The 72,089-nt window shown below is 43.1% G+C and overlaps 2 protein-coding genes and 2 pseudogenes across 2 annotated transcripts; all 4 read left to right on the top strand.

Annotated features, from left to right (window-relative positions):
- Positions 1 to 987: 987 nt before the first annotated feature.
- Positions 988 to 4,157, top strand: LOC101708429 (protein Red-like; annotated as a pseudogene).
- Positions 4,158 to 25,670: 21,513 nt separating this feature from the next.
- Positions 25,671 to 49,035, top strand: Atp6ap2 (ATPase H+ transporting accessory protein 2). The gene is made up of 9 exons (XM_004850019.3): positions 25,671 to 25,868; positions 31,274 to 31,404; positions 33,075 to 33,206; positions 38,545 to 38,640; positions 38,800 to 38,937; positions 40,310 to 40,363; positions 41,444 to 41,593; positions 43,604 to 43,723; positions 47,978 to 49,035. Exons 1-9 carry the CDS (start codon positions 25,706 to 25,708, stop codon positions 48,167 to 48,169), a joined length of 1,176 nt encoding a protein of 391 aa, XP_004850076.1. The 5' UTR covers positions 25,671 to 25,705; the 3' UTR covers positions 48,170 to 49,035.
- Positions 49,036 to 58,598: 9,563 nt separating this feature from the next.
- On the top strand, positions 58,599 to 68,763 carry LOC101708085 (group XIIA secretory phospholipase A2 pseudogene; annotated as a pseudogene).
- Positions 68,764 to 71,141: 2,378 nt separating this feature from the next.
- On the top strand, positions 71,142 to 71,791 carry Mpc1l (mitochondrial pyruvate carrier 1 like). The gene has a single exon (XM_004850018.3). It carries the CDS (start codon positions 71,242 to 71,244, stop codon positions 71,650 to 71,652), a length of 411 nt encoding a protein of 136 aa, XP_004850075.1. The 5' UTR covers positions 71,142 to 71,241; the 3' UTR covers positions 71,653 to 71,791.
- Positions 71,792 to 72,089: the final 298 nt, after the last annotated feature.

The following is a 72,089-nucleotide window of genomic DNA, read 5'->3' as shown; positions in this document are numbered from 1 at the left end:
GTAATTGTGTTGTATACCTACAATGTACCAATAAAAGAATTTAATACAAAAAAAAAGAAAAGAAAAGGTCCAAGGGTTTGGGGATGGTGGAAGGGAAAGGGGAAAGGGAAGAAGGGAAAGAAAAAAATTATGAGAAAAAAAAATGGACTCAAACTCTGTGTAGATAGGGAAGGGTGGAGGGGGTGAAGGGTGCACAGGTAATGGGAGAAAAAATAAAAACTAAGATGCATCATGTTCTGGTACAAACACCCAATGATAAATGTAAATGTATTTTATACCTAAAATGTACCAATAAATATATATATTTTTTAAAAATTAAAAAAAATAAAATAAAAATGCTCTTGTTTCCGCTGCCTGCCTCACAAGCGCAAGGTCCCGAGTTTGATCCCTGGTACCAAAAAAAAAACCTATTATAAAAATGTTCTTCAACTGAAAGACTCCAGTATTAAAATGGCATTTTATATACTACTTACCTAGTGACATAAGTATCTGGCTTTCCAAAATAAATGACAGATATACTACAAAATCTGACCCAGTTCTTATGAAGACAGACTGTAAAGCACTATAATTAAAGTAAAAATCCACATCAAAATCTCCATTGTCTCAGAAGATTGGATTTAAACTAGGATAATAGTACTTCCAGCCTTTGTCATTAATATATGCTTTTTGCTTCTTGGCACAAGTCACTGGTTTGCTTTTGAGTTGGAGGGGTAGAAGGTGAGTACAATGCAGTTAAGACAGGAAATTTTCCCCCAAACAGGCCGTGCACACATGACATTTTTCCCCACTGCACTTGATGCTCTGAATTATTAATTTGGATGCTAAATATATAGTTCAGTGTGTGAGGTTATATATAACTCCATATACTGCTAATCTGAGTTTTGTACCTTCTTAGGTTTGAAAATTAACTTGTGAAAACAGGATTTCTTCTGTATTTGCTCAGGAAACCATACCTGTAACAAGGATGGTGAATCATTTTAAACTGACATGAAGGGGTAAGCTGGGATAGAATCCCAAAGAGGAATTGCGACAATAGCACCATCTACCATTACCTCTTGGGACTTTCACTCCCACATTCAATCTTCCAGAAAATCCTGCCCAGAAGTATTGGGAAAGACTTGGGCTTTGACATCCACCAGATCTGGGTTCAAATCTAGATTCTGCCCAAATCTAGGATATGAAGCTATTTTGCAATTATTAAAAAGATATGTGCAGACATTTTGTGAAATGGTACTGCAGCACTGCATGTAAAGGCAAAATATTGGAAGCATTTTAAATGTCTGTTGAAACAGGTTTGGAAAAACAAATTATAAAGCATTCATAATGTTGTGAACTGATTTAGCCAATTTGATCAGGCTCACACGAGGCTCCCTTGTAACCACCAGCAGCCCCAGGTAGGTGGGGCCTACTTATTCCTTACTTTACTTCCGGGTTATAATGAAAGCAGGTCTCAGGCCCAAATCAGCCACAGATGTATTAGCAAGCAGGTGCACAACATGTGTATAATCTCCTCAGTGGCTTCAGGGGAATTCCAGCTCCCAATCCTTGCATGCAAGGAGTATTTGAGGCAAAGGCTACAGGGTTCTGGAAGCAGGATTCTGTTAGCCTTGTAGGCAGCATCAGGGAACCAGAATATCCAAATTCACGGGTGGGCAAAGGACCCATCAGAGACTTAGCCTTAGGTGCCACTGAGCACAGGCCACATTCCTGTCTAGATTCCAACCACCCCATTTGTGCAAGAGTGAGGAATCCTAAAATGAAGTTTATCCAATCCATATACTTTGAATAGTGCTCGGTTCAACAATAAGAGCTCCCCCCCGCATTGCTGGAGCTCAAACCCAGTGCCTCTCTGCCCCCCCAGTAAAAGCCTTTTTCTAATAGCCATCATTCAGATTAACTTGTATATTAATTGTGCCTTTTAGCAAAACATCTCTTGTGAATGGGACATAAAAGTAATGTAGATGAAATACTTGGCGGGTGACTTTTTTCATTCATTTTTGCGGTACTGGGAATTGAACCTGGGGAAAACTGAGTTACATTCCAGTTCTTTTACAGGGTCTTGTAAGTTCCCCAATAGGCTGGCTTCGAACTCACTATCCTCTGGCCTCAGCCTCCTGGGTAGTTAGGATTACAGATATGTACTGCTAGACCCGGCTGGAAGGTCACTTCTCTGATAAAAACTAGCTGACAATTCCTGGAGTGTAATTTCCTGCAAAGGGCAGCTAACTGCCCTCAGAGGGTAGCTTAGACCAAATAACACACATATTTATAACACATTGTCTGGCTGGGGATTTAGCTCAGTAGTTCCGCCGCCTGCCTCGTAAGTGCAAGGTCCTGAGTTCAATCCCCAGTACCAAAAAAAAAAAAGTCTATAACACATTGTCTTCATTTAGAGTAAATTATCCTTCTTCCAATTTCTCTGAGTGCAGGTTAGGACAAGCAGGAGAGGGCAGACCTAGAACGGCTCGGAACCCAGAGCACTGTGGGTTATTTTCGAGGTGCATTGTGGGAAATATTTTGCGGCTGCCATGCTGTTAGCTACTCTGTTATCCGTTGGCTTTGAATGACCCCGACACAATGTCGAAGCAAGAAGTAAGCTGTTTTCCAGGCCTTTTGCCCCGAGTGGTCACTATGCGTATGAGTCTCACTCCCTCCACCAAAGTTTACCAAGGAAGAGTTCTGAAAATTTCTCACTACGCCAAGGGCTGCACCTAGCTCTGCACCCCCCTACACCCGAGTTCTCTCACCACGGGATGACAGGCGAGTTTAAAGAGGATGGAGAGCCAGTTATACAGAGGAGGAAAAAGAAAATTTACCTTGCCAACCTACACCAACAAGAAATTAGGAGCAAGAGAGAAGCAGCAGAGACCTCGTGGTACCTAGACCAAGCCAAGGAATGCAGAGATGGTGTGAACCAAGGATATAAAGAAACGGAGCTGATCAGCACCGTGACAAACTACAAGGCTGTGGGCCCCAATGAGGAGGCCGACTCATCCACAGAAAAGAGAAAGCAGTTGATCTGGCAGTCCCAATTCTTGGGTGGTGACATAGAACACACCCATTTGGTGAAAGGCTTGGATTTTTCTCTGCTTGAAAAAGTCCATGCTGAGATTGCTAGCAGAGAGAGAGAGAGAGAAAGAGAAACTGATGAAAAAGGCACAGAAGGAAATCAAGGATAAGGATCCTGAATATAAAATCGAATTTAAAACACATCTGGGCCACAGTATTTACCAACCCCTTTTTAAGAACAAAGTGTGTAAGCAGAATGAGCTGTTTTTGCAGGGCCGCATGGCTTATGTGTTCAACCTGAAGCATGATGCTAACTCGGATATCCCTATCACTCTTATCCGAGGCAAGCACAGTTGCTCCACTGTGAAAGTCCAGACCATGCTCACAATAAAAGACACTGTCATCAGCAAGCTCATCCAGGTCTTCTCAGATAGGAGGCAGCAAACCCATGGGAAGAAACCCAAGAAGGATAAAAGGAAGCTGGGAGAGAAGAAACCTCCAGAAGTTGGCATGAGCATTTTTAAAGACACTGGGGATTCCATACCCCACATGACCAAGATGCCTCCAAACAAGGAGGTGGAGAAATACGAGGAACCGGAGCATGGTAGGAAGAGAGACAGACACCAGACCCGACAGTGGGTGCGAGATCAGGACCACAAGAGAGGGGAGAAAAAGAAGAAGCACAGTGACTTTGCTAAGCCAAAAATGGATGATGAGCCCATGGACAAAGGATCTGGATCTACCAAGGGGTTCATCAGGTCCATCAGTGAAAAGTTTGCTCTGTCTCTGGGCTGGGAGGACACCGAATTGCTAAAGAAGCCAGAAGTCAAAAAGCAGCTGGGAGATTTCTTCAACACGTCCAATAGTTATGCAGAGTGCTACCCAGCCACGATGGGGGACACAGCTGTGGATATAACAAGGAGGTGGAGTACAACAAGAGCCTCCTAAGTCACTGGGATTTTGATATCCAGGAAGAATACAGCGAGCACATGAATAACAAGAAAGTTTCATCCAAAGCTGCATCCCAGGGTGAGATCAAGATGCCTGAAGGGCAGAAAACCAAGGCAGAGTTTCATAGCCAATGGAAGAAGAAAAGTGTGATCCTTGAAAAGACAATGAAAGCTGAATTCAAAAGATCAAAATTCTAGTATCCAGTTTCAACTGGAGAATCTCCACAAAGATGTGTTCTTGAGTGCTTGCTTTCTGCAGTTCCCAGAAAGGTTACAAGCTATTTTCTTATGAATATATATAAAATTTTATTTTATAATCATTTGGTCCCATTAAAATTAGTTAACCCAGGGCCGGGGATGTAGCTCAGTGGCCCCACACCTGCCTGGCAAGTGCAAGGTCCTGAGTTCAATTCCTGGTACCAGAAAAAAAAAATTAGTTAACCTGAAAATAATAAGTAAATTATATACATCATAATCCAGGCAATGGAATACTACATACCCATCAAAAAGGAATAAGATACACCTCTACTTCCTGCCATGGTAAGATAGCTAACATAATTTAAAGTAAAATAAGCAGAAATATGTAACTTGTTTAAGTTTATTAAAATTGTATGATTGACAGGCATGAAAGAAAGTATAGACAGATACAAAACTTATTACCTTGAGATTATAATTAGAGGGAAGAGATGGGACCACTTTTTCTTTCTGCATTTCTGTATTTTGAAATTTTTTATAAGTATGCACTACTTGGTAACATGAATTTTAAAAATTAACACTTTTAGCCAGGCGTGGTGCACACTGGTAATCCCAGCACTCTGGGAGGCTGAGGCAGAAGGATCACAAGTCCAAACCTAGCCTGGGTAACTTAGTGACTTAGCAAGACCTTGTCTCAAAGAATAAAAAGAGCTAGAGATGTAACTCATTCCAAGGCCCTGAGTTCAATCCCCAGTACCACAAAAAAATTAATTAATCAACACTCTTACGGATGGGGGTGTAGCTCAGTAGTATAGCACTTGCCTAGCACATGTGCAGTCCTGGGTTCAATCCCTGGCACCAAACAAAAGAATTAAATGATGGATTGGAATGTGTTGAAACTTTTACAAGTGTATTGTTGGGTAAAATAGTATTATATTAAATATTATTAACTAGCTATGACAACCATTATCTCTATGTAAAAACCTGTAGCAGATCATACTTTCGAGAAACAACCGTGCTGCCATAGAGCTCAAGCTACAGGGTCTCCTTACAATAGGGCTTGGACAGGCCTCCACTGATGGGTGGGGCTTTATGTTCCCTCCTGCTAGGGTCTGAATGTTTCTTCCCAAACTCGTGTGGAAATGTAATTGCTACTGTATCACTGTTAAGAGGTGAGCCCTTTACGAGGTGATTAGGTCAGGAGGACTCTGCACTCATGACGTTTAAGGCTGTTATTGAGGGAGCAGATCTGTTATCATTGCAAGAGTGGTTCCTGGTAAAGGGTTACATTTGGTCTGATTTCTCGGTCGCATGTATATGCCTGCTTGCCCCTCTGTCGTGTTGTGACAGCATGAAGGCCCTTGCCAATCGCTGGCACCATGCTCTTGGTCTTCCCAAGTTCCACAACTATAAGAAGTAAATTGGTTGCCTTTATAATTTACCCAGTCTGTTGTGTTGAGTTAGAGCGGCAAAGAGTGAAGTAAGACACCTCCCCCTTGAACTTGGGCAGCCCCTTCTCTCTACCTCAACCAGTAGAATGCACAGAAGAGGCAATGTCTAGTGACTCGGAAAGCTAGATCAGTCCTTTCCTCTGGCTTCCTCTCCCCTTGGGACACACGCTCAAACCTTTAGAATCCTGAGCTGCCAGGTGCACCGTCTGGTTACCTGGAAGTCACTACGCTGGGATGTCCCCATGGAGAGACCATGTACAAACAGGCAGAGGGAGAGATGCCTGCCAGGCCCCAACTAGCCCGGCCCCCAGCCACAGGGGTCTTCCTGGCCCAGGCAGGCATGAGAGTGAAGAAGCCTTCCAGATAAAGCTACCTCCAGCCTCCATCTCACTTCAGCAGCGTGACAGACCTCAGCCAAGCCATACCCAGATTCCTGACCCACAGAAGCCCTGAGAGGTAATGAGCAATTGGAGTTGGGGCTGGGGTTGTGGCTCAGCAGTACAGCACCTGCTTAGCACGCACAGTTCCCTGGGCTCAATCTTGAGAACAGCAACAGCAAAAGATTATTGCTTCTTGAAGTCACTAGTGTGGGGTGATTCATCGAGCACAGATAACTAACACACTCCCTTTTAAGATAACCCGCTGCTTCTTTAGCCAGGGAAGGAGGAAGTCCTAGGCATCTGCTGACCACACACGTACCCTCCCACCCAACTTCCAGCCCCCAGGGCCATGGAAGCTGCCCAGCTGTGGCAGGGCTGCACTGTCTTCCAGAAATTTGGGATGTGAACACTGATGCCGAATCTCCTTGCTTGGAGCACTGGATTCTTCTTTTTTTTTTTTTTTCCAAGATTGGAGATTGAACCCAGGTCTTCACAATTAAGCTACATCCCCAGCCCCCCTTCATTGTCTTTTACTTTGAGACAAGGCCTTGCTAAGTCCCTAAGTTTTCCAGGCTGGGGTTGAACTTGTGATATTTCTGCCTCAGCCTCCCAGAGTGCTAGGATTGTAGGCCTATACCACCAGGCCCAGCTGGGCACTGTATTCTTAAACTTCATTTTCCACCCTGTGACCCACCTGGCAGGGGAGGACAAAAGTGCAAACCCAATGCCCAGAAAAAGCCAAGAAAGAGAGGCCCCGTTGCCTTAGAATAGGATGACTTTCCTATTTTCCTGTTTTGTTCTTTTTTTTGGTTTTTTTTTTTTTTGGTACCAGAGATTGAACTCGAGACCTTGTACTTGCAAGGCAGGCGGCAGAACTACTGAGCTAAATCCCTGGCCCTTCCTGTTTTGTTCTTAATGTACTTCTTCCTCCTTGGTTCTTCCTTGAGATGCCCTGATAATGATGACGATGATAACAATAGTCATCATTGTAGCTAAGGATGACCAGGTACACATAGCCAAGGACTGTTTAAGTGCTCTACCATGTCACCTTGTTCCATCCTCACACCCTGTCAGCCCCATCTTAAAGATGAGGAAGTTGAGGCAGAGGAGCGCAGGTCCCAAGAAGTGCGTGGGACAGCACAGAGGAGTGGAGCTGCAATGGTGCCAATGCACCACCCCCCCACGCCTCTGCCCACTGGGCCAAGCCAGCACTTGGATCCACACCACAGAGGGGCAGTGGGTCAGAAAAGACATTGATCTGAGCTCCAGAAGACAGAACAGAAGTGAACAAGAGAAAGAGGACCTCTCTGAAGCTCCTAGATGAAAACTGAAGCCCACTGAAAAAATGAAGAAAACCTGTGCAATAAAAGCACACCAGACCACCATAGTTGGTAAGTTGGAGGAACACCACCTCCCCTCGGAACCTGGACTATCTTCAGGGGAAGGGCAGCTGGAACCTGCAGTAGAACCTAGTAGAGCCTTGCAGAGTTCAACCCAGCAGGAGGTCAGAGATCTCAGCTTGGGTCTTGCAGGCAGAAATCAGCCTGAACCTCGGGATAGCTGCTGGCTTGCTGAGACTCATTGACTTAGATCTGCACACTCCTGCCCACACTGTCTATAGTGACAGCAGAGACATACCCCGAAGGAGGCTCTTTATTTTTATTTTTTATCTATGAAGTAATTTTTTTCTCTTATTATTAATATTTTTTTCTAATTTTTATCTATTCTTTTCTCTTTTCAAATTTTTCCCTTATTTTCTCTTCTTTCTATTTTTCTTTTCTTTCTCTTGCTCTCTTGCTCTCTCTCTTCCACCTTGTTCATTTCTCTCCCTTTTTATTCCTGTTCCTGTCCTAATTCACATTTTTTTTCTTACTTTTTCTTTTCTTTTTACTTCCCTCAATTGTCATTAGTTTTAAAGGAAAGTAAATAGTTTCTAGCCTCCCTATTGCTGTTAGGTTGTTCTGGTTTTGTGTGTGTTCTTTCATTCTGGCTTCTCCTCTTCTCTTCAACAGCTTCCTAGAGTTTGTGTGATCTTCCTCTGCCCTCCAGCCTCACTTCTAACCTTTCCCTATCATACCTATCTATCCCTCCCTCCTCCACTCCTTCTAAGTCCCCATCCTGAAGGGTAAATTTGGTATATTAAAGAGTTTATTCACTATAGACATATTTTGGGCTGGTCCTCGATTTTGATTTAACGTGTTTAAAAGTAATAGATTAATAACAACCAGAAATTGTCATTTTCTAAACTGTGCTTGATGCTATTGTTGTTGCTGATTGTATCACTTGGGCTAAGGTGTTGTGATTGATTGAATCAGTTGTCCTTCCTGGTATACTGAAAACATGATGGCCTAAGAGTCATTAGAGACTCAAAACCTAAAGGCCAGATATATCTGGAAGACACTTCTGAGAAACAATCATTCCATAAAGATTCTAAATACAAGCAACAAAGATACTTACAGTAAGCAATATTGAAGTATCACCCCAGGAATTGAACCAAAAATAGTAACAACAACAAAAATGAGAATGAGAAGACACCTAAGCAAGACACAAAATTAGGTTACCAGCTCACCAAAGGCAAATTCTGGGGGGAATGAGGTGGAAAAGTCTGTTAATCAGTCACCTGGACACCCTACACTGATGGCACAGGAAGTAACAAAACAGATAAATGAAGCTCTAGAAAAATTCAAAACAGAAATAATTTCCCAGATAATGACAGAGATGGTGAGCAGAATGAAAGACATGATTAGAGACTCTAGAACAAAAACAGATAAAAAAAAAATAGATGAGCTCAGAAACATGCTGGAAGCCATAAATGCCCAGCATAGGAAAGAAATGGAAACCATGAACGCCCAACATAGGAAAGAAATGGAATCCATGAAACAGATTCAAACAGATATCCAGGAGATTAAAAACTCTATTGAAAGCATTCACAGCAGAATGAGCAAATGTGAAGACAGAATATCAGATATAGAAGATAGGATTGCAGTCAGTGACCATGAAAAGAGAGATCTCTTAAAAATAGTAAGGGACCATGAGAAATCGATACAGCAGGTCCTAGATGATGCAAAAAAGAATAATATAAGACTGATAGAAATCCATGAAAATCAGGAGAAAGTACAAATAACATAAAAAAAATTGTTCACAGAATTAATGACAGAAAATGTCCCAAACAGAGTGAAAGAATTTGACATAAAGATGAGTGAGGCATATAGGACTCCAACTAGCCATGATCAAAAACAATCTACACCTAGACATGTAATAATCAAGATCTCTGGAACCCAACAGAAGAACAAAATACTACAAGCATTTAGAGAAAAAAAAAATCACATACAAAGGGAAGCCTATCAGAATTACAGCAGACTTTTCAACACAAACCCTCAAGTCCAGGAGAGCCTGGAGTGAGGTATTTCAAGCCCTAAAAGAACACAACCTCCAACCTAGACTGATGTATCCTGCAAAATTATCTTTCAAAATTGATGGGGAAATAAGATACTTCCACGACAAAGGACACCTGAGAATTGTCATGAATACCAAGCCAGCACTCCAAACAATTCTAAAAAAATCCTGAAAAAACTCCATAAGGCCCAACAGAGCAAATCCACCAGCCAAGGCAAGAAATTAAAGGGAGATGGGGGGGGAATAAAAAATAAAAGAGCCAACAACAGGAAAATAACATGACAATGATAAGCCAGTACATATCAGTTATAACCATCAATGTTAATGGCCTCAACTCACCAATCAAAAGAAATAGACTGACAGAATGGATTAAGAAGCAAAATCCAACAATATACTGTATACAAGAAACACACCTAACTCAAAAAGAAATTCATAGACTGAAAGTAAAAGGATAGAAAACAGTTCTCCATGCAACAGGAGCCCAGAAAAAAGTAGGGGTAGCTATCTTATTTGCAGACAAAATAGATTTCAAACCAAAATTAATTAAGAGAGACAAAGAAGGCCATCACATCCTTATAAAGGGAACAATCCAAGAGAAAGAAATGACAATCATAAATATATATGCACCAAATACCAATGCCCCCAACTATACAAAACAAATATTAATGGACATGAAAAACAAAATAAGCACTAATACATTTGTAGTGGGGGACCTCAGTACCCCACTGTCACAAATAGACAGATCATCTAGACAAAAAAATCAACAACAAAAAATTCTAGAACTGAACCAAGCTATTGAACAAATGGACTTAATAGACGTCTACAGAGTATTCCACACCACAAAATCAGAATATACATTCTTTTCAGCTGCTCATGGGTCATTCTCCAAAACAGACCACATGCTAGCTCACAGAACATGTTTAAGTAAATGCAAAGGAATTGAAGTTATCCCCTGTACATTATCAGATCATAGTACAATTAAACTAGAGATCAATAGCATAGGAAACCGCAAGAGCTGCACATACACATGGAAATTGAATAACACTCCCCTCAACAACCAATGGGTCACAGAAGAAATTAAAGAAGAAATTAGACAGTTTCTACAATTAAATGATAATCTCAATACAACATACAGGAATCTATGGGACACAATGAAAGCAGTTTTATGAGGGAAATTCATAGCAGTAAATGCCCATATTAGGAAAACAGAGAGAGCTCAAATAAACAACCTAATGCTGAACCTTAAGCTCCTAGAAAAAGAAGAGCAAGACAAACCCAAAGCTCATACAGGGAGGAAATTATGAAAATCAGAGCAGAAATCAATGCAATAGAGGCTAAGAGAACGATACAAAAAAATCAATGAATTGGGTTTTTTTGAAAGAATAAATAAAATCGATAAACCCTTAGCCAACCTTATCCAAAAAAGGAAAGAAAAGGCTCAAACTCATGCAATTAGGAACGAAAAAGGTGAAGTCACAACAGATCCAGCAGAAATCCAGAGGATCATCAATACCTACTTGAGAACCTGTACTCTAATAAAATGGAAAACACAGAAGAAATGGACAGATTCCTAGATACATATGAATTAACTAAGTTGAACAAAGAAGACATAAAAAGTCTAAACACCCCAATTACAATCAGTGAAATTAAAAAATGTAATTAAAACTTTACCAACAAAGAAAAGCCCAGGTCCTGATACCTTTACTGCTGAATTCTACAAGATATTCAGAGAAGATTTATTGCCACTACTCTTTAAATTCTTCAATGAAATTGAAAGAGAAGCAATACTTCCAAATTCATTCCTGGAAGCAAGTGTTACTTTGATTCCAAAACCAGGGAAAGACCCAACCAAAAAAGAGAACTACAGGCCAATCTCCCTAATGAACATAGATGCAAAAATCCTCAATAAGATACTGACAAACAGAATACAGAGGGTCATCAAGAAGATCATACACCCTGACCAAGTCAGATTTATCCCAGGGATGCAAGGATGGTTCAACATTCGTAAATCAATAAATGTAATACACTATATTAACAGAGCCAAGAACAAAAACCATACAAACATCTCAATAGATGCAGAAAAAGCATTTGACAAAATCCAACACCCATTCATGATAAAAAAAAAAAACCCTACAGAAAATTGGAATAGAAGGTCTTTATCTTAACCTGATTAAGGCTATCTATGACAAACCAATAGCCAACATCATACTAAATGGTCAAAAACTGAAAACTTTCATGCTAAAATCAGGAACAAGACAAGGATGCCCACTATCACCACTCCTGTTCAATATAGCTCTGGAAACATTAGCCACAGCTATTAGACAAGAGAAAGAAATAAAAGGAACAAAGATAGGAAAGAAAGAAGTTAAACTGTCATTATTTGCTGATGTTATGATACTCTACATAGAAGCCAAAAAAAAAACTCTGCCAAAAGACTTCTAGTGTTAATTAACAGATTCAGTAGAGTAGCTGGATACAAGGTCAACATTCAAAAAATCAATAGCCTTCTTGTACACAAATAACAGACTCACTGAGAGAGAAATTGAGGAAATAATTCCTTTCACAATAGCATCAAAAAAATGAAATATCGGGCTGGGGATTTAGCTCAGTGGTTTCACTGCCTGCTGCACAAGCGCAAGGACCCGAGTTCAATCCCCAGTACCAAAAAAAAAAAAAAAAGAAAGAAATATCTAGGAATCAATCTAACACAGGAGACAAAAGACCTCTATACTGAAAACTACAGCACTTTGAAAAAAGAAATCGAAGAGGATATAAGAAAATGGAAAGATATTCCTTGCTCCTGGATAGAAAGAACCAATATAGTGAAAATAGCCATACTTCCAAAGCTGCTATACAGATTCAGTGCAATCCCAATTGAAATACCAACAGTATATTTCACAGAACTAGAGAAAACAATCCAAAAATTCATTTGGAACCAGAAGATACCTAGAATAGCAAAAGCAATTCTAGGCAACAGAGACATGACAGTGGGTATCACAATCCCCAACTTGAAACTATACTACAAAGCCACTGTGATAAAAACAGCATGGTACTGGCAAAAGAACAGACCTGAGGATCAGTGTAATAGACTAGAAGATACAGAAACAACTCCAGACATACTCAGCTACCTCATCTTTGACAAAGGAGCCAAACACCCTCACGGGAGGAAAGATAGCCTCTTTAATAAATGGTGTTGGAAAAACTGGATTTCAACCTGCCAAAGATTAAAACTAGACCCCTATCTTTCACCAAGCACTAAACTAAAATCGAAGTGCATTAAAGATCTAAATATTAAAACAGAAACACTAAACTTACTGGAAGGTAAGTTAGGTAGAACTCTCAAAGACACTGGCATAGGAAAAGATTTTATGAACAAATTCTCAGTAGCACGGGAACTTGCACAAAGAATCAACAACTGGGATCTCATCTTATTAAAAAGCTTCTGCACTGCAAGAGAAACCACCCACAGAACTAAGAGACAACCTACAATGTGGGAAAAAATTTTTACCAGCTGTTCCTCAGACAAAGGTCTACTATCTAGAATATATAAAGAACTCAAAAAAAATCAGACCCCCAAATATAAAAACCTGATTCAAAAATGGGCATCTGTGGGGCCGGGGATTTAGCTCAGTGGTTTCGCCACCTGCTGCGCAAGTGCAAGGACACGCATTCGATCCCCGGTACCAAAAAAAAATGGGCATCTGAAATGAACAGACATTTCTCAGACAAGTAAAAGCAGCAAATAAATATATTAAAAAATGTTCAGCATCACTGGTCATTAGAGAGATGCAGATGAAAACAACACTGAGATTCCACCTCACTCCAGAAACAATGGCTGCTATCAAGAAATCAATCAATAACAAATGTTGTTGGGGCTCTAGGGAGAAAGGAACCCTTCTCCATTGTTGGTAGGAGTGCAGACTGATGCAACCACTGTGGAAATCAATATGGAGATAACTCAAAAAACTAGGATGAGAGGTCCCATTTGACCCAGCTATCCCTCTGCTGGGTATCTTTCCAAAAGAATTAAAAGAACCATACCATAGTAATATATGCACATCCACATTTATAGCGGCACAGTTTGTAATAGCTAAAACTTGGAAACAGCCCAAATGCCCATCAACTGGAGACTGGTTACAGAAGATGTGGTTTTTCTATAAAATGGAGTACTACTCAGCCATAAAGAATGAGAAACTAGAGACATTTGTAGCTAAGTGGATGCACATTGAGGCCATACTCTTAAGTGAAATAAACAGGACACACATGTGTAAATACAAAATAGTTTCTCTGGTGTGAAAAACTAAAAGTGTAAATAAGGATCAAATGATATAGTTGATGATGTGAAATAGGAAGAAAAGGTCTAAAGGAGTTGGGGAGTGGGAAGTGTAGGGGAAAGGAAAGAAGGGAAAAGATAAAATATGAGAAAAGGAAAAAATGGAAACAAAGTCTCTGTAAATAGGGAAGGGAGGGCAGAGAAATGGGGAAAATTTAAGAACTAAGATACATCATGTAAAGGTACAAGATCCCAACGATGAATGTAACTATTTTATACCTAAAATATACCAATAAACTTAAAGAAAAAAAAAAAGATGAGGAAGTTGAGCACTGAAAGGTAAAGTCGACTTGCCCAAGGTGACATGGACAGTTGGATAACAGAGTGTATATCTTGCAAGCTCTTTATCCAATACTGCTGTTAGACACTTTTGGATCCTGCCAATGAAATAGTCTTATGGTGGTAGACATGGTGGCTGGCAGGCTGAAGTAGGAGGATCAGAAGTTCAAGCCCAGTCTGAGCAATTTAAGCAACTTGGTAAGCCCTAGTCTCAAAATCCAAAAGGGCTGGGGATGTAGCTCAGTGTGGAATTGCTGGGTTCAATACCCAGTAGCAGAGTGGGGGGAGGTCTTAAGGTAATCAAATGGGTCACTTGCAACCAAATTATGTCTGATTGAGCCACATGTGTATAGGCCACACATGGGAAGTGTGGGAAGCTTTGATAGATACGGACTTAACCTGAATACAAGAGGGAAGAAAGCAGTGGCTGCAGAAAACAGCTCCAGGCCCAAGCGTCACTGCAGGTCATGGGGCCTGCAAGCCTGAGACCTGCTGGTGCTAGACTTGCCTGTGGACGAGGAGTGGAGGCGGAGAAGGAGGGCCTGTCAGGCCCAGAGCATCCATGCCCAAGCCAAGACCAGTCCATAGAGGATGGAAGGAATGAATCCAAACTTCAGCTGATTCAGGCAAAAGCTGAGGAAATATAAATAAAGCACAGGCTTCAGATAATGTGTTAACACTGGCTCATTGGTTGTGACAAATATACCACACTAATGTAAGTTGACAATGATAGGGGACACTTGGGTGCAATGTATAGTTGCACTCAGCTGCAACTTGTCTGTCAATTTAAAACTATTCTAAAACAAACAAATGAAAAATCATTCAAACAAACTCCAACTGGAGACAGACCCTGGCCCCGAGAGACAGTGTGCAGTGGACGAAGGAGAGAGTGCAGGCTGGACCAGAAGTCCAAACACCAGGCTGTGAGCAAAGCAAGGCTGTGAGCTCCTAAAGGGCAAAGCCTGAGTCTGATCTGCCCTTCTCTCCCCACTCGCTGGCGCCTCTAGTTCTCACCAAAAATCAGGATCTGTGCAGAGGAAATGTGTGTGAGGACAATGACAGAACAAAGCCAGGCTCCCATGCTGTGCTCTCCAGCCTCCTTACTGAGAGCAGTTGGTGCAGGCTGCTGAGAACAGGGATCCGGGTGTGACCTCCCAAGGGCCAGGATAGGTGTCCGGAGACTGGAGATGTTTCATTAGGAAATGATCCTGTTCATAAAGAAGGGGAAGTTGCTGCCAAAGGCGATGAGAGGAGAGCACAGTTGGCTTCCTGATGCTGCTAATGGATTGGTAATGACCAGTTCACACTCCCAGGCCTAGACTTCCACTTCCGGTCAGCAGGACAGATGCCCAACAGCCAGATGGTGCTAAGAATGTGCTCCTCTAAGAGAGGAAGGGGCTGGAAGACACTGGCTGAAGGGTGGGGGAGAAAGGGAGGGAACAGTGAGCGGGCAGGAGAAAGATGGTCAGTGAAAGCTGACCCCAGGGGCAGGGGTTTCCACAGTGGTGGTCAGCGGCACATCAGAGGAAGGGAAGGCAGGCAGCCAAGGGGATGCTCCCAGGAAAAGAGCTAAGAGGAAAGGAACTCAGACTGTGGGCAGGAGAAAGCAGAATGGGGAGGCACAAGGGAGCTGCTGGCAGTGGGGTGGGGTAGAGGACCGAGAATCTGCTGTGGTGGTGAAGTCTCCTGACCAGCACCCGTGGGCTCCAGAGACTGTCCTGAAAAGACTCAGGAGCCATGCTTTTGCCCTGCCCTTGCCTCTGTAATTATCTAGAAATGGAACTTACTGCGGTCCCTCTGCACTGTGCTTCAGATATGGTTTGGCCCCCAAAGGTTCACGGACTGGAAGATGCACCCCCAGTTTGTCAGTGTTGAGGTGGCAGTGCCTTTTAGAGGTGAGGCTTAGTGGAAGGGGGCTAGGTCATGGGGGTGCAACCTTTGGAAGGGATTAATGTGGTGATCAAGGCTAACCCCAGAATCTCTCTGGCTTCCTGTCCTGCGATGTGGCTTCTCCTGCGTGAATCTCCTGCCCTTGTGATACTGTCCTCCCTGATGGCCTCACCAGAGGCTAAGGTGATGGGGCTGCTCAGTCTGCGACTTTCAGCCTCCAAAATAATGATCACGATAAATCTTTCTTCATAATTACTCAGCCTTGGGTGTTTTGTTATAGCAATAGAAACCCAAAATATTTCACTCGCATAAGATTTCCTTCATTTCAGCCAGGTATGGTGGTGCATGCCTGTAATCCCAGCACTTGGGAGGCTGAGGCAGGAGAATCACCACAAGTTCAAAGCTATCCTGAACTACACAGCAAGACCCTGTCTCAAAACACCAAAAAAGATTTCCTCTATTTCGTACTCAATGTATGAATGTAAATAATTATTTGTTAGCTCATTCATTCATTCATCTAATGCTATGTGCTAACAATGTGCTCTATGAACACTGGTCCTTACTAACTTGGAGCTGCACAGGTGGGAATAAACTCACTTCTCTTTACTCCTTCAAATGGGACATAAATTCTCAGCTTATTTCCCTAAGATTCAGTACCAAGTTATTATAGCCCAGTGTTCACAACATTGTAAACACACAACACTGGATAAAGGAATGAATGAAAGAGGGAATGTACAAAGTAACAGTGGTTTCTATTCATGTGAGTTTAAATATGCTCATCTACAGGTACAAAATGGAAATACTCTATTTTTTCTTTTCTTTTCCTTCCTTCCGCCTTCCTTGCCCCCTCCCCTTTCTCTCTTGGCTTTTTGAGACAAGACTTACTACATAGTCCAGACTGGCCTTGAACTTGTTATCCCCCCTGGCTCAGCATCCCAAGTGCCGGGATCACATGTGTCAAGTGTGTTTCACTGTGCCCAGCTCTGAGAATACCCTACTTCAAAAAAAATTTAGGGGGCTAGGAGTGCAGCTAAGCGGCAGAGCACACGCATCACACACAAGGCCCTGGGTTCCATCCGACTACCCAAAAAGAAAAGAAGTGTAATTTATACATGGTGAAATGTGTAAATCTTAAGTAAACAAATTGTATTTTCCCTATGTATATCTCTCATGTAACCACCACCCAGATCAAGATACAGAATATTTCCAGTACCCAAGGAAGTTCCTTTGTGTGCCTTCCAAGTCTTCCTTCTTCATTCTCAAAAGTAATGAATAGTCTGACTTCTCTCATCCAAGAGTCAGAGAACACAGTGCTTTTGATTCACTTTTCTCAGGGGTGTGGGGAAGAACTATCCCAAAATCACTGAAGTCTGTAGCCAATGGCTCTGTTAGACAAAGTGCCCATTGAAACTTGCAAACAATATTTCCCTCTACTGCAGTCAGCATTTGATCAGAAAAAAGAATATTTCAAGCAGGATTCCATACTGAAGAATTTTAAGGTGCTTACTGAATCACTGGAAGGGCTCCAGGGTCAGAGGTTGAGGGACTGTCCCTGGGCTACTGGATTCAAAACACACAGCTTTCACTGCTATCCAGACATAGGAAGTCACCACTTTGCTACCACAATCTCTAATCTCAACATGAAGGTCAGGGCTGCATACACAGATGTGGAGTCTGGCCCCACAAACATGCACTCATGTCTGATCCTGTCTGCCAGTACCAGCGCAGCAGGAAAATGGTGTCTGTCTTACTTCCGCTTTCCAAAACATCACACATGCGCACCTCCTTGGTGACATCACAGATTGCATCTGGAAAATTCTAGTGCAAGAGTCTGGGTAATATAGTTTTTAGCTTTCCAGCCCCTAAGATATGAGTGGAATTATAAGAGAGGATGAAAATGGATCCTGAGTTTCCGGCATATCTTCTAAGCGTTAATCTACATACGTGACATGTCTTAGAGAAGACAACAGCCGCAGACTCTCCTTCAAGACACTGGATGCCTTTTGAGGTATCATGCTTTTGGTGTTGTTAGATCAAAAGTGTTAGCAGACCTCAGGAAAAGGATGAATTAGCCAGAAGGCAGATATTTGCCAGCAGAAGCATGTCATAAGGGGCCCAAGAGAAAGAAATATAGGTATCTAAGCAATGTACAGTGAAGACATGCTTGTTTGTTTTTGGTGCTGGGGAACAAACCCAAGGCCTTGCACATGCTAAGCAAGTGCTCCACCACTGAGCCACATCCCCAGCCCTAGAACATGTTCATTTTAGTCTGGGCTTTTTTGGTCACAAGCCCTAATTATCCAGTCAAAGCAGCTGTTGGGAAAGAGGCTGGCCGCATGCTCATTAGGATGGCTACTATAAAAAGAAAGGAAACAGAAAGTAGCAAGTGTTGGTTAGGATGTGAAGAAATTGGAACACTTGCCGACTGCTGTTGGGATTGTAAAAGGGAATATCTCTGTGGCAATTTCTCAAAAAATTAAAAATAGAACTCTCATATGATCCAGCAAACCCACTTCTAAGTAGATACTCCAAAGAATTGAAAAGAGGACCTTGGAGATTTGTTTATACACCATGTTTATAACAGCATTATTCACAATCGCCAACAAGGTGGAAGCAACCCAAGTGTTTACCAACAGATGAATGGCTAAAATGTGGTCTATCCATAGAATAGAATGCTGTTCAGCCCTAAAAAGGAAAGCAGTTCTGATGTGTGCTACAAACGTGCATGAACCTTGAGGACACTGTGCTAAGTGAAATAAGCCAGTTACAAAAGACAATACCCTATGATTCCAGTTACATAGGTATCCTGAGTAGTCACATTCATAGAGACAAAAAGAATAATGGTTGCCTACTGTGGGCTGATCAGACCCCCAACCACCTGACCAAGGGTAGGGCAGCAGGATAACAAAAGACAATAGAAAATCTTTACTGCATAAAGGGGGCCCAGGATGATCAAAACTCTTATAGGGCTAAGACGCTGTCTCCTGGAGCTTGGCACTGTTTATTGAACACACAGCTTCTTGCAGGGGCAAAGGGAGGTGCAAGAAACAACAGTGTGGAGAGCACTGATGCAAGCAGGGTCCTAGCAACAAGGGAACAAAACATTCTAGCAGGAACAGATCTCTAATTAATGGGAAATTTGTTTTTTCCCTTAGAAATTTTGTGTATAAGTCATGCTGCCCTTAGCTGCAATATTGTCTTGCCATCCAAGACATCACAGCGTCACAGATCACGGAGACCTCTACTGTGACCAGTGGTGTGGGAAGTTGTTCCGTTCCCACACACCAACTGCTGGCTCTTTAGGCAAGCCACTGTGAGCCAATAGGCAGACTCAGAGTTTAATATGAAAAGCCAGTTTATAAATCTGTAGCTCGCTCAGGGTGGTCTCCATCAGGTGCCAGGGGCTGGAGGGATGGGGGAGTGGGGGGTTATTCCTTAGAAGGTACAGAGTTTCAGGTTTGCAAAGTGAATGAGTACCAGAGATGGACAGTGACGATAGCTGCCTAACAATGCCCATGGACTTAATGCCAAAAATGGCCAAGATGGTAAAATTTATATTATTTATATTATACTATAATTACAGGAAAAAAATTTTTTTAAAAAAGAGGAGGTTGACTTATATGAATTCTTGGGTACCACACATATTTCTAAGTCAAGGAACATAGTTGAGTCTTCCTGGGAACTGGGAATTTCAAAGCTAGTAGGAACTGCAGACACTGCTGGTCTTTCCTGTTTGTCTCTGGGTGCTGACTTCACGCCTTTCTTTTGGCAGCTGAGTTTCTTGCCCTCTCTGAGTACATAACTATCATGTCTCTCCGTTCAAGTGTGTAAGAGAATCGCTGGCATCTTTTGACCTCAACACCACTGTCTAGGATAGAGAAGCCCACTGGCCCAGGCTGGGTCATGTGATCACCCCTGTTTCAATCATCCAGGGTCGTGACTCCTAAAGTACAGACCAGGCTGTAGGGGCCACTAGAGGAGGCAGGAAGCTCTTATGAATGGCAAGGTGCAGCCCATGCAATCACTCCCAAAGATGGCTTATGACAATGCCCTGACAGACTGACATAAATATCCAACCTGCCCAGGGGTCTGTCACAGCTGTAAAAATGGTACCACACACCCTCCTGCACTAAGTCTTTGCTCTGATCCTGTACTCACCAAGTTGATGTTGAATAAGCAGCAGCTCCACATCACCCGAATGAATATGCAGGTTGATATGCATATGAAGACTAGCACATACTTACACATCTCACTGTAAATCAACAAACTTCTACTCGCGATACTATGATCTTAGAAGTTTATTGCTTTGGGGCCACATGGATTCACTGTGGGGCACTGACAGAACTGCGCTTCCTGGCCAGAAGCTGAGGACTGACTTCCACTCAGGGGTGAACCCCATGGTAGATACCATCTCTAAGGTATCTTGGAAGACATTCCTTAGCATGGCAACCACAACACTGCCCTTTGGAGATTTCCACGCTCACTGAAGACATGTTTTGTAAACACAAGATGCTCCAAACATAAATTTAACCACATACAAATAATTCCTAGCAAATCAAAGTGAAGTGCGCCTTCTCAAGAGTCCAAGGAGCAAGAAGATTCTTAACTCTTTCTGTCATGAAATATAACACAGAAATGAATACATAAGCCAGGCATAGTGGCGCACGCCTGTGATCCCAGCACCTGGGAAGCTGAGGCAGGAGGATCATCATGAGTTCGAGGTCAACCTGGGCTACATAGTGAGTTTGAGGCCAGCCTGAACTATGTAGTGAGACCCTGTCTCAGAGACAGAGAGAGAGAGAGAGAGAGAGAGAGAGAGAGAGAGAGAGAGAGAGAGAGAGAGAGAAATGAACACACAACATCAACATTAAGAATATGGATAATCATAAAATGAACACTACCATGGCAACCAGCATGTAAATTAAGAAATAAACCAGCCAGGCGTGGTAGCACATCCTGTAATCACAGCTACTTAGGAGGCTGAGGAAGGAGGATTGAAAGTTGGAGGCCAGCCTGGGAAACTTGGTGATACCCTGTCTCAAAATAAAAAGTAAAAATAAAAAGGGTTGAGGCTGAAGTTCAGTATTCCCTGGGTTCAATCTTCAGTACTAGAGAGAGGGAGAAAGAGAAGGGAGGAGGAGGAGGAGGAGGAGGAAGAGGAGAGAGAGAGAGAGAGAGGGAGGAGAGAGACAGGAGAGGAGAGGGGAGGGGAGGGGAGGGGAGGGGAGAGAGGAGAGGAGAGAACAGAAAAGTAAGTAAACCAGCCAACCAGGTGTGGTGGTGCAGGCCCATAATCCCAGCACTCTGAGAGGCTTAAGTAGGATCACAAGTTTGACCCCAACCTGGGCAATTTAAGGAGTGAGCGAGACCCTGTCTCAGAATTTAAAAGAAGAGTAGGTGACGTAGCTCAGTTCAAAGGCCTTGGTTTCAATCCCCATTAGAAGAATCCCCACCCTTCTCCCCAAGAAGGGAGGTGGAGGGGGGGAAGAGGAGGAGGAGGAGGAGGAGGAGGAGAAGGAGAAGGGGAAGGGGAAGGGGAAGGAGAAGAAGAAGGATACCAGCGCCCCTAAATCCTTCTGCATGTTCCCTTCAAACACATCCTCCTCCCATCCATCTTGGAGGCAATCACTATTCTGATTTTTATGGAAACCACTTTCTTGCTTTTATTTTTCCATGTTGAGAATGGAAACCAGGGTCTCCAAAGTGCTCCAGCACCAAGCTAAACCTCTAGTCCTTCTTTGCTTTTCCTTATACTTTTGCCACATATGTGGCACCCTTAAACAATGTCTTTTTTGGGCCGGGGATTTAGCTCAGTGGTTTTGCCGCCTGCTGCGCAAGCGCAAGGACCCGAGTTTGATCCCCGGTACCAAAAAAAAAACAATGTCTTTTTATTTTTTGAAACAGGGTCTCACTATGTAGTTCAGATGGGCCTTGAACTCACTATGTAGCTCAGGCTGGCCTCAAAGTCATGGTAATCCTCCTGCCTCAGCTTCCTGAATGCTGGGATTACAGGCATGCACCACCATGCCCAGCTATAGTTTCTTTTTGCCTGTTTGTGAATTTATATAAATAGAATTGTACTGTTTGCTTATTTATATCATATTAAATATAATTACATAGGACATTTATTCATTTTCATTATGGTATAGTATCCCATTGTACAAAATATACCATTTATTGTCCAGTCTGTTAATGGACATTTAAATTGCTTCCAGTTTTTGGCTGTCATGAACAATGCCATTAGGATCTATCTTTCTTTCTTTCTTTTTGGCTGTCATGAACAATGCCATTAGGATCTTTCTTTCTTCCTTCCTTCCTTCCTTTCTTTTTTCGGTACCAGAAATCGAACTCAGGACTTTGCACTTACGAGGCAGGCAGCAGCACCACTGAGCTAAATCCCTGGCCCCTCTTTCTTTCTTTTTTTTTTTTTTTGACACAGTCTTACTATGTAGCTCAGGATGGCCTTGAACTTGCAGTGTTTCTCCTGCCTCTGCTTCCTGAGTGCTGGGATTCCAGGCTGTTAGGAAGATTCTTGTACATGTATTCTGGCACATGTAAATACATATTGCCACAACATTTATTCCAAGCACCACGACTGTTGACTCATGAGCTATGGATATCTTTGACTTTAATAAATTAGGCAATATTCTCTGATATTACCACATCAATTTGTACTCCTACTAGCATGGTGTATAAGTTTCAGTTGACTTAATCCTTGCTTACAGTTGAATGTCAGGCTTCTTAACTTCTGCCAATCTAGTACAGTGGTATAGTATTGTGTCTCATGGTTTCATATTTGCATTTCCCTAAGTAATAATGAGATTGAGCTGCTTTTGTTTTTTTGTGGGGTTTTTTGTTTTGCTTTTTTTTTGGTACCGGGGATCAAACTCAGGACCTTGCACTTGCAGGGCAGGCCGTGGAACAACTAGAGCTAAATCCCCGACCCTTTGTTTTTGTTTTTTGAAACAGGATCTCATGTAGCCCAGCCTGGCCTTGAGCTCACGGTGATCCTCCTGCCTCAGCCTCCCAAGTGCAGGGATTACAGGCCTGTGCTACCATACCCGGCTTATTACTACAAATATTATCCTACCAGGGCCAGGGATTTAGCTCAGTGGCACCTCGCCTGCCTCGAAAGTGCAAGGTCCTAAATTCAATCCCCGGTACCAAAAAAAAAAAAAAATTATCCTACCACACACATATTCACCACTAAGTGCTTCAATGGAAAACTGAACTGCACATCACCAGATGTTTACTGAGCACTAAAGACTGAATCAGAGGGCTGCACTTAGAAGCAGAACTGCTGATGATTCACAGTGTGACCTTCAGCTCCAAAGCCCTTCCCTGGGCTTCTGTCTTAGTCCTTGCAGCACAAAGGCTTCCTAAGTGTTTCTCTTGCTGAGTTCCAAGACTATAAGGAGCACCAATGCATCTTCCAGACCTCAGCTGAAAAGGGGCCTGAGACGTACGGGCTAAGCTATTTGCCCTTAGCCCAAAAAAGAATGGTATTTTTCAAGACAGAAACAGAGATTGTGGCTGATTGTGGTGGTGGATATCTATAATCTCAGCACTCAGAAGGCTGAGACAGGAGAATCTCAGCACTCGGGAGGCTGAGACAGGAGGATCTCTGCAAATTCGAGGCCAGCCTGGGCTACAAAGTGAGTTCAAGGCCAGCCTGAACCATATAGTGAAAGTTAGTCTCAAAAAACCCCAAAATAAAACAATGAAAAACCACACTACATAGTGAGAGTCTGTCTCAAAAAACAAAACAAAACAAAAAAATTACAGAGATCATGAAATTGTGAGGTTTTCTTGCAGGAGAGAGACTTGTTTCATAATCCAGTCTCTTTGTAATATTATTTTTTCTCAAATTAAAAACAAATGTCCTAGAGCTCTTTTTAAGATCAGAAAAATTCACTCCTTTCTGTTTCTTTAGGCTGAATAAAACCGCAGAGGTTGTACTCCAGTTTTCTCTGATTATGCCCCTGAATAAGGTTAATGTAGATCAGCTCTTGCATGGCCTCTGGTTCAAAACTGTCCTAAGATATGCAGCAAGATGGGCAGAGAATGAAATTTTCACTAATGTGCACAGAGGTGAATTCATCATGCCTAAAAATAGTTTTTTTAAAAAAAGATTTTCCAGGGATTTGGCTCAGCGGCACCTCGCCTGCCTCCCACGTTCAAGGTCCTGAGTTCAATCCCTGGTACCCCCACCCCCAAAAATTTTCAAGCCAGTCAAGATAGAGTTGATGTTTTGGAAATTAGTGGCTTTAGATATTTTGTTTCTAATAATTTCACATTTCTAATGAGAAACCAGCTCTACTCCCTTTCAGATGTCTTTAAAGTCACATTTGTGCAAATTCTCTGCTGGAAACATGCAAATTTGAGAGTTATGAGTTTCAGCCACTTTCAATGAGTCCCCATTTCCTACCAGTTCGAGTTTTCTGTACAATTTAAGACCTTTAATAAATATGTCCTAACTTAAAGTTTTGAGTTCTGTGTCCCCCTCTTCCATATTTCGTCAAATTATACAGTTAATGCTCAATCTAAAGAGGCTTTCTCTTTGCCGTAATTTAGGGGCTTTTTGTTTTTGTCTGTTTGGTTATTTGTTGTTTTTTGAGACAGGGTCTCACTATGCAGTTCAGGCTGGCCTTGAACTCACTATGTAGCCCATGCTGGCCCCCAACTCGTGGGGATGCTCCTGCCTCAGCCTCCCAAATGGTGGAAATACCGGCGCCCGCCACCAGGCCCAACCCATACTTTAGTTTTCTTTTTTTTTTTTTCGGTACCGGGGATTGAACTTGGGACCATGCGCTTTCGAGGCAGGCGCCGGAAACCCGGCCCTAAAGCTTCTGCAATCCTTTTTTTTGGGGGGGGGGTACCGGGGATCGAACTCAGGTCCTTGTGCTTGCACAGCAGGAGGCGAAATAGTTTTCAATACCTAAAACAATCCCCGCCTCCTCTCGGTGCCTTTCAAAGTCCTCAGCTGGGCAACATTTTAACCACAGAAGCTAGCTACACTGTTGCCACTTGTGGCCCCCTGGGGCTCCGGGAAGGGAGGAACTTGGCCTAATTACTAGATCTCCCCTCCTCTGTCCTCACAAACACCCCGCCCAGGTTGGAAACTGAGGAATAGATGAAGTCATTTATGCTGTCTCCTCATTCCTTGTAGATCGGAAAGTGTTTAGGGGCAGGGTTGGCAGATTTAGCAAATCAAACTGCAGGTCGCCCTGTTATATTTGACTTTCAGAGGGGAAAAAAAATACTTATTTTACTGTATCTCCCATAAAATACTCGAGACATACTTTTTTATCCGAAATTCAAATCTAACTGCGAGGCCTGTGTTTTAGCTGGCACTCCTACTTGGAGGGCAGGGTTCCCAGACGACCTGGTTCTGTCCCCGCGGTGCTCAACACCTCTGTACAGGTTCGAGCGAAACCTGAACCAGCCCCGCAGTTTCCAGAGTTGGCGTTCGCGGCGGGGCGGAGGCACTCGACCCGGTAAAGCAGACACCCCCGTTGGAGACCGTCACGGGAGACTGGACCAAGGGTCCGCACGCAGGGGGCAGCCTCACCCCGCCGGCTGTCAGGACCCCCAACAGACAGGTTTCGTCACTGACCGCCTGCCCTACCCTTCATCTCGTGACCAGTCTTCTTGGGCCAGGACCGCCCCGCTCTTCCACCGCCGGCTACCATTGCTAGGGAATCCCATCAATCACATCAATTTGCCCCGCCCAAAAGGGTGAGGCTCCCAGGTTACGTCTCTCCCGTAGTCTGCGGCGTAGCTGCCGATTGGTTGATAAGGCGAGGCGACCGGGGCGGTGCGATGAAGGGGCGGGCCTTGGGAGTCAGAACCAGTCCGAACGCCACCCCTTCACGCTGCGGTTATCGTTTGGGTCCCGACGGTGCTATCAGTGTCGTCCCGCAGTGCTGCAGCTGCCTCGGCACCATGGCTGTGTTCGTCGCGCTGCTGTCCTTGTTGCTGGCCGGTGAGAAGCGAGGGCGGGCGGGGCGCGCTCCAGAAGGCCCTGCGACGTGGGCGGCGGCCGGTGGGCGGCAGTGGGGTGGGTGCCACGGTGCGGCCTCCGCTCAGCCCCCTCCCCGGGGCCCTTTCCGGGGTCCGCTGCTGGCGGCGGCGCGCCCTCTTGGGCCTCCAGGCCCCGGCCGGGCCGGGGCTCCTGAGCCGGCCTCCACCTCTGAGGATGGCGCCGCCGGCCTCGGGTCAACCTGGCCTCCTCTTCCGGCGGAGGACGGGGTTGGACCGCAGCCGCCTGATCAGACGCCGCCGGCCGCTGCCTGTGCTTGCTGGCTTGCTTTTGCATTCATGTGTCTTCGTTTCTAGTGGTTGTCGTCAATAAACGGGTGAAATCTCCGTATACGTTTCAGAGTGCAGAAGTTGAGATGGAGTCGTTGTTTGACTATTTCTTCAGGTGAACGAATACCGAGCACCTCTCAGTAGTTGGTCTCAGTTCCCTGTTTTAAGGATTTAGAAACTAGGATGTGAGTCACCTCCTTAGGGTTGCATGTCAAAGAAATGGTAGCTTTCGAAGTGGAACCAGGTTCCCTGGCTTTGAGCGGAAGAGTGGAAGTCGGCTCGCATGTGGCCTCTCATTGTGTCATGTGACAGTGCACTTCACTTTACAGCAGTCCTTAAAAGAGGGCCTCGTCTTCATGTTTTTATAGTGATCAAGCCTAAATCCATTGTCCCGCAGCACACAGGTAGTAAGTAGTAAAGTTGGAGTGAAATCGAGAGTGGGCCTCTTCCCTACTCCGCCTCGCGCAGACCGAACACCGCGGCTGGTGGTGGGTGAGGGTGTGGGAATGATGGGGGCTGAGGCTGGGGGTGCAGACTGTAGGGAACACGAGGCCAGGTTGAGAACAGCTTGGAGGAATGGGTGCTCCCAACCCCAGCTGTCAGCGGAAAACCAGTGGGAGGCCTGCCCCGTGCTGTGGGAGGTGAATTAATTCTCCTAGAGGTGGAGACCAGGGTTGGTTGGTCCTGAAATCTTTAGTTCTCCTCCATCCCTGCAAGTGCCCAGCGTGTTCTGTGTTGATGACAATTAATGTTTATTTCCATGTGACTGAAGTTTTAGGGTTCTTTCTTTCCTTTCTGTTGCTTGTTCTGGAATGGGCCATTCTGATCTAGCAAGATACCTTGGAATTTTTTTTTTAATTTAAAAACTTCCCTTTAATGATGTGTTTCAACTGAACATCTGTTAACATTCCATGCTTTAATGACATTATTTTGATTCAGTGAGGTTTATTTAGGTTTTGGTTTAAGGTAAAATCATTGTCTCTGTACCGGATTTGAACATGCTTTCCTTACTAGAATGATCTGCTTCATACGGACCAGGAACCTGAACTTCTGCATTGTTGAGTCTTGTCAGATGATGTTAAGTGATTATTTTCCACGATGATGAAGTGTAATTTAATGGAAACCATCTTTAAGACCTCTGACTTCTCTATTGAAAGCAGTGTTACTGAACTAGAGAGAGAAGTAGAGAACCAAAGTTATGTATAGTATATCCTGAGGAGTATTTGAAGAAAAAAATCATGTATTTCGCTTGAGAGGAAAGGCCAAGAGTGAACACATGAAATGTGAAGAAGTCATTGAGGCCCAGGAGGACAAACATAGGGCCAGTTTTTGATCTGATTGATTCCTTTCAGCATTCATAGAAGATCATAGCATAGCACAGTGGCATTCTCAAAGAGGACACTTGGGCTAAGGGAAATTTCCCCCAGGGAGTTGTCTGACAGGGCAGATATGTGAAAGGTTGGTGTGGGAAGAAAAGGCATTTTATTTGGGGGTTTGTTTGTTTGTTTGTTTGGTACTGGGGATCAAACTTGGGTCCTTGCGCTTTCAAGGCAGGCGGCGGAACCACTGAGCTAAATCCCCGGCCCAGAAAAGGCATTTTAGACTGAGCAGCATGGGGGAGTGCACAGGGACAAGAGTGCAAAGAAGCAACTCATGTGTTGGGGCCAGAATGGATGGGGATTAAGTTGGACAGATCCCAGAAATAGGGTTGTTGTGGTGCCTGAGGTTTTAGGACTCAATTTGCCTGGAAGGCTCTGGGTGGTGAGTGAAGGGGAGCAGAAGGGTGACTGAGCGGATCTGTATTTTGATGAGGTGAAAGTGGGATGAGACAGTGGTATGACCGCCCAAAAGCTACCAGCCCTAGCAAACTTAGTGAGGGACCTGGGGGAAAGGGGCCTGGGAGATAAGAACAGAATTCAGTTGGTTCATGAGCTGTAGTGCTAAAGACTGCGTAGAGCAGCTGGAAAGAAGGTGGCATCACCCCCGGAGACAGAATGAAGCAGAAGCATGTGGAAAGATGGTGACTCCAGTTTCGAACCTGTCGAGTTTGAAGGGCTGCTGGGACTTAGAAGAAAATGTCGGCAAATCATTGAGTATGTAGGTCTAAGGCTCAAGGGAGATCTAGGCTGGAAATAAAAATCTGGGAGCCGTCAGTGTGGTTTTGATGTTTGCAGCAGGGTTCTTCCTCTAAAGGTACACAGGGGCTGGTAGCTGGTGGAGACTGATAGGACCACAGGAGTATTTTCTTTTTGTGGTCTTAATTTTATTTATTTATTTATTTTTGGTTTTTTGAGACCAAGTCTCACTATGTAGTTCAGGCTGACCTTGAACCCACTATGCTGGCCTGGAACTTACAGCAGTCCTCCTGCCTCAGCCCCCTGAGTGCTGGGATTACAGACATATGTGGTCTTAATTGTAGAATGGGAGCATCTGGAGCATGTTTTTGTGCTGAAGTAGAAGAACCTATTGAGAGGGGATAATTGGTAGTTGGAGGTGTGACTTTACTCATTAACTCAATATGTATTTATTGAACACCAGTATGTCAGGCACTGATCTCAGCCCTGTGGATAGCATGTGAGCAAGACACTCTGCAATTCCTGCCTTCGGTAGGCTGAGACAGGAGGATTGCCTTCAGTTCGAGGCCAGCCTGGGCTACATAGTGAGACCCTGGCTCAAAAAGCAAACACCCTAAAATTCCTGCCTGCGTGGAGCTTATATTCCTCAGGGATAGCTTTTTATGCTCACCATCATAGATCACCTATCTCCTGCTATGTTGTCTGTTGCAGTGGCTTAAGCATTGAAGGAATAATTCCATAGGTGAGTGAATGCAAGTTCCTAAAAGGCTGAACACAGGATTACCGTAGGCTGGAGGGAGGCATCCCTGCCCTCGTGTGGGGGAAGGAGAATGCAGGTCAGGGCTTGTGCAGATATGTTTGTGGTGGCGAGAGAGGAGGAAGCTGTGTCTGTGAAGCCAGGACAAGGTTATTTGGTGGGACTGAGTAGATGCGTGCTAGCATAGAAAGATGCAAGTTAGGAAGCCCATTTCAGTTCAGTACAAAGAAAACTTCTCACAGGAGTAGATTGTTGGGAAAATGGACCTGACTTCGGCAAACAGTGTTTGTAAAGTGAGGTGGTGTCCCTCATCCCTGGTAGCACTTAAGTAGAGGACAGGTGGCTTTCTACCAGATGTCCCAGAGATGTGACACCTGCAGTGCCGTGAGCGGAAGTGTGGACAAGGTGACCTTCCTCCATACAGGCACCCCCAACTAAAGTCCTCTAAAGTGCCGGGCTCCCAAAGGAGCCATGTGGGTTCATGGGCATTGACCAGCTGTGCGGGTGAGGCAGAGTTACTCAGTGTAGCTTTGCTGGGTAGGTGAGCAGGGCCACATCTGAAACAAAAGCATCTTCAGCTCAAAGTGGAGTTTCTTAAGTGTGTGTTCTCCCTAGAGTTTGCAATACCACTGCCTTAGTGAGCCGAGCCGTCTGTCTGTTACACACACCCATTCCAGTGTAATTTTGTTGTCTGCCTCTACTGAATCACTTTGGAAATTCTTGCTCTGGTTGCTGTGCTGAATTGAAACTCATAACTTGTCACATTGTATCAGCACCATCCTGAGGCCTTTTATTTACTGTCAATACTGCAATACCAAAACATTTACTGTTGGTTCCAACTTTATTGCCGTGGCCTGTACTTTCTTAGGTCAAGGGAATGACACTGGTGCTTTACTACAGTCTCATTGTCCCATACCAGGCATGGGCAGGATTTGTTTTGGACGGGGAGCTAGTCTTTTCATAGGAACCCAGAGTTTCCAGTAGCTACTCGTCCCTGGGTAAGATGGACATCACTGGGTTAATACCAATGGGTGAAGGAAGCCCAGGACCTTATCCTTAGCCTGGGAGAACTTATAGAGTCCCTCTAGCTATCTATTTGATTTTGTTTTTGTTTTTGTTTTGTTTTGTTTTTGAGACAAGGTCTCATTATGTAGCCCAGGCTAGCCTTGAACTCATGGCGATCCTCCTGCCTCTGCCTCCTGAGTGCTGGGATTACAGGCATGCACCGCCACGCCTGGCTCATTTTTATCCTTCACTTTTTCTTTTTTTTTGGTATGGGGGATCCAACTTGGGACCTTGCACTTGCTGGAACCACTGAGCTAAATCCCCGGCCCATTATCCTTCACTTTTTAATCCCAGACATCATACTCTAAGACTAGTTGACCTAATCATTACAGCGTACTTTGTCTTATCCTTCCTATGTTCAGCTGAAAATACTATTTCTTGGACTTTGTTTCAGAAATCTGAATTATTTTATATTCTGGCTGGTCTCTCTCCTGTTTGACAATCTTCATTTTACTAGGTTTGCTTGTGGGGTGTAAGGAAAGATGTGATCTAGCCTAAGATATACTGATCTACTAAAGTTCTATGGTGAAATACTAGAAATTTTATGAATTTGCATTTTGTAGAGAGGGTCGATGGAATAATTTAGAAATTCCAAGTTTCTTCATTTTTAGTCTGTGCCAGGGTTTTTTGGTGTTTGTCTGTAAATTGTGGAGAAATGCCACTGGTTTCTGATTCTTGCCAAATTGCTACATGTTCCTATTAGAGGTGATCTGTACAAGGCATCTAGATCATTAGGAAAATGCTGTTTCATAGTTGCATCTTTGTTCCAGCAGAATATATAGACTTAAATTCTTAGAGTGCTACTTTCAAAAGAATTTGTTGGAAGGCTGGGAGTGTAGCTCAGTGATAGTGTATGTGCTTATGTGCTTACTGTTTTTTTTGAGACAGAGTCTCACTATGTAGTTCAGGCTGGCCTCGAGCTCATGGCGATCCTCCTCCCTCAGCCTCCAGAGTGCTGAGATTACAAGTGTGCACCACCATACCTGGCTCATTTTTATCCTTCACTTTTAAATCCCAGACATCATACTCTTAGATGATACTCAATCCCCACCCGACCCCCATCTGTTGATGTTTAGCACTTAGGATTTTGTCCAATCATAATTTAGTATGCTAAGACAGTGGAGCATGAGGAAATGTAAAAGACTTAATAATTCATTTACTAATAATCTGTTTTCTTCTCAGGTGTTTTGGGGAATGAGTTTAGTATATTAAGATCACCAGGGTCGGTTGTCTTCCGAAATGGAAATTGGCCTATACCAGGAGAGCGAATCCCAGATGTGGCTGCATTGTCCATGGGCTTTACTGTGAAAGAAGTATGTGTGTATTTTTTTATAAAATGTTTGGAGCTACTTCTAGTTTTTGTTCTGTTTCGTTTTTTGTGTTTTTTTGTTTGTTTGTTTTTGAAACAAAGTCTTGATATGTACTTCAGGCTGGCCTTGAATAATTCACTATTTAGTGCAGGCTGGCCTCAAATGCACAGTGATCCTCCTGCCTCAGCCTCTCAAGTATTGGGATTACAGGCATGTGCCTGGCTAAAAGTGTATTTGTTAATTTCTGATAAGAGCCCAAAAAAGCAACAAACATGGGTATATCTGCTACAGATTACAAAAGTTAAAAAGCCAATTTGTAGTTGGGGAGATTTTGGATAACTGTTTCAAGCTTAGCTTCTGAAACTAAATCATTATAAATCATTGACTATGTAATTATTTATATTCAAATTCTTTGTATATAAGAGAATGCATCTGTCCTATTTTAAGTTTTAAAAACATTTAAAATATATTTTAATTTTTAATGGATACCTAGTAAATATACATATATATAGGCATACTGCTATTAATAGGATGTATCATTTGTTGTGTGCAGGTGATAGATTTGCTGCAAGTGATAAAATGTCTATGCATCCTGTCCTTGGTTAGGAAAATAGTGCAATCAGTGTGGTGGGTCACTGGCACCCTATGACCTCGGTTTCCTAGAATACAGCTGTAACCTGTTGTAACCCGCTGCTTGTGTGATTGTAGCAGAGGGGCCTAGATCCAGTCAATCCAGGAGATCTGCAGCCCAGGGCTTAGAAGGGAGGGGGTGCAGCTTGCTTTGTCTTGCTGTCTTTATCTCCTTCCACTTTATAAATGTGGTGCTTTTGACACGGTCTCTAGAGCTCACTGTCATCAACAATAACTTCCCTTCTAGCCGCTCTGTTCCCCCAAGCTCTGCTGTGGGAACTGCTTGGCTGCTGGGCCTAAGGGTGGAGCCCTGAGCTCTTTGCTGTCTCTTTGGGCAACAAAGGGAACGCGACTGGTCCTTTACATTTAGGGTTGAAATTTGTACCTAGTTTTTTACAACCTTCATTTTTTTGGTTTGGTTTCATTTTTTGCAGAGCTGGGAATGGAACCCTGGGTCTTATGCAGCTAGGCAAGTGCTATACCCCTTAAATTTGACTACAGATGGCTGTAAAAATAACCTTTAGCAGTAACTATAAGTAAACTAATACACGTTAACTTTTAGTAGGAATTTTATTTTTCAAGTGCTAAGTCTAAAGGAAGTGTTTTAATGACAGTCTTCTGTATCATGTGAAAGATGAAAGGGATGCCATGCATAGGGACAAAAAATGGCCGAGGGGAGAAAATACCCATGGCTGTATGGAGAAGAGGATATTCTGCAACCTGGAATTTCAAAAGGGCCTGTGCTCCATTTACTTCCTCGCTTTTTTCCACAATTTTGAGATGATTTACTATTAGATCTTGTTTCAAATGTGTAGAATTTTAAGAAAACGAAGAAGGTAGAAGTCAGCATCTTTAAGGAGATTGCAGCTACTGCCCTAAGTACAAGGTTTCTGTCCCTGTGAGTTTTCCTGGCCAGTGTCATCCCGGAGCCCCTTAACTCTGTTTCTGAGGTGTCAACTGGGGAGATGGTTCCGGAGTTGATAACTAAGCACTGTTCTTTGCTTTCCAACATTGGGGCTTCTCTTTCTTCTTTTTACTGGTAGGACCTTTCTTGGCCAGGACTTGCGGTGGGTAACTTATTCCATCGGCCTAGGGCTACCGTCATGGTGCTGGTGAAGGGAGTTGACAAGCTGGCTCTCCCTCCAGGCCGTGTCATCTCATATCCTTTGGAGAATGTGAGTATTTATGTTATTTTATTTTATTTATTTATTTTTATTTTTTGTGGTACCGGGGATCGAACCCAGGACCTTGTGCTTGCCAGAAAGGCACGGTGCCACTGAGCTAAATCCCCAGCCCTGTATGTATTTTGAAAAATAAAGGTCTACTTGATTTTTTGTGGTGTTGGAGATTGAACCCAGGGCCTGATACATGGTAGCTGAGTTACACACCCAACCCAAAGGGATGCATTTTTAATTTTATCTTTTCAGCTGACATTATGAATTGCATTCTAAACATACTTCTCATGTCTTCTTTTGGAAGCATACTTTCCTTTTTAAAAATGATATACTAGTTGTAAATTTATTAAACTTAGCCATCTCTATGGATGAGAGTACTTTCTAAGCCAAGTGTAGAGCAATTACCCCAGTCAGAAGAGTTGGTGGCTCGAAAAAGAAAGTCACTAGAAGAACCAGCTGAGGATGCGTCTGCTGACATTTCCGTGGGTGCTGCCTCATTTCCCTCCCATCAACATTTTCCCTCTGAACCCAGAGGCTGCTGGCTCACTCGTTCCTCATCAGGCTTTCGGGCAGTATGAGAAAGGCCTGACCAGCACTGCAAGCTTATAGAAGTGGTGGAGAGGTGCCATAAAAGCATTTTTGTGAGCATAACTCCACTGAAAAGCAAGAGCAGGGTGTGCACAGGTGCTGGACAGGACTAGACATGCAGGGGCCGCTGGGTGAGCAGGAGCTGACACGGCTGTGTGCCCTGCAGAAGGCCGGGGGCTATGAATGCCTGTCCACTCCCTCAAGGACTAGCGAGACCTCTGCCACCCAGGGCTGCTCCAGGGGAGTTGGCTGTCTGCCCTCGGCTGGGGGCACAAAGATCCTCCCTCGAAAACCCAAGAATTATGGGTGTAGAGAGGTGCGTTCCGAATTTGCACGGCCCACTCTGTAGAGACATCCTCACAGCCAAGGCTCCTCTGGTGAAAAACTTGAAAGTGACTCAAATTCATAAAGCACTGGAAGAAAACGCTATGAGAAAGTGGGTACAACAAACACGCCATCCCCCCAGAACTACAGATAACAGACCAATCTCAAAGACATTTAAAATGCATATATTAAAATTATAAAAGAGTTAAAAGCAGGGCTGGGGATTTAGCTCAGCAGCACAGTGCCTACCTGGCAAGCGCAAGGTTCTGAGTTCAATCCCTGGTACAAAAGAAAAAAAAGAGTTAAAAGGAGGGCCGAATGTAGCTCAGTGGCACTGTGCCTGCCTGGCAAGTGCAAAGTCCTGAGTTTGATTCCTGGTAACGGAAAAAAAAAAAAATAAGGAGTTGAAGGAATAACAGCTCGGAGGCAGTTATAAGACATTGGATCTGTGGTTATCTGTGATTTGTAAATATTTCATAATTTAGACTGTGGTTCTTTAACCTGTGAGTTATTTAGAACTGCTTTTTCATTTCCAAATGCATGAGTTCTTTTTCAATTATTTCTAAATTTTTAATTTCTAATTTCATTGCATTGTAAGACTGTGGTCTGTATGATGCTGATTTTTTTCAGTCTTCCCTGTGGTCTACTATAGATTTATTTCCAAGCACACGTGGCATGCTTACCTAAAATGACCATGTGTTAGGTCACAAGGCATATCTACACAAACAATAGAGTCAGTACCATATAAACTACCCTCTCTGACCACAATGCAGTTAAATCTAAAAATAATTACAAAAATGATACCTTAAAAATGTATTTGGATGGAGCAAGGCATGGTGGTACACACCTGTAATCCCAGCATTTTAGAGGCTGAGGCAGGAGTATTGCGATGAGTTTGAGGCCAGCCTGGACTGCATAGTAAGAACCTGTCTCAACAAACAAATAAACAGCCAGGCATGGTGGCATATACCTGTAATCCCAGCACTTGGGAGGCTTAGACAGGTGGATCACTTCGAGTTCAAGGCCAGCCTGAACTACATAGCAAGACCCTGTCTCAACAAAACAAAACAAACAAACAAAAGAAAAGTATTTGGATTGGGCCGGGGATTTAGCTCAGTGGTTCTGGGGCCTGCCTCGAAAGCGCAAGGACCCAAGTACCATCCCTGGTACAAAAAAAAAGAAAAAAAAAAAGAAAAGTATTTAGATTGACTTCTCCCCCCTACCACCAGCCTCTAGCAACCACCATTCTACTTTCTACTTCTATGAGCTAAGCTGTTTTAAATCCCACACATAAGTGAGAGCGTGCAGTATATGCCCTTCTGCACCTGGCTTACTTTAGCATAATGTCTTCCAGGTTTGTCCAGTCCGTCACAAATGACAGGATTCTCCCGACCCTTTTTAGGGTTCTGGGGATTGAACCCAGGCCCTCTTGTGTACTAGGCAAGTGCTGTACCATGGAGGTCCACTCCAGCCATTTTCTGTCTCCATTTTTCTGGGTATGGGTGCCGGCTGCTTTCATAGCTCAGGTATTGTGAGTGGCACTACAATGAATATGGCTGGATACCTCTTTGGCACACTGACTTCAGTTCTCTGGAGGTATACCCAGAAGTGAGATTTCTGGATTAAGCTTTAGTGATCTAATGCACAAAATGATGACTATACTGAATAATAACGCACTTTGTATTTTTAAATTGCTAAAAAAGATTTAAAATGTTTTCACCACAAAAAAATAACTGAGGTGATGGGCTTGTTAATAATGAGTTTGATGTAATCAGTCATTCCACAGTGTAAACACACTTTAGATACCCCATAAATATATACAATTGTTAACTGCCAATTAAAAATAAGGATTTGGAAATGCTAAAAACAGACAAAATATCTGACTCCTGAGATTTAAAGCATATTGAACACCCAGTATGCTAAAGCCAAATCAACACCTAGATAGAGTGAAATTGAAGAATCATCAAGGAAATGGAAAATCTTAAAAGCTATCAGTGAAAAGACATTGTCATTACCAAGGAATGAGAAGAGAGTGCTAGCAGATTTCTCACCATTGCCATTAAGGATCAAGAAAGGAAAAGCAGTGATTGTGTCATATAAGGCTAGGCTGCGAATGTTTTTTACAGTCGTAACATGAACCAGGACTGACCAGGGAGAACTCTGGGGTACCTGCTGGAGGGTGGAGGACCGAAGTGCAGTGCACGCATGGACAGAGCATGGGGCTAGGTTCGGTGCGGGACAGAGCTGAGTTCTCATTTTCTGTAATGAGCAGCAGTGCCTGAGCCTGAGAAATGAAGATTAGTCCTAGAAGCCTTTTTATTTAGAGATGGTGGTTACAGCAGAGGGAAAAAAGCATTTCAAAGTGAATGCCTCAAAGGAATGGGAGATGAGGGGAAAGACAAACATTTTTCGGGAAAAAGTTTTAGAGAACTGTTTTTCTCCTTAAGCCATATGTATATTTGTGTGCATACATGTCATATATATTGGGAATTTATTTAGAAACTTAACAAGAAAAAGATAGCTAGAATAGATGTAGTTCTAATTAATGGGTTGAAGAGTAAATTGCTGTGAAAATTTCCTTTTTTATTTTTTTAATATCCCCAGCCTATATTTATATATCTATAGATATATAGATATTTTATTTTGAGACAGAGTCTCACTAGGTTACCCAAGCTGGGTTTGAATTCATGATCCTTCTGCCTCAGCCTCCTAGAGTGCTGGGATTACAGGCATGAGCCACCATATCTGGCTCCAAATTATTCAGAACTGAATAACAGTGAGTATATCTTATATTAAAAAAATTATCCCAGTACTTGGGAGGCTGAGGCAAGAGCATTGCTGCAAGTTTGAGGCCAGCCTGGACTACATAGCGAGACCCTGTCTCAAAAAAAAAAATGTGGGGTGCAGCTGAAGTGATAAGGGAAATTTATCTCCTTAAATGGATGTTAAGACAGTTTAGGTTGTCCACGATTGGATATTAATAACCTGAAGAGATCAGGAGAATTTCAGAGTAAATGTAAGTAAAATGGAAGGAGGGAAACAGTGAAGATCAAAAGGCAGATTATTTTCACCAAAAGTACTTCGGTAGTTTATTGCATGATTTCTGTGGAAATCACTGTAGATTTCCTTTGATCTTCAGCTCTCCTGACCTGAGTGCCATTTCACCAGGTGAAATGAGGTGGGGTGTTTGTGTCCCTCGCTGGGGAATCCCCTGCAAAGCTGGAGGGGGCCGACTGCCTGGCCAACGGAGAGCCCGTGTATGTCTGCAAGCTGAGCGCTCTTCCCCGGAGTTACTCATTCATTCCAAGAGAATTTGGGGAAGAGTTAATATGTACCTCGACAAAGAAAAAGTTGATTTCATTTCACAGAATCATAAAATAAGCTTAATGTTGACACTGGGATTTCATCAGTGAGATTTACATAATCACATTGATTTCTGCCTGTACCACATCAGTATTAATTTGCTATCTATAAACACCAACCTTTAAGTAATAAAGGGAAGAAATCACTAGGAAAAAAGCCATTTTAAAAATCTACATTAAAACAACACTACTGCACTCCTTGTTTTAATACAGTAATATGGGAAATAATAATATGGGAAACAATAACTTTTGAGGGGAAGATTACAGTCATTTATTTTTGAAATAATGTGTAGCAAAACAAATCCGTGGAGGGGAGAAGCCAGAATTTTGGTTACCCTTGAGGGTGGAGGGAGGTGTTTCTGGGGTACTGATGATCTGTATCTTTATCTGCCTAGGTTACATCAGTGCACCCATTTGTAAGACACTTGCTGAGCTGTTACCTAAGGATTTGTGCACTATATTGTATGTTACACTTTAATAAAAATGCAAGTAAGAAAGTAGGTCTTACCACAATTGGTGATATTTCAGTCTAATAATATCAGCATGTGTTCCTAAGATGTACAGTTCTGGGAGTATGTTTTACACCTCATCTAAGAGTCTGGTCTATCTGAAAATGAACCCTGAATCTTACTAAATATTTTAGAAATTTTGAAATGAAAACTGAGGTCTATTTCTCTTTCACTACCTCAGATTCCTCAAACGTTTTCTTAAATTCTATATAGTACTTTATGGTGGAATGCACGTTCCTTGTTGTGTGTTTAATCAATATTGAAACCAAATGTCTTACTGCTTAAAACACATGAATGACCACCAGAAAATGGCTTATGCAAAATAGTGTCCTGTCTTTCATGCCTGCAAGTTAGTTCCCCTTTAGGCACATTGGGAGATACAGGCTAGGCCCACTAGGAAGATGTTTAATCTTCCAGCTTCTCAAAAGAGCTCTGTGTTTGGAAATGATTTGGGTCTTCTACATTTCTATTTAAAATGCTGGTGCCTTTGTTTTGTTTCTTCTTTCTTACCCCTTTGGTTCAGGAAATAATTGCGGTCTTCCTCTTAAATTTCAGGCAGTTCCTTTTAGTCTTGACAGCGTTGCAAATTCCATTCACTCCTTATTTTCTGAAGAAACTCCTGTAGTTTTGCAGTTGGCTCCCAGTGAGGAAGTAAGTGATAAAAAAGTTATTAAGATGCTTTAAAAATTTAAGCTTTCACTGCTTAATGAAAATTTAAAACTAATTTTATGAAAAATGCTACCGAACTCTGTGTATTGAATGAATTGGTTAAACTGTGAGGAACTTAACAGTTTTGGATTTTTCTTGCAGAGAGTGTATATGGTGGGGAAGGCAAATTCAGTTTTTGAAGACCTTTCAGTCACACTACGGCAGCTGCATAATCGCCTGTTTCAAGAAAACTCCGTTCTCAATTCACTTCCCCTCAACTCTCTAAGTAGGAACAATGAAGTGAGTAGTATAGTTATTGAATGCATATCATTTTTTTTTTCGGAAGTGGGGATTGAATCCAGGGCCTCGAACTGAGCTACATCCCCGGCCCTTTTTTTGTTTGTTTGTTTGTTTGTTTGTTTTGAAACAAGGTCCCACTATGCAGTTCAGGTTGGCCTTGTACTCACTATATAGCCCAGGCTGGCCTCGAACTCTCGGTGATCCTCCATCCTCCTGCCTCAGCCTCGGAGAGCTGGGATTACAGGCGTGTACCACCATGCCTGGGCCTTTATATTTTTTGAGATAAGGTCTTGCTTAAGTTGCCCAAGGTAGGCTCGAACTTGCAATCCTCCTGCCTCAGCTTCCCAAAGTATCAGGATTACAGTCCTGCGCCACCACTCCTGGCTGTGAGTATCATTAATTTCCCTTTCCTTATGCTACTTGAAATTTTAGAAATTTTGAAATGTTAGAAAGAATTGTGCAGATTTACTGCCGGAGTAGATGCTCCTTTCCATAGGTATAGTTTTCTTTTTTTTTTTTTTTTTTTTGGTACCAGGGATCGAACTCGGGTCCTTACACTTGTGCAGCAGATGGCGAAACCACTGAGCTAAATCATCCCTGGCCCATCCATAGGTATAGTTTTCTTAATAACCTCATGAATAAACTTAATCTCAGTGTGAGCTGAACAGTGGTACAGTGTTACATTCCCGCACAGGGTTGCTCCGTGCTAATCCAAATAAGGCAGAAACCACAGTATGGCCTTGGCTGGTTGAGCCGTCATTCACAGCTGTGATGCTGCCGCCACGTTGCCACAGTTTTCCTTCATTCTGGACACTGGTGGATGGAGCCCCTTCCACTTTTGACACTTTAGCTTCGCCATCTGCTCATGCACTCTTGGAACCACAGGGCATGCCGCTTCGTGGCAGCCTCCCCCCTTCACTGTGGATGACCCGGGCCACCATTCTTCATTCCCCAAAATGGAGAGTGTTCAAGGGCAGTGAGCAACTGGCTCACTGGCAGGGTCGCATTGCCCTGTGCTGGGATACCCCTTCCCCCGAGAGAAAGTCACAATTTGGATGCTTTGTGTCATGGCTCGGTCAGAAGTACAGCTACTGAGAAGTGAAGTAGTCACTGTGCTAGGGGATGGCCAGCACCTTTTTGTTAGCAAACTGTTTTATGTGCTTTCTTGGGGGGCGGGGGTGGAGTCCACTGAGCTGCACCCGCAGCCCTATATATGCATTTTCAATTGAAGTGAACCTACCAAAGGGCGGGCAATTGTATAAATTCCCTCACGTGACTAATACTTGTAATACCCTATCCTTTACTTGATAAATGGCAAATACAGATTCTGATACATATTTAAAACAATGCTCACTTGTTTGGCTCTCTGAAGGTTGACCTGCTCTTCCTTTCTGAAATGCAAGTGCTCCATGACATTTCAAGTTTGGTAAGTAGGCTGCTAACATTTTTCAGTTCCCTTTCAGTTGCTAGAGAACACCTGAATGACAGTGGGCCAAGTGAAGTTTCTTTGTTTTTTGTTTTTCGGGGGGTTTTTTTGGTACCGGGGATCAAACTCAGGACCTTGTGCTTGTGAGGCAGGCGCAGTGCCACTGACCTACATCCCCAGCTTGAAGTTTGATTACATATGCCCTAGATTCATGACGCCATGGAAGTTGAGAAATTGGTGGTGCTGGGAATTTTGAACTTGTGTCATATTGTCACCAAATTATTTTGCATTTCTACTTTTAGGCGAGACAGTATGTCCTCCAAGAACATAGGCCTGGGAGTGAGAACACCCTGGCTATAGTTCTGACTTGGCCATTGATTTCTTGTCAGACAGTAAGACTTAATTCCTACATCTATAGCTTTGGGTCGAAAATAGACATAACAGTTTGAACTAATAATACTGGCAGCCAAGTCAAGGAGGGAAAAAATCTGAGTAGTGTTTTTGGTTTTTTGGGTTTTTTTTGGTGAATGCTTTTTTAAAAAATCATCCTAGTGACTGAAATAGAAACTCATTCCTGTTTGCTAGTTTCGAAATTTATTTCCTAAACGTTTGCAGCCGGTATTGATTCAAGGATGTTGAAGTTTAATTCTAGGGGCCTTGGGCAGTGATCTGGGAAGGGACGTGTGAGGTAGACACCAATGGCTCATGAATTCTGGTACCAAACTGGACCAACCGTCTGCTTTTTCACGCCCTGCCCCATATCTGAGTTTTTAAAGCTAAGCAATTTTGTTAAGCGCTTTTATGTAATATTTAAAGACTTCTGTTAACTGTGCCCCAAAATGAGATTTATCAGAAACTCCCATTAAACCCATATCTCTGTTATGGTGTGGCACACTAGCCTGGTTCCATGATACCCTAGATAAGTGGTGGTGAACCTGTGGCATGCATACCACACCTGGCTGTTTGTTATCATTGAAAGCTCTGAAAGGTTTGCCATTACTTCCCTAGATTATTTAGGTATAAAACTTCAACTGGGTTGGACATCTTACCTCATCCACTGCCTCTGTTTGTTTTCCTAAGTTGTCTCGTCACAAGCATCTAGCCAAGGATCATTCTCCTGATTTATATTCACTGGAGCTGGCAGGTTTAGATGAAATTGGGAAACGTTATGGGGAAGACTCTGAACAATTCAGAGATGCTTCTAGAATCCTTATTGATGCTCTGCAAAAGGTAAATATGGATGTGGTATGGAGGTTGGAGTGTGACTGTTTCACTTATTTTTAGCCTTTTCATGGAAAAATCTGTTTTGTGAAACACTGTTGAGTGAATTGATTGATTGATTTTTGAGGTTTGTGGTGCTGGGGATAGAACTCATGTATGCCAGGCAAGCACTCTACCACTGAGCTGCACCCCAGTCCTGTTGAAGACTTACCTGATTTCTTTGAGGGTCTTCTAATTATAATAGCCAACGATAGAGTCAGGTCACAGGTCACAGACTGGAATATCTGTTTATAGTGCTGGTAGGGGCAGCATTAGGAGATGATTGATAACTATTGTATAGTACATTTTAAAATTCTGATAAAATACATATATAACATAAAACCACTTCCTTTTTTTTCCTTTTTTTTTGAAGCAAAACATTTATTGGTACATTTTAGATGTACCTAATGATAACATTTATCATAGGGAATTTTTACCTGTATATGATATATCTCGCTTCTTTTTTCCCGTTCCCCTCCCCTCCCTTGATCCCTCTTCCCCTTATTTACAAAAGCTTTGTTTCCATTTTTTTTCTTCTATTCTTTCCCCTTTCCTTGTTCCCCTTCTCATTTGAACATTTTCTCCCCATTTCCCAATATCTACCATACATTTTGGTCCTTATTTCCACTTTTGGTTTCTCACACCAGAAAAACCATTTCTTTTTAAGCTTATTGAGACAAGGTCTCACTATATAGCCCAGGCTGGCCTTAAACTTCCAGTCCACCTGCTGGGATTACAGGCTTGAGATACCATGCCTGGCCATTTCAGCCATTTTATCTGTACAGTTCAGGGGTATTGAGACTTACATGTTGTGTAACTACCAGTAGCATCCACCTCTAGAACTTTTTCATCTTCCCCAACTGAAGCTCTGTACTCACTGAACACCGTGAGATGAGAGGTTGTAACCCAGCAGCGCAGTAGCAGGCATGTAGTGGATGCATAGTCAGGGCCAGCTCTGGCTCTCTTCTGCTCTAGAGTCCTTCCGCTCTAACTCTTCAGGGAGGCTTCTTATGTAATCTCTGTAAATGTTTGTGATGAGCCATAGACCACTTGGGAAGGTGTCTTCATTTCCCTTTCCTGTTTCCCTTCCCCCAGTTTATATGCCAACAAGTTCAGTCTCTTAAGTAATTTTATTTTGAACACTTGAATATATATTAAAGCTTAACACTTTTCTGAATATTTTAACATAATCAAAACCTTTAAGATTTGCTTATCTTAGGATATAGTGTATATCATGAGCCAGCAGGTGAGTGTATGTTGTTGTAGCTGCACGGAAGATTTCCAAATAATTTAAGTATGCATTTGACTCACCACAAAAAGTGATGTGAGAGGTTTTGCATATGGTAATTAGCTTGACTGAGCCATTTCATAAGGTATACATATTTTTAAAGAATATGTTGTACACAATAAATACCCATATCCTGGGTTCTACATCTGTGGACTCAACCAACTGAAGAATGAAAATATTTGGGAAAAAACTGCATCTTTACTGAACATGTATAGCCTTTTTTCGTGTCACCATCCCCTAAATAATACAGTATAGGCTCCTTCTTTGCTACTTCACTGCTTCGCTGCCTTCTGCCTGTAAGAACTCTTTCTCCTCTGTGATGCCCCTCTCCCATTCCACCCTGACTTGGAGCCAGCCAACTATGAACTGAAACCTCTGCAAACTGAACTACAATGAACTTTTCTTCCTTTAAAAAAAATAATAATACAGTATAACAATGTTTACATTGTATTATGTGCTATAAGTAATCTAGAGATGATTTGAAGTATATGGGAGGACTGCACAGATACAACACAAATAGTGCACCATTTCATAGAAGGGACTCGAGCACCTACAGATTTTGTTATCTCTGGGGGTCCTGGAACCAATCCCCATGGCTACTAAGGGACAAATATATGCAATTTATGTCAGTTAAGACACAAATGAAAACAGGTATGTATTTGGAATTCCTAATATTAATAACTCACTTTCAGTTTGCAGATGACATGTACAATCTTTATGGTGGAAATGCAGTGGTGGAATTAGTGACTGTCAAATCATTTGACACATCTCTTGTGAGGAAGACAAGGACTATCCTAGAGACAAAACCGGACGTGAGTACATTTTTAGGTCCTGCTTTATAACTGTGAAATCAACTTATTTTAAAAAAATAGATAAATCCTGTATCTCCTATAGGTGTCTTATTCACACCAGTAGTGATCTTTCCTGTGATACTGAGTTCTTTAGGGTTGGCATCAGATGACACAAAAATTTGAGCTAGGGATAAAAGTAAATCAGAGCAGGTTAGAGAACTCAAATATTGGCATACACAGGAGACGGCCAAGGCCCATATGAGGGAGCGGTATGGCTCTTCAGCCTGTGGACTCTGATTTCTTAGGAAGTATATTATCTTTGTGCACAGTCCCTTGCTTTCTGGGTTCCTCTACATGGGCCTCTGTGTATACCAACAGTTTAGTATGGATCTATTTTAAGCATTTAGAGAGTCAGAGGCAAGGGTGCTGGCCATGGAAAAGTGGGTGTGTGTACATAACCCTATACATATATGTACACAGCGTCAGCAGACTTAGATGCTCATGGAAACAAGTGGTGTGGACACTCCATAACACCTTGTGGCCAAGAGCACCGTCTACAGTTGGCCTTGTCGCTTGCTGCAGTCAGATGCCCAGTCACTCCTGTGCCCACTGCCTTGCTCAGTGTTACTGACGGCAGAATGGGACTCGAGTCGGAAGGTCAGAGCTAATTCCTGTTTAAGATGATCCAGAGCTGACTGGCTTGTGAGTGTTTCCTTCTACACTGAACTGGGTGCAGGGACCTCTGTCTAAGATGGCATGGCAGCACCCCCCATTTCCACTATGCAACATCAACAGTGCTGGATAAATAATAAACACCTTTTTAAGTATATTGCTCAGTTCTCAAGAGAGGGAAATTCTTAAAAATAACAAAGAGGAACCTGTAGTATGCAGGCCACCGTGAGGACGTTTGCCATTTGGGGCACCAAGAGGACTTTGGCTCGCTGAGTGTGGAAGACCAGAACTGACTCTCCGTATAAAGCTGGGGGCCTGGGGAAAGTAGAAGACAGTTTGCTCACTGCCAGAGGCAGCTTGGGCTCTGAGTAGTCGGCGCATACATTGGGAATGGAGCTGTCTCCCTGAGAATTCTTAACCATGGGGCTCAAGTCCATATTATCTGCAAATTCCAGGATGCCTGTGAACAAGAAATTAACATAAAACTGGGTCCCATACAGGTCCCCATGGGACCTCAGAGGAGGCAAGACACACCCTCAGTATGTGTCCCAGCTAGTCTCCCCAAATGTGGACGAAAAACGTGGTGAAACATGGGCCGAGCTAAGCCATGGCGAGCACAGGTTACTGCAGCAGCAGACAGCCAGACTGGACCCCAAGAACTCCGGATGGAAGCATACGAGGATGTGTCATGAAGTAACCATTTAAACTGATTAAAGCAATGAGAGTCAAACCACAGACAACTTTTATGTAAAGACAGATTTGAATTTAATGGGAAGACCGTTAAATATTAGATTCTTAATAAGTTAGGGCTGGTAATTGTTTTTACACGAAGGGACTCCAGGGAGAAACTTGCAGGCTTCAAGGAGGTCTCACTTATTTGGGGACTTTATTTGACAAGTTAGTTTGTCTTCTCTGAGGTGTGTTAGTTTTAGTTTATGATCCAGCTGCTTTACTAGATAGCCCAAGTTTATGAGGAAGTAGTTTCTCAAATTATTGTGTGTATGGTGAGGGGCGAGAATTAGGTGATGTCAGTGGATTTTCTTTACCTCAAGGTAGTGAATGAATACTACCTCTAAAAATCTAGTACTTAAATGTTTGACCACTAAATTCAAATCTTTCTTTAAATAAAAGTTCTAGTTTTTGGTTTGACTACCATTTCTTTAATCAGTTTAGGTCATGATTCAATGGCTTATCCCCGAATACAATCTAAGACAGTGTCACGTGGTCCGTGGAGACCATTCCAGTCTCTGGCGCCTATCCCCAGCGACCCTCCTCTCCTCATCCACTCTCCCCCTCTGTCTGGGTTGGTGCCCACTCATGCCACAGTGGGAAGAAGCCTTCATGGGAGGGTTCCTTTCGGGGCGATAGAAATGTTCTATAACTAGACTGCAGTCGTGACTGTGCGACTCCGTAAATATATGAAAATTCATTGGAATGTATGCTTAAAGTGGGTGTGAAAAGGAACCTGTTTACCAAAAAAAAATAAAGTGAGGCCTTCAAGGGTGTGAAGTCCTTTGCCTCTGCCCTGTGCTCCGTTGGTGAATGCACATGTCTTTGTATTCATCTTCTCTGTGGAAATCACTATCTTTTGTTAGTTTAAGGGAGGAATTAGGAGTTGAAGGAATTGTGTGCCAGGTGCTGGCTCTGTAGGGACGAAGGGAACCCAGTCACATTCTCTTCTCCATCTTCCCTGCCAGGCACCCTGTCTGTGCGCAGTGCTCCCAGCGTTCTTCCAGCCCTTCCCAAACCCGCTGGCTCTCTGGGTTTTTGTTTTGAGGGCAGCAAGGACTGGCTGACAGAACACAGCCAGCAGTGTGGAATGGGAATGTATGGGTGTGGTTTATTAGAACAAAAAGGAAAACTCTCGCTTGTCGCTTGTCGGGAGGAGTTTTAGAAGAAGGACACTGTAGACATTTAAGTTTAGTGCAGTGGTGGCGAACCTATGGCACGCGTGCTGCAGCCAGCTGTTTGTTATCGCTGAAAGCTTGAAAAGGTTCACCATTACTGGTCTAGGGACTTTTATGCAATCTCTGACGAGAAAGGTGCAGGGGAACACCCAGGTAAGCAGCTGCCGCTGTTGCTGTGGTCAGACTTTGGGTGTCCCGAAAGCAGGCTGTATTATTTCTTTGTTCTTGGCATTCTACCCCATTTAGGCTTTTTCTAGTGCACTCGGGGACTTGTCCTTTGTCCTTTGCACTCTCATTTCCCGAGGCTTATCTTTAGCTCCTCTAGGTCCTGGCCTTTCGTTTACTCAGTTTACTCAATTTATTCAAGCCCTTTTACTCTACTTCTGCTTGTCTTTCCCTCTAGCTCCTGGTCTCACTACATAGTCATCAAAGTAATTTTTTTTAGAGACAAACCTGATTATGTCACCCAATTTTTGCATGAAACTTCCCAGGGGGCTTCTGTTGCCCACAGGCTCAGGTCTAGATGCTTCATTGTCTTCTTGCTTCCAGCTTGTCTCTTGCTGTTGTCCTACCTTTTTTACTTACTTGCAGTGCTTGCCTCATGAATGCTTTACCACTGAGCAAGTGCTCTACCACAGAGCCGAACCCCTAGCCTTGTCCTGCTTTTTAAATTCTCCAGCCAGAATGAATGAAGTCTCCCAAACATTGTCTTTGCCCGGGCTTGGAATCAACACCACTTCAACATTGAAGATGTTCGTGATTTGTTTCCCTCTTTAAATTAAAAAAATTAACATCATACATACATATATATGTATGTAACATTTAATTAAAGAATAAAAGTAGTGTTGGCACTATAGTTTTGTTCCTCAGAAGTCCCCCTCTTCTCCCTCCCCCCTCCCCCATCCAGTGGTCATTGGGATCCTGATCCTGCTTTTTCTTAGCAGTGCTGGGGATGGAACCCAGGGCCACAAGTGGGCTAGGCTAGTGCTCTGCCACCGAGCTACGTCCCCAGTCCAGTCTCCTGAATTTTATGCCAACCATTTCCTTCCTTTACAGTCTTACTGCATGTGGATTTCTCCTTAAACAGTGTTGTTTGGTTTTGTCTGTATTTGAATCTTGTACAGATAGAGGCACCACATGCATTTTTCTGCCTTCTCTGTTCAGTCTTATTTTGAGAGCCCTCAGGCTGATGGACACAGCTGCTCTGGGTCGTCACACTGCTGCATGTTCCAGTTCCCATTGTACAGATGTGCCCATGACCCATTCTGCCGACCTTCTCATACACATCTCTTGGTCCATTTGTAGGCATTTTCCCTAGGGTGTGGACCCGCTGGATCACAGGCTTGCCACCTTCAGCTTTACTAGGTCTTTACAGTTTTCTCGAGCAGTGGTCCTGATCGACACTCCAACCAACGGTGCCTGTCTTTGCCATGGAGCCTGCCCTTCCTGGGTCCTCCTAGCATGAGTAGTTCTTGTGCCACTTAGGAGTAAATGTTAAGACAGTGAATTGTAGGGCCGGGGATGTAGCTCAGTGGTGCTGCGCCTGCCTTGCAAGTGCAAGGTCCTGAGTTTGATCCCCAGTACCGCCAAAAAAGAAAGAAAAAAGAAAGTGAATTGTAGCCACTAAACTGGGATAATTTATCTTAAAACTCTTCCCTCTTAAAATTTTACTTTTTCCTTCTTTTCTATCTTGTAGAAAACTGGAAGTCCCTATAACCTTGCATACAAGTATAATTCTGAGTATTCAGCAATTTTCAACATGATACTTTGGATAATGATCGCATTGGCCTTGGCTGTGATTATCACCTCTTACAACATTTGGAATATGGATCCCGGCTACGACAGCATCATTTACAGGATGACAAACCAGAAGATTCGAATGGACTGAGCTTTCCTTATGTCAGACTTAGACAAGAGGTTTGGACATCAACTGTTTTATTAAAGTATATCTTTTGGTGTGGTTTAAAATAGATAGTACACTTTAAATTTATTTTAAAAACAGCAAATTTTGTTCTCTATTTTATGTGTGCCTATGATTTTTTTAGAGTAGAGTATTGATGTGAATTGAAATATGTGATATAGACTCCATAATATACTTGAGTATTATGATATAGCCATTTAATAACATGATTTCATTCCATTTCGTAAATCTAAAAACATGCACTGAAAGAAATGTAAAACACAGAATAGCTTGTATTATTTATGTTGGAAAAATGCACTGAATTTATTAGAGAAACTTATGAATGCTTAACTTGCTTGTATAGGACAAATGAAAATCCTATTTGGGCTGTTACATACTAAGAACTATTTGTAATTGTTTTAATTCATTGTAAATATCTCTGAAATGAGAGATGTTTTCTTAGAGCAGCCCTAAAATACTGGATGTGTTGATACAGTTGCTTAGTTTTGAACTGTGTCTGATTGACAGTGTGGCTGTTTTTAACTTCTGCTGCAAGTTTGGTGACCTGTGTGTCTAGTAAGAATATTTAAAATGCTATAGTGATTTAAGAAGAGACTGACTCCATGGCATGTAGATGCTTGTAATTAGATACGAAAAACAAATCTTAGGGGCACATCTCGAGGCATGAATCTAAAATATTTTTACTTCAGTAACTTTTCCCCCTGTGAAGTTACTGTGGTCTGTGGTACAACTTTATTCTGTAAAATATTAGGTGGAAATGGATGATTTGTACTTTTCTTCTGGAAGTGGACCAATGTCTATAAAGAGTCACAAATAAAATCAATGATAACAAATGTGTGTCATTTCAGTACTAAATCCATATTATAAAAACTTAAGTAGGCTTTTATATCATCAGAATTGGCTGTTTTATCATGGAAAATGGTTCCTGCTATTTTTTTACATTTGTTTTTTCTCATTGCCTCCTGAGATTTGGTACCAGTGTAAGGAAGGCATTTTAATTACCAATTCTTGTTCTTTAATTTAGGCTTAAATTTTTAATAAAAAAAACTTGGAAAAATGATTTTTGAAAGCAATAAAAAGATGAATAAACAACTAATTGGTTAGAATATGAAGGACTTTTTAAGGTAAAAGTTTAAGATTACCATTTTATTTCCTAAAAGACATGTTAGAATTTAAACTTCATGTTTATGTAGCAAAATCATTTTATGAGCATTGCAGCCCTTGCCCTAGGAACCCTCCTCAGGTTTAGTATTGGCTATTTCTGCTGCTTCTTAGGAAACATCATGAGATCATTTCTAAGTAACACTGAGTTTGACAGGTTAGAGAAGGAGTCTAGTCGTGTTTTCTTCCACTTACTATCATAAGGTGGTTTTCACAATCACATGTTAAAACTCCACATACCAGAGGAAATGTGTTTTTGTCATGCCAGTACAAATAATAGTGATACTCAACTTCACAGGGAAGAAAGTTGACCTTGTTCTACAATCACCTAAGTGTCCCCAACCCCAACTCTCTGCCAGATTTATGGGGATGAGGGTTTTTCACCTGCCTAGCCCCAAAACAGTCCCCACTGTGACCCCCATGGACTCCAACAGAGCCTACATATGGGAGCAGGACTCTAATGCTGTAGGATAGTTAGAATCCATTTTTCTTTCAGAAGTATCTTATGTAAACATTGCCATAAAAGTTAGATTGTTATGATTGAATATGAAGTAAACCAGTGCCTTTGTAACTTAAAACTGATGAGACTAAGTTCTAGGAGAAGAGAAAAAATTACATGACAGCACTAATCCTTACAGGGCAAGTGGCATCAGCACCCTTCTATCTATGTTAGGCAGAAAGCAATTAATTAAAATAAATGTTCTGCCAAGATTATTATACCTGTTGCTGATGATTTGCTCTTAAATTAAGTCTAATTTGTTCAGGAACATAAATCACCATGTCGAGATTATGTGAGGCAGGAAAGGCAGACTTAAGGCAGAATTGTTTGGCTGACACTGGAAGAGAAAACCCATCACTTCCCAGCAAATCCGTAGATTATTCTAGGTTCATAAGATATTTGAGATTCTGTATGTAGTAGATACTGCTTATGGCTTAATTGTATAGGAATATAGAACTGATTTTTATTTTCATAGGCTATTTCTTTTGAAGAAGTGATAATCCATTTTCATTAATACCAACCCATATAGAAGACAGAAGCCTCATTTTATTTATTTTTTTTTTTGAGACAAGATCTTACTATGTTGTCCAGGATGGCCCCAAACTCCTCAACTCAAGCTACCCTCCTGCCTCAGCATCCCATGGAGCTGGGACTACAGGCGCATGCTACAGTGCGTGCCAAGCATAAACTTCCTTATTTTTTTGAGATAGGGTCTTGCTGTATAGTCCAGGCTGGTCTCAAACTCAGGCCTGCCGTGTGCTGGGATGACAGGTGTGGTCCACTACGCCCAGTAGTAAATTTAGTTTTAATGGATGCTTAAACAGTTGCAGTGGAACCGTGCATTTAGATAAATCTTTCCTATCCTTGTTTTGACAGGATTGAATATGCAGCAGTTTCTTGGGAAAATAAAGAGTTAATTAGAGAAGGCCATTAGTAAGCAGCATCGATAGTCACACAGATGAGTTTAGTTCACTGCGTCCCCATTTACCAGCTGAAGAACCTTGGCCAATTCCCTTCGTCTCTTTGAATCAGAGGGGGTTTTTTTTCGGCGGGGCGGGGGGGGGGTTGGTGTTGTTTTTTGGCAATGCTGGAACTTGAACTCAAGGCCTTGCTCTTGCTAGGCAAGTGCTGTACCACTGAGCTACACCTGTGGTCTTTTTTTTAACATTTTTATTTTGAGACAAGATCTTGCTAAGTTGCCCAGGCTGATCTGGAACTTGTGGTCCTCCTGCTTCAGCCTCCCAAGTTGCTGGGATTAAGGTATGCACCACTATGCCGGACTAAATTTTTAATCTATAGGATGGGAATGGTAACAACCCAGGTTTGTGAAAATTAGCACTCAGTGGGAAGAACAAATTCTAAGGTTTGCAAATGCTTAACAAACTATAGTAACAGTATTAAGTTCTAGGACTCTGCTTGGACCGAGCACTGGGTGGCTGATGTGTACTGCCCAATGTCCTGCTTGCAAGCCTTAGGCACACGCTTCTGTCAAGTTTTATCGACTGTCCTGCCGATGACTGAGCTGGGGGCCAACCCACAGCGCACATCAGGTCTAGTTATTACGTCTCCTTAGTTTCCTTTCATCTGGGACAGGTGAGTGAGTTAACAGCCTTGGCCACCTACTTTGTAGACTCTGCCTCACTCTGGGTTTGGTGCTTGCTTGTGCTTCACATCGGGCTGTGAATTTCAGGAAAGAACAGCAGCACCTCACTGGGGGCCACTCATCTCACCACTTCCTTCTCAGGAGGCGGAGGCAGAGGCAGAGATATCAGCGCATCTCATTTGTGGTGCCAGTGACTCTGGTGGAGCTGGTGTCTGCCAGTTTCCTCTCTAAAGTTACTGTTTTTTTCCTTTATTATCAGACACTTTAAGACTGTTTCTTTTTTTTTCTTTCTTTCTCAGTATTGGGAATCAAACTCAGGACCTTGTGCTTGCTAGGCAGGTTCGGTGCCACTGAGCTACATCCCCCGCCCCCTAAGTCTATGTTTCTATCCCATTTTGTATCATACTTTCACCCATTCATTTCAGCATCCACTGATGATTACTGCCTGAAACAATCATTATTGTGCATGGATTTGCTAAATGATAATTTTCCATTTCTATCACTATTAATTGCAATTTTGTAAACAACAGCTTTCTCCCCAGTGAATTTATGTATATTAGCATGCACTCATGGGTATTTATTTTAGCCTTTGCATTAGAATCTGTCACTCTCATTGATTTTGTTGCTCAGGTGACCCAGATTCGGCCACTAGGGGCCCCGTTAAGTTGGACCCCTGTATCCTTTTGACATATCCCATGATTTTTTGAGTCCTTCTTTGCTTCCTGGCACCACATATTTTCCACATTGAAGGTTCAAATTAACCAGGAGCATGCCTTTCTGTGATGGGGAGAAAGACTTAGGAAAGAAAAAATGCTATCAGCTGGAATAAACATATATGGGATGAAGTGAGGAAGGAATTAGGAATAGATCTTCCTGGTTTTGTTGCTTCAAAAGATAAGGTCATAATTAGATTTTAGGGCTGCTTCTGCCTACTACTCCTTCCATGGTCCGTCTGCCTTCAGCTAGCACCTCAACCAACTCTCTCAGTGGCGAATCCCCTCACTCCCTGAAGACAGAAAGGAGCTTCTACTAACTTACCAGTGGAGCGGGTTGGGCAGACTCAGGGCAGACTGGTACCGGTCTGTAGGAAATGCAGCAATTGAGATCAGCGGTGAAAAATTGTCATAGCAACTGACATCCCATGATATAAAAATATACCAGCAGATGCAGATGGTTGAACCCAGTGCTGACCCACTTGGGGCTGTAAACTTGCACAGGCCTCACAGGGGAACAGCCTACAGCCCGAAGGCATACACACCACCACCAGGGCGCACACAGAAATAGGTTAGTTCACCAACTGCTGCCCGGAAGTGTATCAAATTAATATTTAACTCTTAACTTTTACAACAGAAATTCTTGGAAATGGATGAAGTTTTGAAGACATTTTGGGAATAAGTCATCTTTTACTTTTGTTTTGGATGAAAATAAATATCCTACCAGGTGTGGTGCACGCCTGTAATCCCAGCACTCAGGAGGCTGAGACAAGAGGATTGCCCCAAGTTCTAGGCCAGCCTGAGGTACATAGCAAGACCCTGTATCAAAAAAGAAAGAAAGAGAAAATAAATATCCTGAGCTTGGTGAATTACTTTAAAATAGCTCTTTCATTCCTATCAACATACGTCTATGAGCCTAGTTTTTCTACTATAAATGTTAAGACAAAACAAAAATATTTCAGCTATGTATCATCCTCTGCATGTAATTACTGTCAACAACCCATCCTAAGATAGGTTAACAAGCAACCAGTCTTATTTGTCACATGAAAAACTTTATTGATACACACAATATTTGTTCAAAGTGTGTATACAGGCCGGGAATTTAATATAGGGAAATTGCCTTGATTTATAATTATATAGTTGTATTTGTGGAATCACGAAGTTATGTGCAATGATTATCTTTTGGGGGGGGTTGTTGTTGTTGTTGAGACAAGGTCTCACTATAGTTCGGTCTGGCCTTGAACTCACTATGTAGCCCAGGCTGGCCTCAAACTCTCAGCAATCCTCCTGCCTCAGTCTCCCGAGTGCTGGGATTACAGGTGTGTGCCACCATGTCCAACTTGCATAATGATTATCTTAATTGCCTATATTCACTCTCAAAGACAATTTTCCTTGTGTTTCTTTTGATTATTTAAATTTTTAATCTTTCAAATATAAACATTGGGCTTGTATTTTTATGTCGTTTTTAAGAATGATGGATGTAGAAAACAACTTCCTACTCTGAAACATTAACAGACATAAAGCTAGATTTGACAAGTGAAAAGACGTATATCAGGGTTCTCCAGAGAAAACACACACACACACACACACACACGTATGCACGCACAGGCATTTTAAGAAGTTAGCTCACGTGGTGGTTGAGGCAGGTCAACAAACTGGAAACTCAGGCTCTATTTCTATGTTAGTCTTGGGACAGAATTCCTTAAAACAACAACCACCACAACTGGAGGTGCAGCTCAGTGGTAGAGTAGTGCCTGCCTTGCATGAGGATGGCCCTGGGTTCCATCCCCAGTACTGCAAAACAAAACAAAAAGCAAGAGTCATTGGATTAAGGGCCCACCCTAGCCCAGCATGACCTCATCTGAACTAATTATGCCTGCAACAACTGTTTTGAAATAAGGTTACACTCTGAGGTTGAGGAATGGTTTAGAACAACAACATGTCTTTTTGGGTAACAGGATTCAACCAAAAAATATAAATGTGTCAGTTTTCCCCAAGTTGTTAACAAATTTAATGCACTCCAAATGAAAAATAAAAACATTTTAATGGGACCAGATGAGTTGATTCTAAAGTTTATATGAAAAACTAAGAAAACACTGAAAAGTTACAACGGTAAACTAGCTCTACCAGGTATTAAAGCATATTAGAAAATGTCTGATTAAAACAGTATACAAACCTATGGGGTAGGAACAATAATATGGAACTTAGCATATGATGACGGTAACATCTCCAATCACTGAGCAAAGATGAACTTTTTATTTGGGGGTTTTTTTTGGTACCGGGGATCAAACTCAGGACCTTGTGTTTGTGAGGCAGGCAGCAGAACCACTGATCTAAATCCCCGGCCCTGGACTTTTTAATAAATGATGGTAGCGAAACAGAATACCCACTTGGGAAAAGATCAAACTAGATCCATACCTCCCAGCACACACAAGAATAAACTCTAAATGGATTAGAGATCTAAATTTTGAAAGGGCCACGATACAGGTACCAGAAGAAAAAGAATTTTCTCATAGCTGGAGTGTAGAAACAGCATTTCTAACGATTCAAAATCCAGATGCCATAGGGAACCAGGAGATGGAGGGAGGTGGGAGGGGGAGAAGACCCGAAAGGAATTAAAATGTGTTATATACAGGCACCAGCTTCCCAGGATGAAGGTAATCATTATGTAATGCCAACATGTACCAATAAAAATATAAATTCAGATGCAATAAAATAAAATGTTGATAAATTTGACGATCTAATATTTTAAATTTTTTATTATAACTTTATTGAGGCATTTTTATATAAGTTACTTATTTCAAGAGTATAACACAATGTTTTGGTAAATTTACCAAGTTGTGCAGTATCACTATAAAATTCCTTTAGAGCATTTTTATCATCCCAATAACATCCCTTATGCAAATTTTTCTTTCTTTCTTTCTTTCTTTCTTTCTTTCTTTCTTTCTTTCTTTCTTTCTTTTTTCTTGTACTGAGGATTGAACTCAGGGACTTGGTGCTGAGCTATAAAATGCTGCTGTATTTGTGTATAAAGTTCTGTATGGACACATGGTTTTATTTCTCTTGAGTGTATACTCAGGAGTGGAATTGTTGGATCATATAACCCTATTTTTTTTTTCCAGTACTGGGGATTGAACTCAGGATCTTGCACTTATAATCCTATATTTATTTATTTATTGGTATCTGGACTGTGTGCTTACCAGGCAGCCATGGTGACACTGAGCTACATCCCCAGCCCTATAACCCTATGTTTAATCTCTATGTTTAGCCTCCTTTTTTGAGTCTCAATAAGTCAATAATTAATTCCATTTCTTACTCTGACCCTTGCCCAGGTAACCACTCTTTGCCTCTACAGATTTACCTTAAATGAAATAGTGGTCTCCTGTGTCTGGTTTCTTTCGGTGAACAGGATTTTTGGGTTCACTGATGTCACAGATGTGCCAGCAACTCATTCCCTTTTATTGTTCAGTAACATCCCTTGTATAGATATACCACATTTTGCTTATTCATTCGCAATGTGGGGCTCTTATAACATTAGTCAATGATGCTAAAAATGCCTTTAAGCCAAGAATAGTGGTGCATGCCTACAGGAGGCTGAGGCAGAAGGATCCCTGTGAGCTCGAGGCCAGCCTGGGCTACAGAGTGAGACCCTGTCTCAAAAAACAAAAATGTAAAATAAATAAAAATGACTTTAAAGAGACAAAAACCAAATGGCAAACTAGAATAAAATAATTGCAACATACATCACAGATGTATGAGAGGAAAAATTTGCAGATAAAATTTGAGAGGAAAAAGTTCAAAATTTTTAAATGAGCCAAAGATGTAAACACCCAATTCACTTTAAAAGATATCAAAATTGCCCTTAAATATATGAAAAGATGCTCAAATTCACTCTGAATAAGAGTGCAAATTAAGAGAACACTTACAATGGCTCTAATGAAATTAACAAGTATTGGTGAAGACAGAGAGAAAGTGGGACCCTCCTGCGTTGCTGGTGGGGAATGTAAAACAGTGCAGTACTGTGAAACACACTTTGGCGGCTCCTCAAAGATTAAATGTAGGGTTGTCATATGCTCCAACGATTCCACTCCTAAGTATACACTCAGAAGAGAGAAAACCATGTGTCCATCCCAGCACTTGGGAGGCTGAGGCAGGAAGATCACTCCAAGTTCAGTGCCAACCTGGGCTACATAGTTCAAAGACAACCTGCACTACAAAGTGAGACCCTGTCTCAAAAAATAAATAAACGTGTCTGAACAAAAATTTGTACACAAATGTTCACAGCAGCATTATTCCTGACAGCCAAAAGTGGACACAGCCTAAATGTCCATGGACTGGTGACAGACAGATGTGCAGCTTCACACCCTGGGCTGCTTTGTTGCTGGAGAGGAGCAGGGGAGGCACTGGCACACGCGGGGACATGGGTGAGCCTTGCACCGCCACACCAAGTGGAAGAGGCCGGGCACAAAGGGCACATGGTGCATAGTGCTATTTCCACACAATGTCCAGAACAGGCCACTCGAGTCAGAACACAGCTGAGAGGCCACCGAGTGCTGCCGGGGGTGGGGGGTGGGGAAGCCACGGAAAGTGACCACTCATGAGCAGGAACTTTCTTTTGGGGGTGATGAAAATGTTCTAAAATTGATTATAGTGATGGCTGCATGACTGGATATACTAAAGTCCCCTGACTTGTACACTTCCAGTGTGTGAACTGTATGTGAGCTACACCTTGATACAGCTGGTATAAAAGCCACACCCTTTTCTTAGCCATTTTATAGCTTGGCAATATACTTTGTTGAGAAGGCTGTGGGGTGGTGACACACGTGGACCCCGTGGACAGGCAAATGTGGCAATATAGAACAAGACCGAGTCTGTATTTACTCCTTATCCCAGCAATACCAGCTTCAGGACTTTACTCTTAAAATTCCCCTATAACAACAAGAAAATGGCTATATACAAGGGTATTAAGCATTACTTGTACTTGCAAAAATAGTAGAAATGACCTAAGTGACCAAATAAAAGATCCTTGTTAAATAAACCATGATACATCCACACAGTGACCACTATGTAGCTGTTAAAAAAAGAATAAGGAAGATCCCTGTGAGGCATCCCTATGGGTGATACAGAGTAGTTTCCAGGATATTTTTTTTGGTTTTTGAAACAGGGTGTCACTATGTAATCCCCAGGCTGGCCTTGAACTCACAACCCTCCTGCTTCAGCCTCCTCAGTGCTGGAATTATAGGCGTGCACCAAGCCCAGTACCAGGATATACTGTCATGTGAGAAAAGAAAAATTAAAAAATATTATATCCTGTTAGCTTCTGTGTGAGAAAGGGGAAGTAAGGAAACATGCATATAGCTCCTTATTTTTTGTGAAAAGCAACACAGGAAGTAAAAAACAGACAACAGTGAAGTTAGTTCCTATAAGGTGTGAGGGTGCACAGAATGATACTGGCAAAGGAAGAAATGGCACTTATTTGTGCAGTTAATGCCAAAAGGTCAGAGAAGACAGCTTCAAGGAGCTTTTGCTTTCCAAACTTGGGCCAACCTGAGCATCCAAATTCACAGGGCAGAGAAGTTTTGGGGGTGGGGAGTGGGGTACTGGGCATCGAACCCAGGACCTCTGCACTGAACTACATCCCCAACCTGTTTTTTTTTTTTTTTTTGAGACTAAGTCACTAAGTTACTCCAGCTGGGCTCAAACTTGCAATCTTCCTGCCTCAGCCGCCCAGAGTGCTGGGATTAGAGGCATGCACTACCACACCGGCTTAAGACAGTGAAAGATTATGACAGAGTGAATAAAGTATGAATCCATGAGGCCGTATTGATAATAAATAGGTCCAGGGCCAGGGATTTAGCTCAGTGGCGCTGCACCTGCCTCACAAGCACAAAGTCCTGAGTTTGATCCCTGGTACTAGGGGGAAAAAAAAGAAAAAGAAAATAAAGAAAGAAATCAATAGATCCTGTCTAATGCTGACTGATGTATGTGTTAGAGTTGGACACTGTCCCTTTCAACTCCTCACAGTAAGTAGTGACTGGGACTAGAGTCACTGCATGGGAGAGAAAGCCTGATGAGGAGGTGTTCCGTCCCCACGCGTCTTCCTACCACTGCTGTCAGCTGCACCAGGCTGAGTGGACACGCACAGGTGGGAAGTGGGCAGTCTGCTGGCTGGTGAGGAAGCATTCATCCTGACGAGGGTGGAGAGGTGTGCGTGGGAAGGACGAGGCTGGCTTCTGCAGTGTTCGCCTGCGACCTAAACTGAATGGGGAGGAGCCCACAGGCAAACCCTGAGTGAGGGACGTTCTGTAAAACAACTGACCTCTACTCTCACCAAAACGTCCACGTTGTGTGAAACGGACAGACCGAGGGGCTGTCCCACACCCCAGGGAACTGCCGCTAAATGCCCCGAACCAGACCGAAATGGGGCGTGGACTGAAAGAAAACGCCACCAAGGACACGATTGGGGCAGCTGATAAAATGGGAACATTGACTAGAGATGAAGAGTTGTATCAGTCTCCCGTTTCCTAAGCCCATGACTACTGGGTTACATCACAGCAGACCTCTGCTCCTAGGAAGTGTAACAGAGTGAAGCAGCATGACATCTGCAACCTGCTCTCAAAGGTTTAGGGACAAGAAATAGCAACGTGCATTCGAGATGTGTGTGCATGCATGTGTGTGTGTGTGTGTGTGTTTGTGGTGTACACTTAGATACACACACATATACATCAGTAAAGGGAATGAGAAAACAAACATGGCAGTGTTTAAAATGGGTGTCACAGCTGGCTCCATGTCAGCTTAGTTAAGCTGGGACCATGTTTCCCAGAATCCTTGCCGGGGTGGGAGCTGCTCAGTGGTCCGTAGGAGGCTTCCTGCATGGAGGTGAAGTTGGGCAGCAGAGGTCAGGCGCTCTGGTCACTCCTCCGCTGAGTCCAGCTCTTCTTCCCTCTGTGACTCTCAGTGACGGACACTGCCCTGCCTGGCTCTTCCTGTTGACTGATGGCTTCCTCCCCTGGTCCTCCAAGTCCTGAGCCAGTTCAGACCCTGTCACCTCTCTGGCTCCCTCCCTGGCCCTGGCCCATATGATCCCTGGAACGAACACTTGTTGCCTGGCAGGAGCGGGCACTGGTATGTGAGTAAAGGCTGTGTAACAGTTCTCCATATTATTCTTACAGTTTCTTTGAGAATATGAAATATTTTCAAACAAAAGTTGTAGGGTTGGGGACAAAGCTCGATGACGGAGCACTTGCTTAGCATAGATGAGGACCTGGGTTCCATCCTCAGCATCATCCAAAAGAGATTTTTAAAAGTCAAAATTCTGTGGTTTTACCTATTTTTCGAAAATTCAAAATACTGGATGATCTTCTCATCGAAAGGCTGACCAAAGTTTTAATTTCTGGTGCAAAGATCAGGTATTAGGAGTAGGCACTAATCTATCTACTAGGAATGTGAAAGGTGGCAGAATACACCACCCCAAAATGTGCCACTTTGACATAACAATTACTTCAAGCTCAAGGCACTTGACAAATAGAAGATGCAAGCCAGGTGTGGTGGCACATGCCTATAATCCCAGCTACTCAGGAGGCTGAAGCAGGAGGGCCGAAAAAGGTCAGCCTGGGCAACTTACCGAGATTCTGTCTCAAAATAAAAAATAAAAAAGGCTGCGGATGTATCTCAGTGGTAGAGAGCTCCTAGATTCAATCTGCTGTGCCACAGGAAAAACCCCTAGCATATGCAAGAAAGGCCTTTTCATCTTTCCCTTTTCTCCCTGAAATCAGCAGATAAAAGCTCCCAGGTGAAAGATATCCTCCCTGTACCAGGAGAAAGAACATTTTTCCGATGACAGTCACAGCTGAGAGAATCCTGCACACACAGGCCTTGTGGGAATAATTCTTACTGCCCTTTACTCTCCCCATATAATTTAGTTATCTTTCCGTGATGTCCTCATCTGTTCTTTGGATCTTCATTTCCTTATGAAGACACCAAAGTCATGAGAATTTTTGTTTGTTTTTTGAGACAGAGTCTTGCTTTGTCGTTCAGGCTGGTCTTGAGCTCACTCTATAACCCAGGCTGGCCTTGAACTCATGGTGATTCTGTCTCAGCCTCCAGCTGTGAATCTTAATCTGCATAGTTTTTCTCCTGTTAATCTTAGATTAAGTCTCTGGCCCAGCTGGGGCATCTGGGGAGAGGTGAAGTTGGTCCTCCCCTACAGCAGGATCCCCGAGGAGGCCTGGGAGTGGGTGACTGCTGGGAAACAAGGCTGGAGGAAGCTGGGGGGGCGGGGTGCAAAACAACCTACTCCCATTGGCCAATTCACTGCATGACAGACCCAGACCAGCTGGCAACTTGAGGAGAATTTTTTAGCTGGACCAATTGAGGACGACACACAGCACTAATGTCCCCATTCCCCTGGAAGACGGAGAAGCACCAGCCTCCAGCTGCTGTAGTCACAGGAGAACAACAGTGAAGAATGCGGAAGATTAGAATCAGGGCCACAGATGGCTCCAAGATTACGGTCAGCAGTGCCTGAAAATAGCAGCTCCGGCACTTCCGCCTATTGTTTTATTCATCAGGCTTCTCTGGAGCCGCAATGCTATTTATTCCCCTTGGTAGAACTGAAGAGCAAATATTACAAGGAAATCAGCACAGGATATGGCAAAACAAATAAATAAAAGTTTCATAAAATACTCACAGCCTCGGTGTTCCATTTGCACAGTCATAATTCAGGAACACTTAGCTGTTTCTGTAAATGCTGGCCATCATTCCAGGGCAAATTTAACAAAATACATTTCTGATTTTTATTGCTTTAAATCATTAGACAGAAAAATCGTTAAAGAAGTGAAATGCTGCTATCACTAGAGTAATACTTGATTCGGGTAAGAATCATCAATGGATGTAAAAACAACTAGGTTAAATATTTGATGAGGAATAGATATCTACATAATCTCAAAGTATCTCTCTGCAAATTACTTATTAACTGGACAGGGGAAAACCCTGACTACAGTGGAGAAATGTGGCCAACACTAGCTTCACATCACTGATAGCCAGACGAATGGCCATCACGCTTCCCATGTGGGCCCAGGGCTGCCACCTTGCTTCCATGGTGACCCTGCCCAAAATGAGAGTCCTCGGGTAGACAGCTTAGTCCACTGGGATGCTATAATAAAGCACCTTGGATTGGGCCTTTATAAATAAGAGGAATATAGTTCTCACAGTCCTGGAGGCTGGGAGGCCTCAAATCAAGGCAGCAGCAGATTCCATGTCTGGTGAGGTCTCTCTACACCCAAGGTGGCGCTTTCCTGCTGTGTCCTCACATGGCAGGAGTGACAGAAAGTTCACAAAGGGTCTCCAGTGTGCCCTTGGACCTTTCTTCCCACCTTTCTATAAGGGGCCAATCACATTCACAAGGGCAGAGCTGTCATGAATTAATCACTCCCCAAAGACCCCACCTCCTAAACTGTCACTTTGGGGGTAGTGTCCAGCATATGAAATTGGGGGGCCGCATGCACATTCAGACCATGAAGTAGGCACGAGGAAACACCAAGTGAACCCCCACTGAGGGTCATTCCAGCAAACTGCAGCTTGTTCTTCTAAAATGCCAAGTCATTGTTATGGAAATCTTGGAAAGAAATACACAGAGACACAGAATTCGGATAAAATAATAAAATTTCTTCTCACGAGCGGGCGGGAATGCCAGAAACCAGTCTGGTCAGTATCCGCGAGCCCTTTCTTCAGCGTTTCCCTTTTTATATCCTTTTTAGCCATTATCTCATCCCTAGTGGTCTTTGATGTGTAAATACAATTCCAGTTCCTATTTACAAGTCACAGATACAAGATAGGCACATATACATTGTAAATTCACCCTGGCAGGGTAACTTCCTTAGGTTAATGAAATTACTGGTTAAAGAGTCAGATAATCGTCACCTTAAACAAGGAGTTACAGGAAAAGCAAATCTTAAAAGAACACATTACTTATTTTGCTTCTACAACTACCTTAATATTCAATCTATTAAGTTATCTAAAACTTTTCTGTATCATCATGAATCAAACACAGGAAGAAGTGTTGTTCTAGATTAAAGGAGACTGAAGAGACATTACATTAAATGCCACATGTAATCCTGGTCCGGATCTTGAAGTAGAAACACAAAATGATTTTTGTTTTTGGGACAGCTGGCAAACTTTGAGTACAAACTGTAAAGTATTATAAAGTATTCTATCAATGCTAAATGCCTTGGTTTTGATTATCATGGTCATGTAAAGTCTGAATGTCTATATGCTTAGGAAATGCACATTGAAGTTTTCCTTTTTTTCCATCCTGAAATGGAGTCTTACTCTTGCCCATGCTAGTCTCAAACTCCTAGGCTCAAGTGATCCTCCTGCCTCAGCCTCCTGAGTAGCCAGGACTACAGGTGTGTGTGCCCACTCCATCTCACACTGAAGTTCTTAAGACACACTTAGGGGTAGAGAGAAGATAAAATGAATGTAGCAAAATACAAATGTTGGTGAATCTAGGTAAAAGGCATATGAGAAGGGTTTTTTGAGGGAGGACATTTCTTGCTTTGTTATTATACTTTTAGACTATTCTAACTTTTACAAGAGTTTGAAATGATTTCAGAAGAAAAAGTGTAAAAGAACAACTAAAAAGCACTCTGGTCCGCTGTACCAGAACTCGCCAAAGAGTCGTGTAGGCCCAGGGTCATTCAGGTCAAGCGGATTGCATAGGGCTCATGGCTGAGAACCCAGGGCAGAAGAAATCGGACCACGGAGCACTTTCAAGACTGAGAAAACACAGGGACCTATCTTTGCGTTTGTTCTCTGTCATTTTCCCTCTAAGGGGCGCTGGCGAACTTACCAGCCATGCTCCTAATTGAGGGCCTCTCGGGCCAGTCACGCAGCAGCCCTCACAATTCATGCTCGGGAGGCACAAAGAGTAGAAATGCTCCTTCTGGTAATAAAAATGCAAGAGAAATTGTGTTTAAAATAACGATAAACCTGTAGCTGTTCAGTCTCATCAATTAAAATGCAGTGAAATGGGCCAGGCATGGTGGCACACAAGCATTCTTCGAGCCTGAGGCAGGAGGATCACAAATTCTGAGCCCAGCCTAGGCAATTTAAGTGAGACCCTGTCTCAAAATAAAAAATCAAAAGGGGCTGGGGAGGTAGCATAGTGCAAAGACCCTGGGTTCGATCTCCAGTACTGGAAAAAAAAAAAACAATCAGATGAACAAGCACCCCAGTGCAACGTATGGCAGGGCATCTACCTGTGGGTTGGGATAATCACAGGCCGGCAGTACTGATGTTCCCTAATCTTAAAACGTTGTCAGACATGTCAAATTTTCTACAGGTTTCTGTTTGTTTCTTTGTTTTCCTTTTGGTCTTTTGAGACAAGGTCTCACTATGTAGTCCAGGTTGGGCCTAAACTTGCTTTGTAGCCCAGGCTGGCCTTGAATTCATGATCTTCCTGCCTCAGCCTCCTGAGTACTGGGATTACAGGCATATACTATTACATCCAGCTCCATACTTGTGCTCATTCCTAGCCCTGTATCTTTCTCAGTCCATCCTGGTGACCCTCTTACTGTCTCTCTCTAACTGCTGGTCAGGTTCCATTACCGAGTCTTACCTTCCATTTCTAGTGTAGGTGTGGTCCACTCATTACCACTACCACAATCAATGAATATCCACACCTGTAATCCCAGCACTCGGGAGGGTGAGGTAAGGAGATCCCAAATTCAATTTAGCAAGATCTTGTTTCAAAATAAAAAATTAAATTAAATTTAAAAAGGGCAAGGGATGTAGCTTAGTGCAAAAGCCCTGGGTTCAGTCTCCAATACTACTGAAAAAATTTTTTTAGATTTGGTTTGTTTTGTTTTTTGAGACAGGGTCTTAACATGTAGTTCAGGCTGGTCTTAAACTTGCAGCCCAGGCTGGCCTTGAATTCACCGTGATTCTCCTGCCTCAGCCTTCTGAGTACTGGGATTATAGATGTGTACCACCACACCAGCAAAAAAAATTTATTAAACCTACCAGGAGCTGGGTGTAGTGGCACATGCCTGTGATCCCAGGACTCGGGAGGCTGAGGCAGGAAGATCCCTGTGAGTTTGAAGCCAGCCTGGGCTATACAGTGAGTTCAAGACCAGCCTGAACTACATAATGAAACCCTGTCTCAACAAAACAACAAAAAAAGACAGACTGTTTGTGATAACTTACACATATCCTTAGTTCCATCCCCATCACTGAGATACAATCCCTCACACAACTTAAAGGAGACCTGGATGTGGTGGCACATGCCTGTATTCCCAGCACCCAGGAGTCTGAGGCAGGAAGACTGCCAAAAGTTGGAGACCATTCTAAATTACCGTGCCACAAAAAAATATGCTTAAAGGAGGAGAGGTTTATTTTGGCTCACATTTTTAGCCCATTATTTGGTCAGGTCCCAGGCAGGAAAGGCTTGGTAGAAGGGGCGGGGGGAGGAAAGCTACTCATGTCAAGGCAGCCAGGAAGCAGCAAGCCAAGGGAGGAGCCAGAATGTAACGGAGATACCGCCTTCCAGGCCACGCCCCCAGCGACCCCCACCCCCAAGCCTGGCCTCCTAGCAACTCATTTAGCTATAAACTAATCAGCGCACTAATCCACCAATGAGTACAGCACCCCTGATCCAGTCACCTCCTGGAGCCCCACCTCTGACACAGGAGGCTTGGGCGGGGGCGGCTGGAAACAAACTATGACACATCCCACGTACTTCAAATCATCTCCACACCACACATAATACCTGATGCGATGTAAAGGCTGTGTGAATAGTTGCTAAACTGTATTGTTCAGGGAATAATAACAAGAAAGAAAAATGTCTGTACATGCTCAGTACAGATGAAATTTTTTCCCATTTTCAATCAGTTGGGTAACTCCAGATGCAGAACTCATGCAGATGGTAGGCAACTGTATGCACCCCAACATCTGTCAGCACCTACCAGACAGTCATTTCCACACCGAGCGCACCCCTATTTGCCTAGCTGGAAATGCCCTTTGGGATAGGCAGGACTTGTCATGGTGCATATAGACCACATCCAGTCAACTCGTGACAAAGTCTGTGGGCAGAGGCAGTGTTTCTTTCCTAGGTCATTGATGTTTTGGGAGGAAGTGCTGGGGACAGACTCAGGGTCTCAAGCAAGCTAAGCATGCGCTCTACCACTAAGCCACAGCCCAGCCCCGAAAGAAATACAGCTGGTCATTCCTTCTCTGGCCTAAAGGAACTCATAACACAGAACAACAAACACACACCAGAAGTCACAGGGATTTGTGCAGAAGCTTGACTTGAGAAATAGGAAACCTTGATCCTGTTTTCTCAGGAATTCGCTGGGTCACCATGGCAAATGTGACACTCTCCCAAGGCCTCACACCTGCTTTGTAAAGTGAGCGGGCTGGGCTGGATGATAATATGACCACAGCTACAATTCACTGAGCACCTGCTGTGTAGCAGGCCCCACACAAAGCACTTGCTGCGGACGAACACACTGGAACCTCCTGACATGGCTGTGTGGTTGCCACCACTGGCGTCTTTCTTTCACTTCTACTTCTATAATTAGATGTTTTCAAGTAATATGGTGGATTGTACTTTCCAAAGGTGGCTACAATGATATTTTTCATCTCAACCTGGCCTGGTAGCACACACCTGTAATCCCAGCACTTGGGAGGCTGAGGCAGGAAGATCATCACAAGTTTGAGGCTAACCTGGGCTACACAGTCAGTTCAGGGCCACACTGAACTACAAAGTGAAATCCAGTCTCAAAAAAATGAGAACAATATTTTGCATCTTGTATGCTCTTCTTTGTCTTTGACACATCTGACTTTGAGAGGTGAGTCTATGTCTGCTTCCACTGAATTTGGGTAGCCTGATGACTATAGAGAAAGTGAAATGCATGACTTCTGAGTCTGGGTCCATAAAAACCTATATAGCTTAGCCCAGTGTGGTGGCTCACACCTGTAATCCCAGCTACTTAGGAGCCTGAGGCCAATATTAACAAAAGTGATATACAGGTCTATTTCAATACCTACATAAATACCAACAACATTCTTCACAAAACTAGAAAAAACAATCTTTTTTTTTTTTGGTACTGGGGATGAACTCAGGACCTTGTGCTTTCGAGGCAGGCGACGGAACCACTGAGCTAAATTCCCGGCCCTAGAAAAAACAATCTTAAAATTCATATAGAACCAGAAGAGACCTAGAATAGCCAAGCAATCTTTTTTTTTGTAGCAGAAATTGAACTCAGGACCTTATGCTTTCGAGACTGGCATAGGCAAGCAATCTTGAGCAAAAAAAAGCAAAGCAGGAGGCATCACAATCCCAATTTCAAGTTATACTACAAAGCTATAGTAACAAAAACAGCATAGTACTAGCATAAAAACAGACATGTAGGGCCGGGGATTTAGCTCAGTGGTAAAGGCTGGGGGTATAGCTCAGTGGTAAAGCCCTTGCCTAGCATGTACAAGCTCCTGGGTTCTATCCCCAGCACCACAAAAACTACAAAATAGCATATATTAGTTTCCTTTGCTGGACAAAGAATTATCACAAACCTTGTGGCTTAAATCAATGGACCATTTGTTGGTCCATTATTCTATAGGTCAGAATTCTGGGCACAGTATGGTTGAGTTCTCAGAGTCTCACAAGGCTGAAATGAAGGTGTTAACCAGATTGACTTCTTGGAGACTCGGGAAAAGCTACTTCCAAGTTCATTCATGTTATTAGCAGAATTCAGTTCTTTATGTTTTGGGGATTTTTTGGTTTTTGTTTTTGTTGTTTTGTAGTACTGGGGATTGAACTCAGGACCTTGTGCTTGTGAGCCAGGCATGGCACCACTGAGGTAAATCCCCGTCAGTTCTTTATGGTTTTAAAACTGAGGTCACTGTTTCCTCATTGGCTGTCAGATGGGGGCAGCCTGCATTCCTTATCATGTGGCTACCTCCACCTTCCAAACCAGCTGTGAAGAATATCTCTCATGTCAAATCCATCTCATGCTTCCAATCTCCGACTTCCTCTGTCTCTGACCTCTAGACTCAGATTTAAATGGCTTGTGTAAGTAGGTCAGGTCCATGTGAATGATCTCCCTATAGTAAGGTCAGCCAATTTGAGACCTCAATTACACCTGTAAAGTACCTTTTGTCATGATGGCCATAGATTCCACTCACACTCAAGGGAAGATTATACTCAAGGGTATTACGGTTTATCTCTAGATGTGTTCCCAAAGTCTCATGAGCTCATAGGTGGGGCTTTTGGGAGTAATGGGATCATGGGCTTGTGATACTAGATTAGTCTGCTGATTAGTTTAGCATAGTTCTGGGTGTGGATGGTGGATTTACTGAAGAGGAAAGACCCACCCTGGGTGTGGATGGCACCAACCCATAGGCTTGTAGCCTGGATGAAATAAACAGGGAAAGTAGAAGGAAGTTGCTCTGCTTCCTGCCTGCCACGCCATGGACTGTTTCTCCTCTACCATGTTACCCTGCCTTGGACCCAGCCTGACTATGGGCTGAAACCTCTACAAACTGTGAGCTAAAATAAACTTTTCTCCTTTATCTTGTGGGTGTTAGATATTTTGTCCCAGCAAAGAGAAAGTAACTAAACCACTGGGGTCATCTTAGAATTCTACTGACCACACAGTTTCTGCTTGGTTCTTTTGTATGTTTGATCTTGAAGCTCACCCACTATGCTGTGAGGAAGCCCGTGCAGCCTGTGGAGTGGCCCATGTGGGTCAAAACTCCCCACCAACAACCAGCATCAACCAGCCAGCCATACAAGGGAGCATTTTGAAAATGGATCTTCCAGTCCCAAGCTGAGCAACCCTGCTGGTGATACACGGAGCAGACGAGGTGGCCCCACTAAGTTCTGCCCAACTTGCAAATTTCTGAGTAAAATCGCGGATTGTTGTTCTACGCCACAAAGTTTTGGGGTGATTTGTTACACAGCCATAGGTAATCAAAACCAAGTAGGGAAAGGTGCAGAGCCAGCCTCCGGGTGCCGGGGCTCAAACTGGGTGCAGGCATGGCCCGGCTCCAGTCTCCCGCACTCACGCTGCTGCTGCTGCCGCTCCTAGCCAGTGAGGTCTGCGACCACTGTCTAGAGGACCATGCTGAAGACCATCCGGAACGGGGTGGACAAGATCGACACATACCTGAATGCCGCGCTGCTCCTGCTGTGAGGCGAGGATGGGCCGTGCCAGTACTGGTGCAGCGACGGATCGAAGCCTTTTCCACACTATGGGTACAAACCTTCTCTGCCGAATGGGTGCGGCTCTCTGCTGTTCAGCGTTTACCTTAATGTTGGGATCCCTTCCCTGACCAAGTGCTGCAACCAGCATGATCGGTGCTACGAGACTTGTGGCAAGAGCAAGAATGACTATGACGAGTTCCACTACTGCCTCTCCAAGATCTGTCAGGGCGTGCATAAGACCCTGGGCTTGGCTCAGAACGTGCAGGCCTGTGAGACAGTGGTGGAGCTCCTGTTCGACAGCATCATCCATCTGGGCTGCAAGCTGTACCTGGACACCAGCGAGCCGCCTGTAGGTGTTGCTTCGAGGAGAAGACTGATCTCTAAGAAGGTCTGACAGCTGGGGACAGGCCAGGATGGATAATTTAACCTTTGCCAAAAAACTGATGTTTTCACAGCATAAAGCTGCCTGGCTTTGGTAAAAGGGTCATTTAAGACCTAACAAGATTAGGGGCCGGGGATTTAGCTCAGTGGTTCCGCCACCTGCCTCAAAAGTGCAACGTCCCGAGTTTGATTCCCGGTACCAAAACAAAACAAAACAAAAACCTAACAAGACCATATTTTGATGTTAAAACCTCTAAGAAAAACACACACACACACACACACACACACACACACACACAAATAGCCAGGTGTGGTGGCGAACACTCCAGAGGCTGAGGCAGGAGGATCACCAGAAGTTCAAGGCCAATATGGGATACACAGTGAGACCCTGTCTCAAAAAGAAAAAGTTTGAGGAGATGGAGAGGAGGGTGTGGCTGCCTTTTCAGGTGTCTTTCTGGATGTTGCTGCCTCAGTGGCCAAATTATCTCGATCAGTGTCAAAAACAGGAATGTGCTAGGGAAGACATTTTGAAAAGAAGAGTGTGTAACTCTGTCAGAGTATATATATATTTTTAAATGTGATCAGATATATTCATTCACTATAAGGTCTATTCAACATTATCTTATTTGGAAATAAGGGGAAATCTTCACTTATAAGTATTATTTGTTTACTATAAAATTTTCAATAAACATTTATGCCTGGAAGGAACCAAAAAAAACCAAAACAAGTAATGACCTATATATGATCTACAAGTACTGAAAGCCTCTTCTACAAGGAGGAATAGCTTACACTTCTTTTAGGATGGTGAAATATGTAGCAGTGTAGGCCTAAAAGGTCATTCAATACATCCTTGCTGATTTATCAAAACTTATACTGAACTGATTTGCACCAGTATAGCCATCATCATATCAGGAAATCCAGCACTTACAAAGGGTTATCTAAGGCCAGGGATTTAGCTCAGTGGTTCCAGTGCCTGCCTTGCAAGTGCAAGGTCCCAAGTTCAATCTCTGGTACCAAAAAAAAAAAAGGGTTATCTAAAAATTATGCTGCTTTCCTTTTGAGCAATGGCTATATTTTAAAGTGCTATCTGTAAAATATTTGGGATATAAATGAACATAGATAATAAACATTAATTTTAAAGCTACAATGAACTTGTTTGTAAATCACTAAAGTATTAATATTTCAAAGCATGTTCAATTATTTTTTAATTGCTATTTTTATTGGAAAAAGTAGAAAACATTGGGAAAATAATCACTAATTTTTTCATTGAAGAATTTTCCTCAACAGATAGATCAGGTGAAAGACTGCTGGAGAATAGAATACCCACTGTCAAAGCGTCCACCTCCCTCTGATTATCTGTTGATTACCGAGGGGTAAGGTACCTTTACCACAATGAAGAAACCTGTCCGACAATGCTGTAGCCAAGGATCAAACTTACTGCGGATGACATACACAGTGACATTGGGGGCTTCCCAATGTGCTGCACTAAAGATCATCTGTGTAGTTATTTTGCCACACACACACACACACACACACACACACACACACACACACAAAATTTAACCTAAATCTGATTATGAGAAAGCAGACAAATCCAAATTAAGGGCATTCTGAAAAATCACTGATTTGGACTCTTCAAAAATCTCAGTATCATAATAGCCATAAACAGCTGGGGAACTCGTCTAGATTAAAGGAGATTAACCCGGGCCAGGGATTTAGCTCAGTGGTTCTGCCGCCTGCCCTGTAAGTGCAAGGACCCGAGTTCGATCCCTGGTGTCAAAAAAAAAAAATTAAAAAAAAGATTAACCCAAGAAATTAACAAAATGTGGATTGTGACTGGATCTTGAATCTCCTCTCTGCAATAAGAAAAACAGCCATAAAACTATAAAATCCAAATATGCACTGCATAGTAGATAATAGTGCCATACTAAATGTTACTTATCTGTGTGGATTGTGGTTAAACAGGCAAAAGTCCTTGTTCTTAAGAGACGTGGTAACATTTAGAGGTGAAGTGTCACTGTGCCTTCAAGTAACATTCAGGTAATTGTGGAAGGACCAAAGTCTGTACCTGGTTGAGGAAGTTTATGTCAACATCTAGTTGGACTGGACAAAGCGAGCAGTTTCTTCTGCATAGTGAACACAGCAGGTAGCCAGCTTGCCTCCCTCGGTGGCAGGTGGAGTCCTGAGTGCTTTAAAGTGGCCACAGCACCATAGGGAGGGAAGTAGAAGTTTCTGGTTCCACCTCTGACAAAGGAGTGAACACACAGGCACGCCAGCATGCTCTGGGGACTCTAAGAGGGTGAAGCCACGCCCTCCCATCGCGACTGGAACACACGACAGAGGCACGTGCGCAGTCTGAAGCACTTTACGGCAGGCACATGCCAGGTGCGAGGCCGCAGCGCCTGCTGCACGTTTGGCCTCCGTGCTCGAGGCATTGTGGGCTGGCAGTGCGACCATTGGGCCCCCTCCCACTGGGTGGTCATGGCAGGCTTGGGAGCGCTACTTCGGAGGGCGAGAGCCTACGTGAAGACCAAAGAGTTCCGGGACTACCTGACCAGCACGCACTTCTGGGGTCCTGTGGCCAACTGGGGCCTTCCACTGGCTGCCTTCAACGACATGAAGTCGCCGCCTGATATCATCAGTGGCCGTGTGACAACAGCGCTCTTCTTCTACTCCCTGGTTATCATGCGCTTCGCCTACCGCCTGCAGCCTCGAAACTATCTGCTGATGGCGTGCCACTGCACCAACGTGGTGGCGCAGAGTATGCAGGTCACCCGCTACCTGCACTACCACTATGGCAGCCGCGCTGCACCTGCCACCGGGACCCGCGACCCGCCGGCCACCACCAGCCCCAGTCCTGCGTCCTCCTCCTCGCAGAAACAAGCTCCGTAATGCCTGGGGGCAACGTTCTTTGCAGCGGGCAAGCACTAACTGAACTCTATTCCTCCTGAAGACACACCGATGGAAACTTTGGTTTTGACTCCCAAACAGTGCGAACCCCGGTGAAACTAGCAGTTTGGTTAATAAAGAAAAGGACATCAAGCTGAGGCTGCTGAGGGTTGCTTATTTCTTGTACTGGGAATAAAGTGTTTTCTGGGAGAGGGTAGGTTGGCTGGTCTCCCTCTTCACAGGACCTGAGAACCGAGGGTCAGATAGGGGAGGAAGACTGAATGGAAAACATTATCCACTAACTCATAGCTTTTTAAAAAAGCTCTGTGGAGAACATGTTTTTTGTTTCTTTTTGGTGTTCACAAGTAAGGGTTTTTAGTATGACATATAATCTAAAATTTGGTGCAGTCACAAATCCCTACACCAAAGGATATGTGTAT

The sequence above is a fragment of the Heterocephalus glaber genome, unplaced genomic scaffold, assembly GCF_053883595.1.
Source record: "Heterocephalus glaber isolate CG9 unplaced genomic scaffold, H.glaber_assembly_v1.0 deba00001547, whole genome shotgun sequence".
Classification (NCBI taxonomy): Eukaryota; Metazoa; Chordata; class Mammalia; order Rodentia; family Bathyergidae; genus Heterocephalus; species Heterocephalus glaber.
The sequence above is the reverse complement of the archived record's forward strand: the minus strand, read 5'-3'. Positions and strand labels throughout refer to the sequence as shown.

Excerpts from the sequence above, each read along its gene's own strand:
- Atp6ap2 (XM_004850019.3), top strand. The coding sequence starts at position 25,706 with ATGAAGGGGCGGGCCTTGGGAGTCAGAACCAGTCCGAACGCCACCCCT. Across the intron at positions 25,869-31,273 it reads GCTGTCCTTGTTGCTGGCCG|GTGTTTTGGGGAATGAGTTT; the intron begins GTGAGAAGCGAG and ends TTTTCTTCTCAG. Across the intron at positions 38,641-38,799 it reads AGTTGGCTCCCAGTGAGGAA|AGAGTGTATATGGTGGGGAA; the intron begins GTAAGTGATAAA and ends TTTTTCTTGCAG.
- Mpc1l (XM_004850018.3), top strand. The coding sequence starts at position 71,242 with ATGGCAGGCTTGGGAGCGCTACTTCGGAGGGCGAGAGCCTACGTGAAG.